We start from the raw sequence: 72089 nt of genomic DNA on the forward strand, positions 1-72089 counted from the left end.
CTTCACGTATCACAGATGAAGATAAACAATGGACTGATGTGAGGAGAACGTGTAAGCCAATTCACAGATTCATCACGTCCAATCCAGTGTCCTGGATATGTTCGATTCATCGAGTTTTCCGAATATCCAACCAAAAGTGAGGTGATGCACCAAATTGTTGAAAATAAAAAAATTTGGATGCAGGTCTTCAACATCGAGAAAATCAAGCGTCTACAATGTGTCAAAATACGTCGTTTTTGTGATCTCTTCTCCAAAAAGCAAAATCGACTTACCTTTCGCATGTAAGTAGAGACCAAAGTGACACTTTCGGACTTTCACGCAACTTTCTCCTGACCTGCGTGTGTTCTGTGACCCACAGATGTGATTGTTATGTTTCTCCACAGATCCTGAGACATGAAATGTGGTCTTATCAGAAAAACCATACAATTGAAAAGAAGCAGCATTCCGTTCAATTCGGTTAAGCATTTCACATACAAATCGAGTCGCGGTTGCTTCCAATCAGGCTTTATGGAATGGCTTTTTGAGAACGTCCTGAAAATTTGCACGTGTCATCTGAAGTTCCCGTGAAGCCCGAGACACTGATTTGTATGGACTTCGTTGAAACGCTTGGCGGACATTCTCAGCTTGTTCTTCACTCATATGCCGACTCCAGCATGCCGCGTCAGAATGCTGCGACTGTCCAGAAACTGCCATATCATGATTATTCCACTGACGGATGACGCTGCCTTCTTTCAAACGAAACTAAATTGCCTTTGAACCAGAGAAATGGACTACACTCTGCGTACCAAAGCATAGATTGTGCCTTCTCGTTATAACACTCCCGTCTGCTACTACTGTACCATAACCTCAATGCTAGAAACAGGTTGTGACATAAAACTATTTCGTAAAAGCAACTATGGCACAAAGCAACAGAGCAGTGTTACCCTCTGAGAGGAATTTTGTTATGTTGACCGTGTTGTTCCTAACGGAGGTGGCTTATCGGAAATGAAAGTCAGAATTACGTAAATGTTTGAACAGTAACAAACAAAAATTTGCCTATCCGTACTGTTTATAGAATAAGGGAAACGGTTGCCAGCCTAATTAGGCAAGAGAAAGATTAACATTCTCGTTTAATAAGTAGGTATAAGTAACTATAATGGACAAACACAACCTAGACTTAACCACACGCGAGTGCAATGAACTCTGACACGCACACACGTTTTAAGATTGAAGCTAACAACTGGAGCAGCACAAACTATTTGCAAAATTATAACAGATACCGAAACACACTATTACTTTCAGGGCTTACACAAAGTGAATAGTCTTTATAGCATTACTATTAATATGCACTTCTAATACACAAGAGAGACAAACACTTAGCAAACATGAGAATGTAACGTTTCACAACTGCAGCTTTCTCACTTTTACTACAGCGAAACACAATGTTGACAAAATTGCAAGAAACTGACTCACCTTTTAGAATTTACTAGAGACAACAATGTGTTCATTTACTTTATAAGCCTCTGTCTTAAGAACTTTTAATTTTAAAGTTAGCAACAGCACTTTAATAAGCAGTTTTACTAGGAAAATTATTTTCGGCAAGCATCATTGACTTTAACTCACACTATTGCCACATTAACTTTAACTTTCTCTTTACTATGTTCAAGAGGCATTAATTAGCAAAACTCTAGGCTTTAATTTCTTTTAGTGAGGACACTCGGATATCACTTTAGCTCAAACCGAGAGGAACCTGAGAGGTGTTATAATGAGGAGAAAAATCAAGGTAGGTACATAAATTCAGATACAAATTACCTTATATTTCAGCACAATAACACATCCATTAAGCTGATCCTTCACTGTACATCATTATAGTATTACGTTACAGTGATTGCGCAACGTGGTGGCAACTGCATGTTGGTAGGTGGGTTCGCAGACAGAAGTGCTGGACTCTGTTATTTCTTGGTGGCGATGATAAATACAAATTACAGAATAGTTCCAGCTATTTATCCATCCATCCGAGGCATTGGAAAGTAGCAGAAAAAGCCTCTCTCGGAACCAGCACGATATGCAACATTTATATGACAGTGCACAGTTTGGTAGCTCGTCTCCGACTCGTAGCTCGTCTCCGACTGCTGGCTCGTCCCCGACTGACTATCAGTTCCACCTTTTCTACCTAGGCCAACCACAATTTGCGCGCGTTACACAGTTCCGTTCCCGAGGGGAACCACTACAACTTTTACATACAGAATAACTAAGAGCCCTAAGTGAGGATCAGCAGTTTACATAAAAGCAAACAAATCATTAAATAAGACAGAACATTTTCACATATTGACACTTCTACAAAAAATTATTCACACAAAATTACAATTATATACAGTAAGTTTTGTTCCCTCCAAATGGGACAAAGAATTTTAAATTACAGATACACTACTTTGCATAGAATCAAATCACGACATCAAAGGTTTGACAAAGAAAAGAGTACACAATTTTATGTTATCGATTCAAACACATTTACAGAAGATCAACAATGTGACATCAAATAAAGCAAAAAAAAAAAAAAAAATCCATACAGCATAAGAACTGTGGTGTTACATCGTGAAGTGACGCAATTTTCCACTGGACAATAATGAATCACCGAAAACATGCCACATGTTGTTAAAATTAGACAGGCCAGAAAGAAAGATAAATAAACGAAGATTTACAAATTTTAATCGGCCTCAAAACATAGAGCACTTCTTCCTTCCTGCGTTATTTTGATTCCAAGGTAACGGAATTACTTTACTTCGTTACTAAGTGGTCCTTAATTTTAAAGTAAAATTTATCGATAAATTTTTGTTACCCATCATTGCTTCCGTTATTTTGGCCTACTTTCAATCCATCTTGCGTGCTCGTAACCGGTCGTTATACATCGCAGATTATTTTTCCTTCCACTGATGATGGCAACGTTACCAGCGAATCTTGTCACTGGAGACGGTGTGTAGGGACCATGAAAATTAGAGTGATTCGAGCCTACACTGAGAATTACCGGCAGTCGTTCTTCCCACGAACTATTTGCGACTGAAGCAGGTAAAGGGGTTGGTTGCAATGGTACTCAAAGTGCCCTCCGCCACACACCGCACACCGCAAGGTCGCTTGCGGAATGTAGACGTAGATGTAGAAGAAAGCCTTAATACTTGCTGTGCGCCCTTTTTTAAGCAGTGCGCTTTTCTCTTGGTATTCCAATCTCATTCCTCCATCTTGGTTCTTGTACAGACTGCACATTACCAGTCAATCCCTATAGCTGATTTTTCCACCTATATACCTGAAAATATTACTTTTCTCAGAGTGTTGGACCCTCTCATAAGGAGCGCCTTCACCAGCAGTAATAAAACAACCGACCACAGTCCAAAGCAACCTTTGCGGCAGTGGCGCATCCACCATGTCCTGAATTGGCTAGACTGCGCTCTTTCACGGCCAGATTATGTACGATTCTCAGCCAGTGAACTCCTGGTAACATTTCTTTTCTGTCATCAGTCTTCCGACTTACACTCCTGGAAATTGAAATAAGAACACCGTGAATTCATTGTCCCAGGAAGCGGAAACTTTATTGACACATTCCTGGGGTCAGATACATCACATGATCACACTGACAGAACCACAGGCACATAGACACAGGCAACAGAGCATGCACAATTTCGGCACTAGTACAGTGTATATCCACCTTTCGCAGCAATGCAGGCTGCTATTCTCCCATGGAGACGATCATAGAGATGCTGGATGTAGTCCTGTGGAACGGCTTGCCATGCCATTTCCACCTGGCGCCTCAGTTGGACCAGCGTTCGTGCTGGACGTGCAGACAGCGTGAGACGACGCTTCATCCAGTCCCAAACATGCTCAATGGGGGACAGATCCGGAGATCTTGCTGGCCAGGGTAGTTGACTTACTCCTTCTAGAGCACGTTGGGTGGCACGGGATACATGCGGACGTGCATTGTCCTGTTAGAACAGCAAGTTCCCTTGCCGGTCTAGGAATGGTAGAACGATGGGTTCGATGACGGTTTGGATGTACCGTGCACTATTCAGTGTCCCCTCGACGATCACCAGTGGTGTACGGCCAGTGCAGGAGATCGCTCCTCACACCATGATGCCGGGTGTTGGCCCTGTGTGCCTCGGTCGTATGCAGTCCTGATTGTGGCGCTCACCTGCACGGCGCCAAACACGCATACGACCATCATTGGCACCAAGGCAGAAGCGACTCTCATCGCTGAAGACGACACGTCTCCATTCGTCCCTCCATTCACGCCTGTCGCGACACCACTGGAGGCGGGCTAAACGATGTTGGGGCGTGAGTGGAAGACGGCCTAACGGTGTGCGGGACCGTAGCCCAGCTTCATGGAGACGGTTGCGAATGGTCCTCGCCGATACCCCAGGAGCAACAGTGTCCCTAATTTGCTGGGAAGTGGCGGTGCGGTCCCCTACGGCACTGCGTAGGATCCTACGGTCTTGGCGTGCATCCGTGCGTCGCTGCGGTCCGGTCCCAGGTCGACGGGCACGTGCACCTTCCGCCGACCACTGGCGACAACATCGATGTACTGTGGAGACCTCACGCCCCACGTGTTGAGCAATTCGGCGGTACGTCCACCCGGCCTCCCGCATGCCCACTATACGCCCTCGCTCAAAGTCCGTCAACTGCACATACGGTTCACGTCCACGCTGTCGCGGCATGCTACCAGTGTTAAAGACTGCGATGGAGCTCCGTATGCCACGGCAAACTGGCTGACACTGACGGCGGCGGTGCACAAATGCTGCGCAGCTAGCGCCATTCGACGGCCAACACCGCGGTTCCTGGTGTGTCCGCTGTGCCGTGCGTGTGATCATTGCTTGTACAGCCCTCTCGCAGTGTCCGGAGCAAGTATGGTGGGTCTGACACACCGGTGTCAATGTGTTCTTTTTTCCATTTCCAGGAGTGTATCTGATGTACCCAATCAAGAATTCTTCTCTGGTGCCAGCATTTTCATCTGAGAGTAGCAGTTGCAACCTACGTCCTCAAGTGTTTGCTGGATGTATTTCAATCATTGTCTTACTCTACGGTTATTACCCTCTACAGTTCCTGTGGTGTCACCGCCAGACACCACACTTGCTAGGTGGTAGCCTTTAAATCGGCCGCGGTCCGTTTGTATACGTCGGACCCGCGTGTCGTCACTATCAGTGATTGCAGACCGAGCGCCGCCACACGGCAGGTCTAGAGAGACTTTCTAGCACTCGCCCCAGTTGTACAACCGACTTTGCTGGCGATGGTTCACTGACAAAATACGCTCTCATTTGCCGAGACGATAGTTAGCATAGCCTTCAGCTACGTCATTTGCTACGACCTAGCAAGACGCCATGTTCAGTTACTATTAATATTGTGAATAATGTACAGTCAAGAGCGACGTTCACCATTTATGGATTAAAGTTAAGTATTCCACCAGATACGTCCGTTTTTTCTAAAGTCTAATTTCCTTGTCCTGCTCCAGACCTCACGCCAGCCTGCGTGAGCTAAAACGCGTGCCTTTCGGCTTCCTCTAGTAACCCGGTGTTGGCTCTCCTGCCAACCCACAACAGTTCCCACTAGTTTAATTTCGTGATGTCTTAACAGATATCCCGTCTTCTTACGGTATTTTACAGGTATTTCATTACCCACCGATTGGGTTAAGGAATTCTTCATTCCTTTCCTTATCAGTCCATCTAATTTTTAACAGAAAATGACGGATCAATACACCTTCAGCAGTCTAAATTTCCAGTTGTTGTTAGAGCAACGAGTTTCAGCGCTAGATTACGTCATCTTCAGGCCCCCTGACCGACCTGTTGGAAGAGTCAAAATTCTGGTACAGAAAACAGGCGCCAGCATTCAGTGACTGGCACCCGTTGATTTCTTCTAATACAGCGATCACTTCAATGGATAATGGATGATGGAAGGGATCACTGTGTTGTGAAGGACTCTGTAAATAAGAGTCACTGAACTCTGGGCCTATTTCGACTGGACCGGAGATAAGATTCTTCCTACACGTTGGTCAGAGGGCCTGCAGACGGCGTAATGTAGCACTGAAACTGATTCCTCAAATAAATTAACAACTGGAAACGTATGCGGCTGAAGGTCGTTTCATTTGACATTTTATACAGGACAGCCGAGGTCCCTCAACGTTAGAATTACAAGCATTTAATTTTCAGTATTTCTCTTTAACGCCACATCTTAAATGCTTCGATTCTCTTCTATTCCGATTTTCCCATAGTCCCACTACCATACAATGCTGTGCTCCAAACGTACATTCTCTGAAATTTTTTCCTGAAATTAAAGCTTGTGTTTGATAATATCAGACACCTTCTTGGTCAGAAACACCCTTTTTGTTCCAGTCCTAGACTGCTTTTTATGTACGCCTTACTCCGTCCGTCATTGTTATTTTGCTGCCTAGATGGTAGCATTTTTTCATCTACCTCGTGATCTCCAGTTCTCAAGTTTCTCGCTATTTTCATTTATGCTCCTTCACATTACTTTAGTCTTTCTTCTATTTACTCTCAATCCATATACTGCACTCATTAGATTGTTCATTACAGTCAGCAGTCAACATTGCAATGTCATCAGCGAGTTTTATCACTGATATTCTTTCACATGGAATTTTAATGCCTGCCTTGAACCTTTCCTTTATTTCCGTCATTGGTTGTTCGACTTATACAACTAACAGCAAGAGCGAAAGGTTACATCCCTGTCTTATCTCCTTTTTAATCCGAGCACATCGTTCTTCGTCTTCTAGTTTCATTGTTCCCTCTTTGCTCTGCTGTATTGTGTGTCGTCCGACTTTCCCTATAGCTTACCCCTAACTAGTCTCAGGATTTCATGGATCTTGTACCATTTTAAATTGTCGAACGATTTTTTCTGGTCAACAGATTCTATGAACGTTTCGTTATTTTTCTTCAGTCCTGTTTCCATGATCAGTCGCAACGACAAGACATGGTACTTATGTTGATACCATTCAATCACCACCTTTGTTCAAGGCGCCGCCAAATCTGTCATGGCTACCCGTGTACGATCGTTACCCTGACAACGTCAGGGACAAGCGCCATGCAGTCCTAATGCTGTGCGAAAACATTCTTAGCACCCCTCACATGCCCTAGAAACCGAATGGTCATTACATTCATATTTTTACCGAAACTGATTGTCTCCAAGCCGAATAGCTTCTTTCCAAGAAACCGATACGTGCTGTGACGGCAGCCAAGCAAGTCGTTACTGCATACTGTCTCTATTTTGGCTCAAATATTTGAGACTGGCTGTGTTCCATCATGACTAAGCTGTTCGTGATTTGAAAATAATTAAAATTCACAAACCACGCTTTTCACATATTTCTTCCATCAGTACTTGTGCATGTATAGTGCACAGCCCATTTTACGCTGTGGCGAGGAAAGTACTACTGGTACCAAAGCTCCTTATGGGTTCTTAAATCGCTGATTTTTTAATACTAGTCATTTACCAAGATGTACACTATCTGATCAAAAGTAACCAGACACAACTATGTTATATGGAATTGATCACTAAATGTATCCGGTAGTATAAACGGAGGCAGGGAGTTTTGTGGTATCAATAGAGAAGCAATAACTACAGAATGGATCTCTCAGGAGAACTCAGTGACTTTGAATATGGAGTAACTGATCCGTCAGGGGCAGTCCAAATCATATGAAGCTGCCCAAGTCGACTGTTGGGATATGACAGTGAAGTGCAAACATGAAGGGACAATCATAGTAAACCCAAGTCCAGGCAGATCTCATTCGCAATGTGGAGATTATGTGCAAACCGGTGACAAGTGAAATAATAACAAGTACAGAGGACTTGCAAGATACAACTAATTTCTTACTGATAAACAGTTTAACCCAAAGGGCACAGTATGTACCAAAAATTTTCTACAAGTGTCTCTTGTTCACAAGTGAGAAAAATACGTTACACAATACCTTTGTAACTGAATTAGGTGCAAACAAGAACTTCTTATAACTTCTATACTAACTGTAAGCACTCCCATAATAAAAGGTAAAATCAGTTTTATATAACAAGGGCGCTTGAAAAATAAAGGTGAAATAAGTTTCTTTTGAACAGGATACACAAGTCAGAAAAATACATTACACAAAACCTTTCCGATTGAATTACTTGTAAACAAGAACCTCTTATAACTTCTATATTAACTGTAAGCACTTCAATAATAAGAGGTAAAATCAGTTTCATTTAACAAAAGGCACTTGAATAAAAAAGGTGAAATAAGTAGGTCACATGGGCAAGCGCAATAGGACAATTCACATAATTTCCAATTTCCGCTACCCATCAAGTATTTCTCTTTAACTTATACGTAAGTTCAACTCCCGCGGCACGTAAGGTATAATTCTGAACATTAGTCTCCTTCCTTTATGATTTTGAAGGTAAATATATACGCAGTATAGCAAACGGAACAGACGCCTTGGCGTCCCGTTGCAGAGGAAACTTAACTTAATGCAAGATCCCCACTCACTGCAACCCGAAGAACTCAGTGGCCACCGTATCGGTTGCCATTTTTCCCGCGGCCAAAAGACCCTCCGTTCCCTCTGGTACTGGTCGGCCAAGGCGTCGTACTCCGGACATCGATTTAGACGTGGACTGGGCGCCCGCTGCAGTGCTGCAACAGAACAGCACAAACACACAGCCACAGCCAAAAGAAAAAATGTTAACAGCCCCAGAATATAGTAAGATAAAATTCTGCAAATATAGATGACATCAAGGCAAAGGCAAATTAAAAATGGTTGAAAGAATTAACTGTAGACCTCAAATTTCAAAATATGTAAAATTGCCTCAGCACAAACAGACTAGTTTTAAAAGGGCAACGATAAGACGAAGCATAATATTATTATACCAGTACATCGCAGTTCCGATACAATATTGACACTCATAACAAAAGGTACAAGTTAGTGATAACACAGTTAGGTCCGACTGCAAAACTAGAAAGCTTTGTAAGTAGGCTGTTTATGTTTCCTCTATGTAAGTAGGCTGTTTATGTTTTCTTTATGTAAGTAGGCTGTTTATGTTTTCTTTATGTAAGTAGGCTGTTTATGTTTCCTTATTGGCAACGTTACGTAGCGCTCTATATGAAAATCACTGGCTGTGCTGTGTGTAGTCTGTGGCCAGTTTGCATTGTTGTCTGCCATTGTAGTGTTGGGCAGTGGCAGCTGGATGTGAACAGCGCGCAGCGTTGCGCAGTTGGAGGTGAGCCGCCAGCAGTGGTGGATGTGGGGAGAGAGATGGCGGAGTTTTGAAGTTTGTAATACTGGATATCATATATTATGACTATTAAGGTAAATACATTGTTTGTTCTCTATTAAAATCTTTCATTTGCTAACTATCCCTATCAGTAGTTAGTGCCTTCCGTAGTTTGAATCTTTTATTTAGCTGGCAGTAGTGGCGCTCGCTGTATTGCGGTAGTTCGAGTAATGAAGATTTTTGTGAGGTAAGTGATTTGCGAAAGGTATAGATTAATGTTAGTCAGGGCCATTCTTTTGTAGGGAATTTTGAAAGTCAGATTGTGTTGCGCTAAAAATATTGTGTGTCAGTTTAAGCACAGTCTTGTACAATTGTTCAAAGGGGACGTTTTAGCTTGAATGTCTACTTCTTCAATAGACAGCTGCGTGGTACATAGTTCAACTCTACTATCCAAAATGAATAACACATTGCTCAGCGTCCTGTGTAGAGACCATGGCCCAGTCACGCCTGAAGAACTTGCAATAACAGGCCCGCTTCCGCACTCCGAGCCACATACACCGGTCAAATCCAGCTAACTCACGCAAACACAAATTTCAATGTCTGAGGAGCGACACGTACCGGCCGTTCCGAAGCCGAAACCCAGTCTGCCCGCCAGCCCACCAGCAACACCACCGGCCAACGAGGCAAAGATAAGCAACGCCAGAGGGAAACAATCGATTCGGGTGAATCGAACGGAGGAAGTGACTGGCGCCAGCGCCTCCCCATGCATGATCATGTACTGACGGGCAGGGACTGTGGAGTCATTGCGGAGGGTGACTAAAAAATCCCTTGAATAAAATGGAGGAACTCACTCGCTAATTCCAGTGCTATCGGCAGTTCAGGGAGGATAATGAATGTGCTTAGCGAGTCACAAATAATGGGGTGCAATGGTCAAGCAGCCACATATTTCTGTGTCAGTGCTAAGCGGCGCTTGATGTGGTGTAACGGACGACACCACAAGACAGGGGAGTGATTTGATGGATCACGCTATTCCCTGTGTCAGGTTTTAGGCTTTGAGTTTGGCGAACGAATGGAGAACGTATCTGCTATCACGTGTAGTGCTAACAGTTGAGTACGAATGAGATGGTGTTACGGTATGGGTGCGTTTTTCCATAGGTAGGGTCTCATTCCCACACTGTGCTTAAGAAAACGCAAAACGCCGAAAGATATGGAAACATTTTACAGCATTTTCTGCAGTGTTCAATAAAGGAATAATTCGGGAAGATGATTATTAGCACAAGAATGGCACTGCACCCTATCATAAAGCAGCATCTGTAAGACAATGGTGTGCGGACAATAACGTATGTGAAACTGAATGTCCTGTCCAGAGTCACGATTTGTGCCGTTTGGAATGGGTCAGAACGTCGAGGCTGCTCCAGATCCTGGCGTCCAACGTTGCTACCTCGTCTGGTTTCGGCTCTTGAGAAATAATGGACTGCTTTCCTCCACAGATATCCCGACTCCTCACTGAAGTGTCCCCAGCAGATTTCAAGCCCTCATAAAGGAGGACGTTGGACACTCCACATATTTCTTAAAAGACATCATAGTCTGTATAAAATATTTATTGTTACTATTGCAATTTCGGCCTTATGGCCATTTTCATGTAACACTGCAAAGTTACATTCTGTCACAATATAAAACTATCTGACATGAGTACATGTCGTAAGTACTTGTCGTCGTCAAAATGCAGCCTTTTGACAATATTCTGACAGAAAGTAACTTTGCAGTGTTACTTGAAAATGGCCATAAAGCCGAAATTGCAATAGAAACAATAAATATTTTATACACTCAACGGCGACTATGACGTCTTTTAAGAAATATTGTATGACTGTGAATCCCAACCATGAGAAGTTAATCATGAGAAGTTACCAGAATGAGATTTTCACTCTGCAGCGGAGTGTGCGCTGATATGAAACTTCCTGGCAGATTAAAACTGTGTGCCCGACCGAGACTCGAACTCGGGACCTTTGCCTTTCGCGGGCAAGTGCTCTACCACTGAGCTACCGAAGCACGACTCACGTCCGGTACTCACACCTTTACTTCTGCCAGTACCTCGTCTCCTACCTTCCAAACTTTACAGAAGCTCTCCTGCGAAACTGGCAGAAGTAAAGGTGTGAGTACCGGACGTGAGTCGTGCTTCGGTAGCTCAGTGGTAGAGCACTTGCCCGCGAAAGGCAAAGGTCCCGAGTTCGAGTCTCGGTCGGGCACACAGTTTTAATCTGCCAGGAAGTTTCATGAGAAGTTACTCCACACATTATTCTCCACTAAAACGTTCCCCGATGCTTTTTATCTGGTAGTGCATGTGTAAGGAAATAGTATGTTACCCGGCATTCGTTCGAACTTGAGCTGTCAGTGTTTCAACGGCTGACATTTCCCTCATGCTAAACGCATGTTACATACACTTTATTGAACTTATTCATGACGCTATGTCCAGAAAAAGCGATCCAGTGGTGGAATCCACCGCTGTTAGTTTGATCTTCCTCAAAAAAAAAAAACCTGGTAAGAGCGGAAGACTGTGAAGCAAGCCTCAAGAATCCGTTTAATGAGTTGAGACGTGGTAATTAGGGAAAGGCAGATTTCGGTGTGGACGGGGTCTTACTCAGTTACTGTTGGTGCTCAGTTTTTTTTCCGTTTACATCCCGTACACTTTATTTGGAACCGATTGCATATTAGGTTGACAATAAGAAACCGTTATCAATGTTGACTGTTAAGACAATACCTAATTAAAAATTCTTAAGACAAAGTGCATTCACGGCTGAAGGCCTTACTGACAATCATCACAATCTGACCAAATCACCAGAGAACTGGGACTCAGACAGTGCTCCAAGGACTAACCTGGAAAAGTCGCTCAACTTAGTAAACGACGAGACAGGCAGCCAAGAGTTGTATTCACTTAACCGGATGGCATCTCAAACTAGAGGCAGTTTAAACGCCGGCCAACACTCTTGCAACATCTACCTGACGTCTGATAACCAACACAACGATGGAATAACCCAGGCTAGGCGGAACTGGCGGACAGCACTGCGTCTTCTGAATCCGGTGTTTAGAACATCCAGAATCAGAAGGATCCACTACGACCAAAGTTGTCAAAAATGATTCCCATGGCTATGAGCACTATGGGACTTAACATCTGAGGTCATCAGTCCCCTAGAACTTAGAACTGCTTAAACCTAACTAACCTAAGGACATCACACACATCCATGCCCGTGGCATGATTCGAACCTGCGGCCGTAGCGGTCTCGCGGTTCCACACTGTAGCGCCTAGAACCGCTCAGCCACCACGGCCGTATCACAGACGCAATCCCTTTGAGTGTACAGAGATGTCACTAAACCCTCCCAAAGATGTAAACAACCGTGCATGAGCAGCGTCTATGAGACGGAGAGGGCCCGACAGCCTATCACTTTCAGTTATTCCACCAGGAAACAGGTACAGGGCTCGTGTTGTCTGTAGTTAAACCATGTCTAGACGGCCAATACCGCGGTTCGATAGCATCCGCATTGTTACTTTGTGCCAGGAATGGCTCTCAACAAGGGAAGTGTTCAGGCGTCTCTGAGTGAACCAAAGCGATGTAGTTCGGACATGGAGGAGATACAGAGAGACAGGAACTATCGATGACATGCTCAGGCCGCCCAAAGGCTACCACTGCAGTGGATAACCTCGGAGGAGCCCTGACAGCAACGCCACCATGTTGAATAATGCTTTTCAGGGAGCCACCGGACGTAGTGTTACGACTCAAACTGTGCGTAATAGGCTGCATAATGCGCAACTTCACAACCGACGTCAATGGTGAGGTCCATCGTTGCAACCACAACACCATGAAGCGCACTACAGATGGGCCCAAAAACATGCCGAAGGGATCGCTAAGGATTGGCATCACGTTCCCTTCACCGATGAGTGTCGCGTATGCCTTCAAGCAGACAATCGTCGGAGACGTATTTGGAGGCAACCCGGTGAGGCTGAACGCCTTAGGCACACTATCCACCGTGTGCAGCAAGGCGGAGGTCCCCTGCTGTTTTGGGTGGCATTATGTGGGGCCGACGTACGCCGCTGGTGGTCTTGGAAGGCGCCGTAACGGTTGTACGATACGTGAGTGCCATCATCTGACCGATAGTACAACCATGTCGGTAGCATGCTGCTCCATCCCAACCGAACTACCCGACACACTCCTCTCCCAGAAATCACTTGACATCCGTCCAAAGATAGTACCACTATACTAGATATCGATAATTGCTGCTGCCACTCGTGGACAGACAACGCTAGCAAACGTCGTTGTGCCAGTAAACACCGGAAGAAAACGAGACGCCATTATCCCTATTACACGATGTTAACCTACCAACGGCAACAACGCGAGCCGCAACATGGCTCATGAGTATTTTGTGAGCTAGTTCTTTGCTGAATGAATTACATTACCTTACGAATTTTCCAATGATTCTTGGTCTACATGAGTTTTACAAACCGATTTCATGTGTATCATTCCACATTACGTCGCTCCAGGCAGTTGCTCCTAGGCATATCTTGCAGATATTACTGTTTCCAAATAATTTATTGTAAATATATTAATCGCGAGTTCTGTTCGCCTTTTTACGAGCAGTGCTTTTCATTTGTTTACTGTCAGGTTAAACAGCTGATCCCTGCTCGAGTCTTCGACTCCATTGAGTCCTTTCTGACTTTAACTGCAGCGTTCTGACGTCGCAACCTCCCTGCAACAAAATCCTCTGCGACACCACCACGAGCCTTCCACTGTTATCTATTAGATCATTTATATGTATAGCAAAGAGTAATGGCTCCCTAACACTCCCCTGGAGTATGCTGCTACAACACACGTCTGTACTAGCTGGAATTTATCTCTACAGATGTCAGTTTCATTAAGAATAACGTGTTCCAACTGAGCTGTTACGATGCCAGAATCCAATAGGTAATTCATTCTGACAATGCGCAACTCTGTCGAATGCCTTTCTGAATCAAGGAACACGGTGTAATTTGGGCACAGATGTCTAATACGGCATGGATATCATGAAAGAACGAAGTGAGTTGATTTTCTCTGTTTGCGAAATACGGGATCATTTCTATAGACGAGATCTGCGTTACCCAGAAACGTCAAAATACAGGAGCCCAAAACCTGTTCCATAAATTAACAGTAGTCTGTCGTAAGCGACATAGGCTATAATTGTTAGCTTCTGTCCTGCAAGCCTTATTGAAAATAGATCCAGACTGATTTTTATGGAGAATAAGAGGAGATTTTTCCCTCTCCAAAACCCTCATAATGCATCAAAATAACAACATTTCACAGTTTTCAACAGACTGCCGTCCGAAATATAACTCTTTATGGGTATCTATCTGACGGCCCTTCATAAAAACGGGAAAGAAATTCGTAATGTGCCGACTGTCAGCAACAGCTGCGGCCCTTATATCTTACTGAACAAATCATTTTATGTTCTTTCATTCTATATTGCACTGTGGAAAACACCCAAATACACACATAAAAAAAGTTTTGCATCGGCTCGGTTCCGAGAGTTGCGGAACCTGTACAGATAATTGGAATAGAGATCAACTTAAACATCATTTTCGCCCTTTTTATTGCTCATGAAAACCACACTTTGCCTATTGTATCACCATACAGCGAGATCTTCAGAGATCATGCTCGAGACTTCTATACACACCGATACCTCTAATACCCCGTATCACGTCCTCTTGCACTGATGCATGCCTGTATTCGTCATGGCATACTATCCACAAGTTCTTCAAGGCACTGTTGATCCAGATTGTCCCACTCCTCAAAGGATATTTGGCGTAGAACCCTCAAAGTGATTGGTGGGCCACGTCATCCATAAAGGGCCCTTTTCATTCTATCCCAGACTTGTTCGATAGGGTTAATGTCTGGAGAACTTGCTGGCCACTCTAGTAGAGCGATGTCGTTAACCTGAAGGAAATCATTCACGTCAAAGTTGGGGGCGCGAATTGTCGTCCATGAAGACGAATGCCTCGCCAATATGCTGCCGACATGATTGTACTATCGGTCAGAGGATGGCACTCACGTATCGTACAACCGTTACGGCGCCTTCCAAGACCACCAGCGGCGTACGTCGGCCCCACATAATGCCACCCAAAACAGCAGGGGACCTCCGCCTTGCTGCACACGGTGGATAGTGTGCCTAAGGCGTTCAGCCTCACCGGGTTGCCTCCAAATACATCTCCGACGTTTGTCTGCTTGAAGGCATACGCGACACTCATCGGTGAAGGGAACGTGATGCCAATCCTTAGCGATCCCTTCGGCATGTTTTTGGGCCCATCTGTAGTGCGCTGCATGGTGTTGTGGTTGCAACGATGGACCTCACCATTGACGTCGGGAGTGAAGTTGCGCATTATGCAGCCTATTACGGACAGTTTGAGTCGTAACACTACGTCCGGTGGCTCCCTGAAAAGCATTATTCAACATGGTGGCGTTGCTATCAGGGCTCCTCCGAGGTTATCCACTGCAGCGGTAGCCTTTGGGCGGCCTGAGCAAGTCATCGACAGTTACTACGCCTCTGTATCTCCTCCATGTCCGAACTACATCGCTTTGGTTCACTCCGAGACGCCTGAACACTTCCCTTGTTGAGAGCCATTCCTGGCACAAAGTAACAATGCGGACGCTATCGAACCGCGGTATTGGCCGTGTAGACATAGTTTAACTACAGACAACACGAGCCCTGTACCTGCTTCCTGGTGGAATAACTGAAAGTGATAGGCTATTGGGCCCTCTCCGTCTCATAGACGCTGCTCATGCACGCTTGTTTACATCTTTGGGAGGCTCTGAGCACTATGGGACTCAACATCTTAGGTCATAAGTCCCCTAGAACTTAGAACTACTTAACCTAACTAAAATAAGGACATCACACACACCCATGCCCGAGGCAGGATTCGAACCTGCGACCGTAGTAGTCCCGCGGTTCCAGACTGCAGCGCCAGAACCGCTAGACCACCGCGGCCGGCCCATCTTTGGGAGGGTTTCAAACATGGTTCAAATGGCTCTGAGCACTATGGGACTCAACTGCTGTGGTCATAAGTCCCCTAGAACTTAGAACTACTTAAACGTAACTAACCTAAGGACATCACACACATCCATGCCCGAGGCAAGATTCGAACCTGCGACCGGAGCGGTCACGCGGTTCCAAACTGACGCGCTTAGAACCGCACGGCCACACCGGCCGGCGGGAGGGTTTAGTGACATCTCTGTACACTCAAAGGGATTGCGTCTGTGATACAAGGTCCATAGCCAACGTGTACCTTCAGGAGTTCTGGGAACTGGGATGACGCAAAACTTTTTTATATGTGTTCTTGGAATGCATAGATACACCTCTTGTACGGTTTTCAATAGAATCTTGCACCGATCTTCCTCAAACTGGTGGCCAGTAACAATCACGCACATTTCTCTCTCCAAAGGAGACCACAAACGTCCGATAATACTGAGATCTGGCGAGTGTGGTGGCCGGGGTAGAGGCGACAGTTTACCCTGATGCTCACAAAACAAGCTCTGAACGATGCGAGCTGAGTGAACTGAGGGACTGCCTTGCTGCACAGCATCGCCATCCAGGAAAAAACGTTGTACCACGGGATAAAGCCAAAATAGTCTCATAATCCTGGGCAGTAACTCGACCTTGCTGAGTATCGGACCTACGCGAAACCGTAATATGCCTGCCCTAACCATCACTCTCGGGACGAAAACTCGGGTGGAAGTTGGTAGCCGGCAGGAATGGCCGAGCGGTTCTAGGCGCTTCAGTCTGGAACCGCGCGACCGCTACGGTCGCAGGTTCGACTCCTGCCTCGGGCGTGGATGTGTGTGTTGTCCTTAGGTTAGTTAGGTTTAAGTATTTCTAAGTTCTAGGGGACTGATGACCTGAGATGTTAAGTCCCATAGTGCTCTGAGCCATTTGAACCATTTTTGACTGATGTACTCACATGTTAAGTCCCACATGGTTCAGCGATATTTGAACCACTTTTTCGGAGGTTGGCAATAGTGTGAAACAAGGTTCGTCCGACCAAATGACATTCCTGCTACGGGCATTTGCATCAATAATGAGTGCTTTCGATATTCCATTCCCCCCTGCCGCTCCTCGCCACACCTTGCAATCCCCACATTTTGGAGCTGCTGTTATATGGGTGCTGACGGGGTTTGCGAGTGAGATATTCTGTTCTGCAGTGACTTTTGCAGCTATTGTCCTATGTTTTATCACAATCATCTTCAATGACGTCTCTCATGATCACTCAACACACACTTTCGTTCGTGTTGTGACCTAGTGGATGTTGTTTTTTTTTTCTTTTTTTTCAATAAGCGGAAAGAATTCTTCGTTACGGTGGCTCTTGAAACACAAAACATTTCGACTGCCTTGGGCACCGAAGCACTCACCATACGATCACCAACAATTTTCGCACGTTCAAAATCACTTAGCTCCGTCATAATGCACTCACAACCACACAGACTGACACTTGCAACGAACGACTATAAACAGTTGCTGTTCGTGTTCATATCCAACAGGTGTGGCCGAGCGGTTCTAGGCGCTTCGGTCGCCGGTTCGAATCCTGCATCGGGCGTCGATGTGTGTGATGTCCTTAGGTTAGTTAGGTTTAATTAGCTCTAAGTTCTAGCTGACATGGTGAGTCTCATAGTGCTCCGAGTCATCTGAAGCATTTCCAAATCCTACAGCACAACCTGCAGCCATGGCTAGTATTTTCGTCCAAGAATGTATTTACATTTTTATTCCCACTCCCTGTATATCGTATAGTTAACATGGGATTGTACAGGATGATCCATATAAATGTGAACAACCTCAGTGAGTCAGAGTTTCCCTCCGAAAATCCGTAGAAAGGGAAAAGTTTCTTTAGTGATCTCAGTAGCTCTGGCACAGTGAGAAATATCACCCTCTGTAGGCAAACTGATTGTTGTTTCTGCGCGTGATGTCCTTTACCGGTGCAGTTTCGTGCACGCTCGACTCGTGTTCGCTAGTGGCCTCGTCGATAGTAACTAGTAAAATATTTAAGTGTGTAGTGCATACCGCGTGACAACAACAAGTAAATTAATGATTCGTTCTCAGTCTTTAGCTGGCAGAAACGTGTAGTACATGTTACGATAGCCGATTATCATCGTGAGAACGTGCTGAAAGACACACTCATCGGTTACAACACAATTGACATTCCGGAGAGAATTCAGTTTATATGGCGTTCCAACAAAGGCAAGAATTTTGTCAATTTCAAGGAAGCTGGAGACAACTCATGTACAAAACACTGACAGTGTTATAAACATAGACAATTACTGACTGCAGAGGTTACTGATAATGTTCGAAGATGCCTGTAGAGCTCGCCAGTGGAATCGTTTCGCCGACTGATCCAGGAGACCGGCGTTTTGTGTGGCACATGTCAGAGCGCTGCGGAGAAATCGTCATTGCGACTATACAGAATGCACATGATGCAAACATTCCAAGAAGCAGATCATGAACAAAGAATGCGTTACTGTTGATGGTTTCAAGGGTTTCTTGTTCAGTGTCCAGATGTTCTCTCTGTAATTGGATTACAGATGGCGAATGATTCCGTCCGACAGGTTACATCAACACACAAAACAGCAGACAGTGGGCTGGAGTAAGCCGCCATATCATCAACGAAACACCACTGCACAATGAAGAAGTTGGAGTGTGGTGCGCGGTGTCAGCTCCCAGGATTGTGAGCCTCATTTCCTTTGATACGACCGTAGACACTACAGTTTACACGAGAATCTTCGATACACTTGTTGAGCAGCTCGATGATGTTATTTTCAACAATATTGAGCAACGAGTCGCATGTCCAACGCTTCCTTGCAAGGTGTAACCAGTATCTTTGGTGCGCTGTATAGTTTGGTGTAGGCGACAAATCTAACTTTCATTTGGATGGGTTCGTCAATAAGCAAAATTGGCACATTTTGCGAATGAGAAGTCTCTTCACCCTCAACCGGTGAGCGAATAATCTCAAAAGATTTGTGGACCTCTTCAATCACCTGACGTAAGGCAGCCCAGATTTTTTCTTTTGCGAATATCTTGAAGGTCGATGGTACAAGAGCAGACCACGGATAACTGCAGAACACCGTGAGCCCATTACACACGAAATAAGCAACATCAGGGAGAAAATGTTGAAACGAGTACAGTTATGCATTGAAGCTGCTGCACCAAGAAGAAATGCAGATGATAAACGAGTATTCATTGTGCAAATACAGGGTGTTTCAAAAATGACCGGTATATTTGAAACGGCAATAAAAACTAAACGAGCAGCGATAGAAATACACCGTTTGTTGCAATATGCTTGGGACAACAGTACATTTTCAGGCAGACAAACTTTCGAAATTACAGTAGTTACAATTTTCAACAACAGATGGCGCTGCGGTCTGGGAAACTCTATAGTACGATATTTTCCACATATCCACCATGCGTAGCAATAATATGGCGTAGTCTCTGAATGAAATTACCCGAAACCTTTGACAACGTGTCTGGCGGAATGGCTTCACATGCAGATGAGATGTACTGCTTCAGCTGTTCAATTGTTTCTGGATTCTGGCGGTACACCTGGTCTTTCAAGTGTCCCCACAGAAAGAAGTCACAGGGGTTCATGTCTGGCGAATAGGGAGGCCAATCCACGCCGCCTCCTGTATGTTTCGGATAGCCCAAAGCAATCACACGATCATCGAAATATTCATTCAGGAAATTAAAGACGTCGGCCGTGCGATGTGGCTGGGCACCATCTTGCATAAACCACGAGGTGTTCGCAGTGTCGTCTAAGGCAGTTTGTACCGCCACAAATTCACGAAGAATGTCCAGATAGCGTGATGCAGTAATCGTTTCGGATCTGAAAAATGGGCCAATGATTTCTTTGGAAGAAATGGCGGCCCAGACCAGTACTTTTTGAGGATGCAGGGACGATGGGACTGCTACATGGGGCTTTTCGGTTCTCCATATGCGCCAGTTCTGTTTATTGACGAAGCCGTCCAGGTAAAAATAAGCTTCGTCAGTAAACCAAATGCTGCCCACATGCATATCGCCGTCATCAATCCTGTGCACTATATCGTTAGCGAATGTCTCTCGTGCAGCAATGGTAGCGGCGCTGAGGGGTTGCCGAGTTTGAATTTAGTATGGATAGAGGTGTAAACTCTGGCGCATGAGACGATACGTGGACGTTGGCGTCATTTGGACCGCAGCTGCAAACGGCGAACGGAAACCCGAGGCCGCTGTTGGATCACCTGCTGCACTAGCTGCGCGTTGCCCTCTGTGGTTGCCGTACGCGGTCGCCCTACCTTTCCAGCACGTTCATCCGTCACGTTCCAGTCCGTTGAAATTTTTCAAACAGATCCTTTATTGTATCGCTTTTCGGTCCTTTGGTTACATTAAACCTCCGTTGAAAACTTCGTCTTGCTGCAACAACACTGTGTTCTATGCGGTGGAATTCCAACACCAGAAAAATCCTCTGTTCTAAGGAATAAACCATGTTGTCTACAGCACACTTGCACGTTGTGAACAGCACACGCTTACAGCAGAAAGACGACGTACAGAATGGCGCACCCACAGACTGCGTTGTCTTCTATATTTTTCACATCACTTGCAGCGCCATCTGTTGTTGAAAATTGTAACTGCTGTAATTTCGAAAGTTTGTCCGCCTGAAAATGTACTGTTGTCCCAAGCATATTGCAACAAACGGTGTATTTCTATCGCTGCTCGTTTAGTTTTTATTGCCATTTCAAATATACCAGTAATTTTTGAAACACCCTGTATATTATACTAGAACTGACATGTGATTACATTTTCACGCACTTTGGTTGCATAGATCCTGAGAAATCAGTACCCAGAACGACTACCGTAATAAAGGCCTTGATACACCTGGGCATTGAATCAAACAGAGCTTGGATGGCGCGTACAGATACAGCTCCCCATGCAGCTTAACACGATACCACAGTTCATCAAGAGTACTGACTGGCGTATTGTGACGAGTCAGTTGCTCGGCCACCATTGCCCAGACGTTTTCAATTGCTGAGAGGTCTGGAGAATGTGCTGGCCAGGGCAGCAGTCGAACATTTTCTGTATCCAGAAAGGCCCGTACAGAACCTGCAACATGCGGTTGTGCATTATCCTGCTGAAATGTAGGGTTTCATAGGGATCGAATGAAGGGTAGAGCCACGGGTCGAAACACATCTGAAATGTAACGTCCACTGTTCAATGTGCCGTCAATGCAAACAAGAGGTAACCGAGATGTGTAACCAATGGCACCCCATAGCATCACGGGTGATACGCCAGTATGTGGACGACGAATACACGCTTCCAATGCGCGTTCACCGCGATGTCGCCAAACACGGATCCGATCATCATGATGCTGTAAACAGAACCTGGATTCATGCAAAAAATGACGTTTTGCCATTCGTGCACCCAGGTTCGTCGTTGAGTACACTATCGTAGGCGCTTCTGTCTGTGATGCCGCGTCAAGGGTAACCGTAGCCATGGTCTCCGAGCTGATAGTCCATGCTGCTGCAAACGTCGTCGAACTGTTCGTGCAGATGGTTGTTGTCTTGCAAACGTCCCCATCTGTTGACGCAGTGATCGAGAGGTGGCTGCACGATCCGTTACAGCCATGCGGATAAGATGCCTGACATCTCTACTGCTAGTGATACGAGGCCGTTGGGATCCAGCACGGCGTTCCGTATTACCCTCCTGAACCCACCGATTCCATAATCTGCTAACAGTCATACGATCTCGTCCAACGCGAGCAGCAATGTCGCGATACGATAAACCGCAATCGCAATAGGCTACAATCCGACCTTTATCAAAGTCGGAAACGAGACGATACTCATTTCTCCTCCTTACACGAGGCATCACAACAACGTTTCACCAGGCAACGACGGTCAACTGTTGTTTGTGTATGAGAAATCGGTTGGAAACTTTCCTCATGTCGGCACGTTAGAGGCGTCGCCACCGGTGCCAACCTTGTGTGAATGCTCTGAAAAGCTATTCATTTGCATATCACAGGGTGTCTGCAGGACCTCATCTTCGTGGTGTAGCAATTTTAATGGCCAGTAGCGCATTATTATTTCCGATAATTACAAGTGAGCCCCATTATTGATTCAAATGTTATAACTTACTAAAGCGGATCCGGTTTATATCGATCACAGGGTATTTATTTTCGTTCCGTTTCGTGCAAACATCGACGCCTTCGGCAAAATATAACTGCCATACAGACGCATCGTAATCACGTTGCAACATTGCCTACTTCCATTACGAGGCTTGGGTTAATCCTTTCAGATGACCCCGCTACTGAACAGGCGTCAGACCGTGACAAAAAAGGTGATGAGTCATTGATTGGGCATATAACGTAATTACTGAAACCACTCGCAGCTCTTACGACGCTAGCGTACGATTTCTCCTCGCGAGGATGCTGCTACTGTAGACATTCAGTTGTCTGAGGTCTTCATATTCTCAGAGCGCCCAACCTCGCTACTTCAGGCGTGCCTTCGTTGCTCCGAGCCCGGCCTTACGGTAGCCATAAAATACCACATGTCTGGCAATTATAAATGGCCAGCCGACAGACCGGCGGTCTGTGGGCTGCGACGGGTTCGCGGACGGGTGCAATAAACGAACCGGTTTCCAGGGCGTCGCGACAGACGACCCGCCCACGAGTAGTGCTGGACCCTGGAGGCTCCAGCAGAAAAAGGAGGCAGGTGGGTCACAGGATGAGGATGATACGGCGGCGTCCTTCGGCCCGATAAATACGGCCATAAAGTTCAGTTGGGGGACTGGATGTGCGAACCTGGAGCCAGCGCTGACCTTTCGGACCACGAAACGCTGGGCCATCCGCTCTACCTGTGTTTGGCCTTCTCTCGTGCGTCCGCCTCGGGAGAAGCTTTTTGTCTAGTCCTATAACTGAGACGTCAACGGAATGAATTTGGTAATAATTCTAAAGGACTGTTAATTGCTATTCCTTATTTATGAGCAGTGAGTCTGTCTGAAAATCGTTCTCAACGAGGAACGGGAAGAAAAGTTTTTTTTTTTTTTTTACTGCTCATTGGCTTTAGAGAAGAAATGAAATACAATATTAGAAGTCGAATTTTACGAAAAAGTACTTCATTTTTCAAATTTCAATATTGATGGACTCGCTGTTGGTAAGTCATACGGATGCATTTCGAAATGCTAAGGCGAATATGGTTTTATGTACAAACTGTGATCTCGTTTACTAAAAATAGTGACCCTTTCATCCTTTTCCATTAGTACATTTCAGACGGAACTATTGTAAGTGTTGTAGAGTTTCGCAGTTGACAGGAAAATCTGTCTTGATGCTTGATCCAATGGCGCAGCACATCAAAACTGTGGAGGACCGACATTTCTGGTACGCCATCCCAGGAGCACTTATCTTCATCTTTACCAACGGGAACTGAAATAAATAAAAATACTGCTGTGAAGAATTGACAGTTGTATTATAGGAAAACAAGGACTAAACAAACAGAAATACGAAATTAGAAACGTACATAAATTAAGTACGGCGATTGTAATAAAAGCTACGCACTGATAAAGGCCGTTGCAGCATGGGAGATACGGTGGATTTTTAGTACATTCAGTATTTTGTAATATAATGCATCAGTACACGCAGAACAATTTTAACGAGATGAAACAAAAAAGCGTAAATGAGTAGGCACTGTTAATCAACCTACTGCTTCAAGGAAAACAAAATTATTCACTGTGTTCCTAGTGTTTGCTTTCATTGTTTAACACGTTCATGTCATCGAATGGTACACTCGCCAATGATGTTTGGTGCATTTTTTTCACTTATCTCCTCCAGGGTTTCGTAACCTACACATTTAAAATATCTTCAAACTTTTCTAACGACTTCTCTACTCTGCATCCTCGTTGTTTGGAGTTACCAAACGTGACTGTTGTGATACAATGGATCAGTTGCTGTGGATCTACGTGCTTCTGGTCTACTGCGCCATGGCTGTTAAAGATTGAGTGTACTGAGATCATTGTGAGAAACTTTGAGACTGAGATATTCTTTGGTATCCGGTTTGTGAGTAGCATTTTTCTGCTCTTTTACTAACACTCACATGTGTATTTATTCAGCTGGTTAATGCAAGAACCACCTTAAAAGTATGTTGAAATTATGTCTCACGTAATGGAGTGTAGATGCTGAAATGTGCAGTGAAATATAAGATTTGATTAGCAGGACATCCTTAAATGAGTTTCATAGTAGAGTTAGATAATTAGCTGCTTCACGACGGATTGTGATTTTGAATCATAAAAACTATTAAGAACTTGAGCGGTTAATTACTTGAAGTATAGTCGGTAGAGAATTTAGTGTGAAATAACCCGGGACTGCATTGAAGTCGGTATCTGTTAGGTGGTTACATGTCCCATCGATGATTTGACCGATTCTTTTATAGAAATGATGTTGACCGAGTCTGTTTACAGAGCATTTGTACATGATTAGTTGACATTAATGAACACATTTTCATTTTATTCAAACTACACATAAAAACCAGGCTTTTTTTTACTTGCTATCAGATTTTAATTAGACGCTGGTAACAAGAGAAAAAAAAAGAAAGAAAACAAAAGCTGGAGCCTACGAACTTAAAACGTGTCGATTCTTTTACAAGTGATCTACGTTTAAATGAAGTACACCATGACAGATACTGGTAAGTAATGTTTTCAAACAATTTGTATTCACGCATATTCAGAAATCGTTATGTATTTACTGGTACATACGTGAGAGTCATTTGCCTTATATCTACTCAGAAAATGGGTGACTTCAAAAACCGTAATTGTCAATGGAGTCTTCTTACATACTGTACGAAGACAAAATTAAATTCATAAAAATAATCTCTAGCGACACGAATAAAAAAAAATTACCAAAACCTTTAACTGAAGCGAACCTTAACAATTGTGCTATAATTTTTTCACGAGTAGAGCATAATTCCGACCGAAAAATTGGAATGATCGATTTGCCGTTGTAAATTAGTTGTTTGCTCTAAGAACTACCACTTTGTCGTAGGAATAGTCTGATTTCATTTAGAATTATATTACCCATGCCGAAAGTGCATTATATTGATCAACACTGATAACTACGATGGCTAGAGTAATTGGCTACTGAGGATACAAACGAGGTGATGCCCAAATTGCGGTGATTGTGCGTGAATTGTCGTCTATGGTCCGGAGCTCGTGGTCGTGCGGTAACGTTCTCGCTTCCCGCACCAGGTTTCCCGGGTTCGAGTCCCGGCGGGGTCAGGGATTTTCTCTGCCTCGTGATGACTGCGTGTTGTGTGATGTCCTTAGGTTAGTTAGGTTTAAGTAGTTCTAAGTTCTAGGGGACTGATGACCATAGATGTTAAGTCCCATAGTGCTCAGAGCCATTTGAACCATTTGTAGTGTATGGATATGGTTTACCAAAACGTTTCAAATGCATTCATCGAATACATGTTCTTCAGTTCGGCACGCATATGTTCCGAATTAAGTTATTTGATGTAATAAGATGACAATGCTGGATTATTTTTACTTTCGTTACCTATGAAAGTTGGCTCGTGCAGTATTATGAATGCTGTTTGAGTTGACAGAATTCAATTTATTACAAGGCATTCCTGATTAATGTCCGCCCTCGGCTTCTTGTTATAGCGGGTAGAACATTCGATTCTGTACCTGGAGGACCGTGATTCAGTCCAGATCAATGAGTGGACTTTTATTTTTTCTGTTGCTTCCAGCCCGTTATCAAATCAATATCGAAGATTTCTTCCGGCGGCAAAAGGCCAGCGCGGCGATGGACTTCCTACCCTACAAGCTTACGATAGAGCCTTTTACTTCTTACCTTTCATGTCTCTCAATGAAAGTGAATCCGATATAGATGATTTAACATTCTGGTAGATGTAAAGAGCTACAGCTTTGATCTTTTCCGAATATATATACACACACACATACACACACTGACGGAAAAATATTGCAACACCATGAAGGACATGAAAGAGTTGGGTGACATAGACGAAAGTTGGTAGGAGTGTTTTTACATCTGAAAGTAGTCTGATTTCGCGCCAGACACACAAGAGTGGCGCTACTAGTGCCACTGTGAGGACGCAAGTACAATTTCATGTAACGGTCGTTAGCGATGGCTACCTTTGATGCTGGGAATGGTGTGTTGGCGTTAATAAAGAAAAGATGCCATTATCAAAACCTCGTTGTGTTTGAAAGAGATCGTGTAATAGGCTTACGAGAAGCTTGATGTTCCTTCTTCGATACGGTAGGAATGTAGCCACTGCACATGATGGCTGGCAGCGGTGGTCAAAGCGATGTAGGGTCACAAGAAGCCCGGGTTCAGGACGCCCAAGTGTCACTAGCGAGAAGAAACACCATTATATTCGGGGTACGGGTCTGGCACATCGTACCGCTTCTACAGCCGCCATCTGGGCATCAATTGGCACCATAGTGAGACAAAAAATTGTTACAAATCCATTGTTACAACAATAGCTCCTAGACGGATGGGCTTTAGCGTTCATTCCATTGACCCCAAACCACCGCCATCTGCGACTTCAGTCGTGTTAAGCGGGTGCCAGTTGAAGGGTGAGGCTGGAGGTCTGTTGTGTTTTCTGCTCAAAGCTAGTTCTGTCTCGATGCTGCATGTTAGCAAGAAGAAGGCCAGCAAGAATTCCTTCTGCGAGCCAGACCCATTGGACGTATTTCTAGACTTACGGTCTGTGGTGTAATTTCGTAAGACAACAGGAGCCCTCTTGTGGTCATCCCACGTATTCCAACCACCATGACTACAAATTTCTACGTCCGTCTGTTGAAGCGACCTGTTGTGCTCCCATTCATTAAAGGCAGTCCTGGGGTGTTTTCAATCCGCCAACATATCCCTGTTGAAGTCCAACATGCTCTACAGAGTATCCACATGATTGCTTGATCAGCTATCCAATCGAGAACATATGGGATATAATGGGACGACAACTCCAGTGTCATCCATAACCTCCATTAATCGTATCTGCATTGACCGCCCAAGTGCATCAGGCATGGAACTCCATCCCACAACGTGACAGCCATGTTTGCATGCTTGCATTTAACACTGTGGCGGTTATACCAATTGTTAATGCACGTTTTCAATAACTTATGTCGCAATTACATACCTGTAATGTTGCAATGTAGATCAGTGTAATATGTGACCTGTAAAATGAAATCCCATTGTACTGTAGCCCAAGCAGCATTTTGCTTTTACTTGGCCACTCTACCAATGATTTTTTGAGTCTAGAAAATGGGTGTTGTTAGAAAAATATCTTCGAACAGGTAGTCGTTTTCCGCTCCGGTTCGCTGGTGGTTTGTATTTATGAAGAATTATTTATTAATTGTGTGAACATATTCTTAAGTTGTTACCAGCATTACAGCGTAAAGTCAAGCGCTGGCACGCCAGTCGGGAACGAAAGAGCAGAGAAAGCTGTGAAGAAGAAAAAAATGTTCAAATGTGTGTGAATTCTTATGGGACTTAACTGCTAAGGTTATCAGTCTCTAAGCTTACACACTACTTAACCTGAATTATCCTTAGGACATACACACATACCCATGCCCGAAGGAGGACTCGAACCTCCGGCGGGACCGGCCACGCCGTCCGTGACTGCAGCGCCTCAGACCGATCGGCTAATCCCCCGCGGCTGTGAAGAAGACGTCAACCAACTGCACGCTGACCGACCCCTCTCCAGGACGACAACGCGACAGCAGTGGCCTCTATGCGAAAAGAACATAAGAGCCTCGCCCGACTAGTCGCGGCCTAGTTCTACAGACGCCTCAAGACTAGAGACCTCTATAGAAGCGTCTACTTTGTTTCTTCACTTGTTTTAGGAATTGTATATACTGAATTGGTCATATTGTCTGTCGCCCTTTGCCTGCGACGCTTCCGTGTTATAGTCGAAGTTAAGTACTGACATTGTTCATTTCGTAGTAAAAATCATTATTACGATTTGCTTGAATTGTTGTCTAGCGATCCAACAAGGCAGGTTTCCTAGACATTCCATATTCGACGGCTAGGCAGGATTCAGCAACCAAAGAATATGAATTTTACAATTGTTCACTTTTGAGGGAAATTTCCACAGTTAAAGTGTATCTTGTCTTCATTACATCTTGTTTTACAACAGTGCTAACTTCGACTACTTCCAATAAACATTGTTAGCTTTATACCAAACTCTCATCAGTGGCAGTTCACGACTAGGCGCAGGCTGGCGCTGAATCACGCTTAAAAATAATTTGGCAGATTCCAAATTCTGTCGAATAAGTTAGCAATACGTAGGACACCATGTTTGCTCTATTCAGTGAAAGCTGTACCTGTCCAGCAACTTCTTCTCCGTTGCTTTGAACCTTAGTTTTTATTCCTTACTTGTGAGTATAGTGAGTTGTTATTAGCGTTTTTAAACACTAATTTATACACGATATTCCATCCCCCATCACTAGTAATGGACGAGAGAGTGCATTACACTACCGTCATGTCTAGTATTTCCTAGCAGATAGCATATTACTTTCCCGTACTTGTTTGGACGTGAAACTGCTGTTGACTAGAAACTATGAAACGCGTATGCGAGCGAAAACGACTCACGGATGCTGAGAATTGTGCCTCGGCACGTGGGAGTCTAGCCAGTGGTTTATGGTTTACAGCGGTAAAATGTGGTCGGCGTGCTGAATCAATGGACGGTCGGTGTGGCAATGTGAATAAAGTCCGGTGAACTAAGTTCCGTGCCAGCTATTTGGACGTCTTACCGGTAGTATAAATGTCATCATAGCTTACTACGTACTCCTTGGTTTCCTTTTATACCTCTGAAGTAAGGCTCCTGCGGAATTCTGAAAAGTGAAATTCTTAATTCTTATTACTAGCCGGCCGCGGTGGTCTAGCGGTTCTGGCGCTGCAGTCCGGAACCGCGGGACTGCTACGGTCGCAGGTTCGAATCCTGCCTCGGGTATGGGTGTTTGTGATGTCCTTAGGTTAGTTAGGTTTAAGTAGTTCTAAGTTCTAGGGGACTTATGACCTAAGATGTTGAGTCCCATAGTGCTCAGAGCCATTTGAACCATCTTATTACTAACTTGTACTTGCAAATAGATTCTTTGAGAGAAGATAACAAGTAAACTACATTGTACGCCACACTTCAGCAACTTTACGTGAGAGACAGAAAGACGTATCATCCCGAAAAATAAAAACAAACAGCTGTTTGGCGTTTCTAAAAACGAACATCCTTAGACCGTGTAACAACGCAACCAGTCCATCTTGCGGACTCTATTCGGCGAGGAAGAGTGCCTATACTTTGCTTAATGTATGTCGCACCTGAGTCCCGTGGAGCTACAGAACTTCAAACAAGGATACTGAAGTCATGTTTCGCCGGTTCTAATAGTCCCACATAGAACTATATGGGGGTATTTAGCAGACCAGTGGCATTGCGGTGCGGTGCCCGAATTTTCGGCATATTAATGTGACCACCTGTTAACAGCCAGAAAAACTACTTTTTGTTGCGTGGACAGGTGCGTGACGTGCAGGAAAAGTGTCAGCGAGGTTCTGGAAGGTGCTGAGAAGAATGTGGGGCCATACCGACCTCAGTCCCATTGCCAGCGGCAGTACGTTGTTCTATATATTTTCGATTAGGTTTAGGTCCAGGGAGATAAGTGGACATGTTCCAAGTTCGTGGTCATTGCTCATTGGTACATTTTTTTTTTTATTTGAGTCGTCAGTCTGCTGATTGGTTTGATGCGGGCCGCCACGAATTCCTCTCCCGTGTCAATCTGTTCAATTCAGAGTGGAACTCGCAACCTGCGTCCTCAGTTATTTGCTGGATGTGTTCCACTCTCGGTCTCCCTCTACAGTTTTTACCCCCTACAGCTCTCTGTAGTACTATGGAAGTCATTTCCTGATGTACGAGTATTAATAGATGTCCTATCATCCTGTCCCTTCTCGTTGTCAGTGTTCTCCACATACTCTTTTCCGTCCATTCTGCGCAGAACCTCCTCATTCCATACCGTATCAGTTCACCTAATTTTCAACATTCGTCTGCAGCACCACATCTCAAATGCTCCCGTTCTGTTCCATTCCAGTTTCCCCGCACACCATACAATCCATGTTTTCGCTACCAAACAATGCTGTACTCCAAAAGAATATCCTAAGAAATTTCTCCCCAAATTAAGGCCTATGCTTGATAATGGTAGAGTTTTGAAGGACATCGTCTTCACGCCATTGACTGTTATCAGTTTTTATTGCACACTATTGAAATTTCACCCTTAGGCCATTTTCAAGTGCTGATAATTGCAAAGGTGTGTAATAAAAACTTATAACAGTCACTGGCGTAAAGATGATGTCCTTCAAAAAGTTTTTCATGACTGTGAATCCCAGCTACAACAAGTGTATAACTAGTTGTCTTGGAAATGAATGCCCGAATGCCCTTTTTGCCAGTGCTAGTCTGCTTTTGATGTCCTCCTTGCCCCGTCCGTCATTGGTTAATTTGCTACCTAGGTGGGAGAATTTATTTACTTCATCTACTTCGTGATCCTTGTACTTCGTGATCACCAGATCTGATGTTAAGTTTCTAGCTGGTCTTATTACTGCTACCTCTCAATTCTTTCTCCTCTCTTCGATTTACTCTCAATCCATATCCTGTACTCATTACACCGCTCAACCCGTTGATCACTACTGATTCGTCCACATTTAGGGGCAGTTTTACATCCCTTGGACAAGAGAATTCCTTGAACCTCAGCCCCTGCTCCGCCCTCTTTGACAAGGCCATTGGCAGGCTTAAGGTGACTTCTTATATCGGAAGTCTTCGACCACTAATGCAGATTAATAACCCGGGACCGAGGCCTACATAGCCAGAAAAAACAAAGTGCATATGAGGATGGACATGGTCCCCAAGAATAGACTTGGGCTGATCTATTGTGTTCTCCAGAATGACGCAGTCACCTAGGGAACGACCTCCGGCCTCAAGACTTTCAGGGTGTTTGCTTTCAGACGTTTCATGCAGAAGAACCCAACGGCCATCTGTCCGATGGAGATTGATTTTTGATTCATCTGAAATGGCCGTCGGCCGAAGTGACCGAGAGGTTCTAGGCGCTTCTGTCCGGGCCCGCGCTGCTCCTACGGTCGCAGGTTCGAATCCTGCCTCGGGCATGGATGTGTGAGATGTCCTTAGGTTCGTTAGGTTTAAGTAGTTCTGAATCTAGAGGACTGATGACCTCAGATGTTAAGTACCATAGTGCTTAGAGCCATTTGAACCATTTTGAAATGGCGGTTTTGATTTCATTAGGATCACTGTTCTTACGCCATGTACGTGAATGCGAGAAATTTAAATTTTTTGTAGGCGCTTCGGACAGCCAGCGTTGACGTCCGAGGAAATATGGCAACTTATTCACAGTCACTTCGAAACATGACACCTCATATCTTCCATTCTGTCACGTAAGCATCTAAATGGCTAATATTTTGTCAAAAAATGTTCAAATGTGTGTGAAATCTTATGGGACTTAACTGCTAAGGTCATCAGTCCCTAAGCTTACTCACTACTTAACCTAAATTATCCTAAGGACAAACACACACACCCATGCACGAGGGAGGACTCGAACCTCCGCCGGGACCAGCCGCACAGTGCATGACTGCAGCGCCCCAGAGTGCTCGGCTAATCCCGCGCGGCAATATTTTGTCCGGTGGCCTCACTTGCACACACGCTTATCATATACTGAGGTGACAAAAGTGATGGGATAAGACTAAAAACGGCCGACCAGTTACAATGGATAAAGTAATCTTTACATAGGTTTCGACAGATTTAAATCTGTCTTCTTCAGAAGGCGGCAGTATTACATTAATATGGAAGGATATATCATCGTCGTTATTACAAATATCTGCATAGATGCATTAGCTCACAAGCTCTGAAGCTCTGCAACATCCATGTACTAATTTTTATTTACATGACAAACCCTATTTTCAGGGCTATATTTTAATTTGGACTAATGTATCTATGCAGATATTTGTAATAACGACGATGATACATCCTTCCATATTAATGTAATACTGCCGCCTTCTGAAGAAGACAGATTTAAATCTGTCGAAACCTAGGTAAAGATTACTTTATCCATTGCAACTGGTCGGCTGTTTTTAGTCTTATTACGTGGAACCGTTGCTGTTGCGCAGCTATGTTTAAAATACTGAAAAGTGATAGGATTCCTTTTAATATCATGTCGGACCTCCTTTTTTACAGGCGTAGTGCAGCTGCTCGAAGTGACATAGACTCCACAAGTCATTTTAAGTCCACTGCAGAAATACTGGGCGATACTGCCTTTATATCCGTCCATACTTACGAAAGTGTTGCCGGTGTAGGATTTGTGAGCGAAGTGACCTCTCGATAAGGAGCTATTAATATCCGACGGGATTTGTCCAACTATCCAGAATGTTCTACAAACCAATCGAGAACGTTTGTGGCTGGGCGACATGGAGCACTGTCATCCATAAAAATTCCATCGTTGTTTGGAAACATGAAGTCCATGAATGGTTGCAATTGGTCTCCAAGTAGCCGACATAACAGTTTGTAGTCAATAACCGGTTCAATTCGGCCAGAGGACCAGTCCATTCCATCTAAACATATCTCACACCATCATGTAGCCACCATCGGCTTGCGCAGCGCCTTGTTGACGGGCCCATGGCTTTTTGGGGTCTGCGCCGTACTCCACCCTTACCACCAGCTCATACCTACCGAAACCGGGGCTCAGCAGGCCTGGTCACGGTTTTCCAGTCGTCTGGGATCCGACCGACATGGTCACGATACCAGGATAGGAGCGGAAGGAGATGTCGTTCTGCTAGCAATGGCATTCGCGTCGTTCGTCTGCTTCCACAGCCCGTTAAAGCCAAATTTCGCCGCACTGTCCCAACGGATAAGTTCGTCGTACACCCCACAATGATTTCTGGCAGCACTGGCAGCTCTACTAAACATCATTGCTCTCAGTCTGTAGTGAAAGGTAACATTTGACATGTGATTTTCCTGGCACACTCCTCACACTGTGGATCGGGAATACTGTATTACCTTACGATATCCGAAACGGAATGTTCCATCCGTCTACCTCCAACAACCATTCCACGTTCAGAGTCTGTCAATTCCCGTCGCGCGGCCATAATCACGTCGGAAAGTAAAACTCGTGCATTTGGACTGGCCTTTCATACCTTGTGTATGCGACACTACCAGCATTTCTAATTATATAGGGCTATTACAAATGATTGAAGCGATTTCATAAATTCACTGTAGCTCCATTCATTGACATATGGTTACGACACACTACAGATACGTAGAAAAACTCATAAAGTTTTGTTCGGCTGAAGCCGCACTTCAGGTTTCTGCCGTCAGAGCGCTCGAGAGCGCAGTGAGACAAAATGGCGACAGGAGCTGAGAAAGCGTTTGTCATGCTTGAAATGCACTCACATCAGTCAGTCATAACAGTGCAACGACACTTCATGACGAAGTTCAACAAAGATCCACCAACTGCTAACTCCATTCGGCGATGGTATGCGCAGTTTAAAGCTTCTGGATGCCTCTGTAAGGGGAAATCAACGGGTCGGCCTGCAGTGAGCGAAGAAACGGTTGAACGCTTGCGGGCAAGTTTCACGCGTAGCCCGCGGAAAATTGGCTCATGCCACAACTGGAGACCGACAGCGCCGACTTCACCTTTCAACAGGATGTTGCTCCACCGCACTTCCATCATGATGTTCGGCATTTCTTACACAGGAGACTGGAAAACCGATGGATCGGTCGTGGTGGAGATCATGATCAGCAGTTCATGTCATGGCCTCCACGCTCTCCCGACTTAACCCCATGCGATTTCTTTCTGTGGGGTTATGTGAAAGATTCAGTGTTTAAACCTCCTCTACCAAGAAACGTGCCAGAACTGCGAGCTCGCATCAACGATGCTTTCGAACTCTGATGGGGACACGCTGCGCTGAGTGTAGGAGGAACTTGATTATCGGCTTGATGTCTGCTGAATCACTAAAGGGGCACATATCGAACATTTGTGAATGCCTAAAAAAACTTTTTGAGTTTTTTATGTGTGTGCAAAGCATTTTGAAAATATCTCAAATAATAAAGTTATTGTAGAGCTGTGAAATCACTTGAATCATTTGTAATAACCCTGTACATATCGCTATCCCATGACTTTCGTCACCTCGGAAGCAACTGGTGTAACTGGAGGTAACAGTGGATCCTTAGGACGTAGTTTTGCAATGCTTTTTATTTCTGATGTTGGATTATCGCTATGTTCTATCTTATAAGACATATGCTATAAAGTAATACCTTAGAATATATTATTTTCTTCTCAGTATCGATTGATGTATTACATGTCACGCAAATTACTCCGCCGACTATGCCGCTTCGCCAAAAGGGCTCGGAATTGTAGGGTGGAACATGGCAGTGTTTGACGTAACTATGAGCGTGAGAAAGAGCGTCTGTAATAGAGTTTCTAACAGTAGAAGATTTCCTCAACACATGGACCACCATCTCGTTCAACACGACAATGCCACAGCATATACGGGCGCTGTGACATCTGCAACAGTTCGACGACTTGCGTCTGCTGCTACTGATCGTCCTTAATACAGTCCCGACTTAGCCAGAACCTATTTTCATAAATTTACAGACCTTAAAGAACGCCTTCGAGGGCTTCACTTTGACAGAGTGAAGCGGTGGAAGCGAAGATGAGGTTGTAGCTCGTTAAAAAATTAAAAATCCTACAGTTACTATTTCAGTAAACTGGTCTCTCGTAGGGAGAAATGTGTTCGTTGACAGGGTGACTAAATAGAGAAATAAATATGTAGCGTGGAGAATGAAGGTGTAGGATGTTAACAAAACCTGTTTTATGTAAATAACTTTAAGAGTTTTCACATTAAAAAAGTTCTTAGGCATTACTTTTCAGTACACGCTCACATTAACTATAGCATAAGAGACCACTGTAAATAGTATTTTTCCTCCACAAACCGAATATCCGACATAAAATGCTATATAGTGTTATTAATGGAAATACTTTTTTTTCATGTCTAATCTGTCAGAAAATCCGTTATCCCGTTTTGGTAGCATGTGAGCCATGTTTGAAAATCATACTTATAGAGCTCTTTGGGGTGCACACGTAGCTCGACGTTGTTCAACAGAAGCTATTATAATATGCTGCAGAATACAACCAATTTTCATAGTCCTTTGCGCAAATATAGTTATGATTGCGCACTACTTTCGTTAGAAATAGTCAATGACATGAAATGATGGTGACGTCACCACAAGAGGTTCCCCCCATATATCCGGAAAACTACTGAAAATGAGCATAAATAGGAATGATTTGAATGAGGCACTTAGAATAGCAAACCATTGTCTTAAAATGAGTACTTCCTCTTTCTTTGCGCGCGCGCGCGCGCGCGTGTGTGTGTGTGTTTGAGAGTAAGAGTTTCCATTTTGTTAGTCGCGTTCCTCCCTCCATTGGTTGGGACATGAGAGTGCAAGCTCTTTACAAGACATGTCACACGTACACATACTCATTTCTCGGTAAGGCTATTGGCCCGTTAAAGAAACCGAGTTACGCCTATTATCTGTCACTTGCGCTACGTCATATCATTGAACGAAAATAACATTATGAAGTTTCTTCCATCATCTTTCGCATGTGCATCCGGGACAGCAACATGTCTACTTCCTTTATTTCGGATTATAGTCGTATAGCCACCTTCAAGATGAGTCGTTGAATGAATTAAACTTACTTAACTTAAAAATGCACTGTGGAGTCAACGGTGGTGCAGTGGATAGCACTGTCCTTTCAATAGCGCCACTCATAGATAAAACTTAATACGTCCAAAATTGAAACATAGCAAACGCTAAGTCAGCAAGTCCACAGCACTTACGGATCATGTAGCTAACTGTTGATATGGACTACATGTGTTGGAATTCTAGGTAGTGAAGACAGATCAATAATTCTTCCGAGAGCGCAGATGGAAAATGAGTAGCTTCCATTTTGTTCAGCCGGCTACACCCGCATCACTTGAACAGATGTCAAGGAACTTGTGGAAATAAATTAGAGTTAATCTGCTTTGCAAATAATTCAGGTTCAGAACCCAGCGAAGTATTGCACTAGTTCACTACTTCAAAACAAGAGGAAGAACTAATGAAGACATACTGATACGTAAAAGGATTCAACGCAGACTGGATGTAGCATGAACTGAATGACAGGTGGTATTCCATTAAACCACTTTTTTTCATGAATCCGATAATCTGTGAGTTCTGCAATTACAAAAGCAACGGTAATACTTTCCTGTTGGTAACGATCGTGATATTGCAATTCGGTCCTAAAATCCAGATGGAACTCGAAGTTCTGTTTCCAGTATTTTTCGGTTGTCGACATCGTCGCTTAGTTGAGGTGTTCCTGGTAATAAATCGCTCATATTTTTCTGGGACAGTGTGTACTTACCTTCTCGCTTGTAGCTAGCAGCATGACGGCCCCGTTAGTAGCTCTTTACAAGACTCATCCCCAAAGTCACAAAGAGAGTGAAAGAGAGAGAGACTGCGAGAGGAAGAATCTAAGAAGCTTTGCCTTGATACCTCACTAGCAACAGTACCAAATACACGATCTGATCAGTCGACATTAATGTGAAGTGCGTCCACCCTTCGCCTTTGAAGCAGTTTGAACTCTCATGGGGAAAGTCTCAGTGAGGTATCTGATTGTCTGTGGTGGAATGAAATCCATTCTTCCTCATGATCCATAAAAGTTTGTGATGATGAACGCTGGTATCTCAGCGTAGTCGATGTTCTAACTCATCCAAAAGGTTTTCGGTAGTCGGGACGCTAGTCAGGTCAGTCTTTGTTATTGTTCACAAACCATTATCTCAAAAGTTCTGGTTTGTGGCAGAGTGCATTTAAGATACAATCATCACCCCCGAACTGTTCCTCTAATTTGCACAAAGCACAGTACTGCAAAAAATGTTCATAATTTTACAGAGACAAGAGCCTAATCACGAATGACGCCTCCACACTGTAACAGGATGACAGATAAAGTTCTCGAGGCATATGCCAACCCAAACCTGTCCATCGGATAGCCATAGGGTAACCGTAAATGATTCCTCCAAATCAGTCATTTCCAGTGGTCCACTATTATCGCTCTTTACAGCACCTCAAACGTAGCTTAGAACTGACTACAAAAACTTGTAACGTTGTAACTCATTCTTTCTAATTCCCTACACACTGCCATCGTGCTAGCTGGACTGTTGGTAGTACTTGTGCTTTCTTCCGCTAATTTCATGCGGTTTTTTACACCCACGCATTTCCACTTTGCAATTGCTTCACCAAAAGAGTTGGACAACTTCAGAAGGGTTTAAATGTCCCTATTTAAGTGGTTACTCAGTTGAGATCCGTAGAGAAATCCACATCCTAATATACTGAACGTTCTTGACCAACCTGCTCTGCTGTTATTGCTTCTTTACACACGTCACAATACCCTCTTGTACACCTACACCGTGTCATTTAATAGTGGATTCTAGATTACATGTGGGTGTCAGTATATTTTTGATCCGAGTGTGAGAAAGGGGAAAACGTCTAACTTTATGACAGTATAACGCAGAACAGTAGACATACCGTTAAACTCGAGTGCAATTCGGTTGGTCAGTTGTCGAAGACGACGAGAATCGAGCGAAAACGACTTGCACCCGGAATCAGAGGGGGGGGGGGGGGGGGGGACAAAAGGACACGATCTGTCGCGTTCTGGCAATACAAGGCCCGCACGCGAATCAGGCGGAATGCGGCCTTAAAGATGACACCGCCGCCGCTTCCCCGCCTCCTGCGCCTCTCCGCTGGTTACGGAGAGGCGTCCTCGCGGCCGCTACCGGCTGATGGCTGACGCCGCCGCCGGTCACGTGGTACGGCCGCTCCCTGGGGGTGGCGCCCCGCGACGGTATATATGCCCGCTCCCTGCTCCCACAGGCAGCACTTTCTGACAGAGGATCTGCTCGCCTTCTACAATGAACACCTTGGTAAGTCCTCTGAGTTTAATTTTCCTCACAGTACAGCCAAATTAGTTTTCAATATTACTAATAGTTCCCAGTTTATATCTGATGTATCCTGTTCTTCTTAACGTATGTTATATGTGTTGTTAATTCCTAGTTCCAGTACCGTCACGTATAAATTGCACCTATTTCTTGCAAATATATCCCCTACACTCTAGGTGTACATATGCTCGGATCTCATCATACCGTGCTGAAAAACTTATATTTTCAACGCCTCTTTGTCATTGCATAGGAATACGAGTACACGCACCCTAGATTTTACATAGATTTCGTTGTTTTGGCTTCCAAGAAAACACGTCACTTCTACCTTGGACTGTTCGTATATTAGTAAGCTTTACTTCTGTACTTGAACATTTAACATTCTTACGACGCTAGTAGAGACGTAAGGACGTTCAGATAGAGGAAGGCTGGTACTTTCTGAGATGTGGACGTGCATTGATTCAAAATGGTTCAAATGGCTCTGAGCACTATGGGACTTAACATCTATGGTCATCAGTCCCCTAGAACTTAGAACTACTTAAACCTAACTAACCTAAGGACAGCACACAACACCCAACCATAACGAGGCAGAGAAAATCCCTGACCTCGCCGGGAATCGAACCCGGGAACCCGGGCGTGGGAAGCGAGAACGCTACCGCACGACCACGAGATGCGGGCGGACGTGCATTGAAATGTTCAAAATAAGTGGTATAGATAGAGTGAAATATAACAAGGAACTGAGGAGAGTGGGTTACAATTACTGTATGTAATCAAAAGGCCGGCCTCAGTGGCCGAGAGGTTCTAGACGCTTCAGTCTGGAGCCGCGCTACCGCTACTGTCGCAGGTTCGAATCCTGCCTCGGGCACGGATGTGTGTGATGTCCTTAGGTTAGTTAGGTTTAAGTAGTTCTAGGGGACTGATGACCTCAGATGTTAAGTCCCGTAGTGCTCACAGCCATTTGAACCTTTTTTTTTGTAATCAAAAAGAAGGAAAAGGAAGTGCATAGAGTGTTTGGAAGGGAATAACAGGCAAGGGAGGAATACATATCATATCCTGGACCATGTGCCGAACGGCAGCAGATTCTGCAGTGTTAATGGGGGAGCGATGGACCGTCAGAATCGGAGACTCAAAGGACCTGCTAGCATAGCAGAAAATGTAATGATTATTATTATCATGGTGAATAAGTGTGTCAGACGCTGTTACGTAAAGCTTGATCCTAAGTAGATGTTTTCTGTGGTGATGCAGCTGCCATTTTCGGGTTAATACTTCAGTGTACTACCTGGCCACCCAGCAATCTTCTAACGACACTTGAGGTGTTAACACTTCTCCAGTTAATCGGTCGACGCGTATTATTTCCAATTTTCTCGGATTTCTGGTGGCCCCGCTGCGCTCGTTTGGGGCGAGCATATTCAGATGTCTTCATTCCTTATGTCTGGCCAGTGAAAGGTAGCTGCGTATTCCTTTCTATTTTTGGCAGCTTGAGAACGAGACTTCGCTGGTAAAGGCACTGAACGGGTTAGGTGCAGGATACTACCAACAGAAGGTCATGTGGTTCAGTGGATAAACACAAAACGAAGCTACAGACACCTACATGAGAGCATACAGGTCAAGATCAAAAGATGTCCTTCTGTCAGTTTTCAGTACATTACAACAACAGCTCGTAACTATCGGCAAGAACATAGATGAAAATACGTTACTTCAGTTTTCGCAGTGCGTATTAAGAGAAATGTAAGGCACATAGAAGTTGCAGGTGGATTCATACTGCAACAGAGATTGTGCATACTCGATAACGTATTTAGTTTCATTTGCATAGAAACATACGCTCTGTTTTTACAGGAGATACAGATCCTTCTCACCTGGCAACTTAATATCACAGCCACTTCATTCGCTTTATCAAAAAAATCGTTTCTACTGCATTTCTCAGCGTTGTATTTCTTGAACAGAATTCCCTGGTCCTGCTAATGCGTTCTTTTTTACTATCTCTGAGTATTATAGTAAGCCGAGGAACAGCAAAGAGAGAATGTGTACTTCTCAAAAAATATCGTTATGTAGTTTCAGAGACATAGTATTAGCAGCATGGAAGCTTATCTACTCCAGCTGCACTGTGCCTCAGAATACATGTCCTCAGTATCTGAATATATCATTTGTTTGTGTATAACTGCACAGTACTTAAACGGTCTATGCGCTTGACTCGAAACCATCGTTAATATACTGGTCTAGGATTCATAACCATGATTTCCTATGTTCGCTATTTATTCTTTTCCAATTGAGTACCGGTACCATTCGTTACCATTGTGCAAAACACATCCTCGATGTTAATGCTTTCTTCTTCACATTGTGCTCACATAGTATATGCCCATTCTCGTGTTATTCAATCACACGATACTTACATGTTTCAGTTATTTTTCTATATGATTATGAGTAGATGAATAAACAAGGCCTTGTAGTCATATACCCTCGTGTAGTCTTATAATGAGCAAGATAGTACCTGCCTCTGCTACAGCATGGAGGAATAGTTAACATGACGAACTGAAACCAGCTAGATAACACTATCCAGTGTTGATTGGGTTGCGTGAGAAAATAGGTATGCTTATCGCACAAACACTATGTGGGTTTTGGTACGCAGGCTTACAGTGGTAACAGCAAAGTTCTGTTACAAACACCGTGAGTGCTCTAGTGTGCGAGCTTACAGTGACAGTAGCAGAGTTCTATTGGAGCAGTTATGGAAGCCGTCTGGTGTATAATTTCCAAACAGAAGACGAGTCTCTTTCTTGCGCTATCGGAAAACCATACGTTCTCGCATTGATACTGCAGACAGAGCTAAATAAATTGGACTCTGGAAACGAACTCAAGGTCAGAGATAAAACAGCATTTAGGAAATTCTCTTGCTTACTACAATTATGTCATTGTTACCTGACCAACGCAACGCGTATATCTACTAGGTATCTCGAGACTAGTTAGCGAGTGTCGTAGAATTCCCTGTCTACTGTAAATCGGGTCGTGGCGTCAGGTTTTCTGCGTTCTTTTATGCCGATACTATAGTTTTCCATTTCTACCTAAAACAGAACAAATTAGTTAAAATAACAAAAGATTCAGGCATGCTTGATTAATTGCGGTGGGAATCTAAAGATAAATTACCGATCACACAGTAATAGGGAAAGTGGGCTGTACATGCAGATGAACAAACTCCCGAGAAGCCGAGGGAAATGAGTACATGGGTCGTCTCACATTATTCCGGACAGCTTCTTTCTCAAAAGTTCATGAATTATTTCCAGTTTTGAAATAAATGTTTGGGTTGAAACTTCCTGAGGGATTTAAACTGTGTGCTAGATTCGACTGTCGCGAAAAATACTCTTCTCTGCCCAGGTACCCAGTCACGAACTAACAGCTTCGGTTTCGCCAGCATATGACTTGTACTTGTCAAACTTAACAAATTCTCTCCATTCAGAGTGTAAAAATCGGTCTGGAGATCAGGGCTGAACGTCTCTATAATCGGTCTGGAGATTAGGGCTGAACGTCTCTATAACAAGTTCTAAAGCTGAACTTTCACTAGATATTCTGAAACTAGAACGAGAGCCATTGAAGAGATCGTTGAATTATGTTGGGAGGCAGTTTTCCACCACTCATTGTCCTCATGATACTGACTGAGCTATTCAGCATTGATCAGCAATCTATTTATCAGGCTTTCTGCCGAAAGTATCTACTATTAGGCTGTCAATTGGATCCAGAATCGGTGGTTTGGAGTTTCGAGAAGTAACTATATCAAACACATTGTTATTGAGAAGCTGTAAATTAAGGTTGAAGTATTCCGAACTCGGCAACAAGAAGATTTCTAGTAGGGGGTCCTGAATGCTCAACATTGTTCTTCGATTCTATTCAAATAGCTAACTTCACCAGCCGAAAAATATTCCACAACGCCGAAAATCAGTTCCAGTATACCCGCCTAAAGGTGAACATAAACCATAATTTTGTCATCGCTTCGTTAGAGCTTGGTATTCAACGTAATTCCGGTAAGTAGGACTTTTAGAGATGGTGCGAACAGGGTAGCCAGATAACAACGAATACACTACAGACAGTCCTCCTATTTTAACAGGGGGAGTGGGGGAGGGAGGGGCTATGTCGGCCGGTGCGGCCGTGCGGTTCTAGGCGCTACAGTCTGGAACCACGAGACCGCTACGGTCACAGGTTCGAATCCTGCCTCGGGCATGGATGTGTGTGATGTAAGTAGGTAAGTTAGATTTAAATAGTTCTAAGTTCTAGGGGACTCATTACCTCAGAAGTTAAGTCCCGTAGTGCTCAGAGCCATCTGAACCATTTTGGAGGGGCTTTCTTACGGTGTAGCCTTCTAAAGTAGTGTCACGCTGACGGTCCAGTTTCCAACGCCAGATCAAGATCATTAGAAATGGCGCAAGTGCACCTCGAAAGTCCACTGAGTACAATTACAGATAGCAATCCCAACGTATTTTCAAAATTTTCTTTTCCATGACCAATACAAAAAATATAAAATACAAATTTCATCATTTGGTTTTGACTTTTATTAACAGCATACTCTGTAAAGAGGTACTCGTTCGTAAGTAGAGTCCAGAACCCGAAAATATGTTATAGCACTGCCTTAGGGATAGGATTGTATTTCCAGTAGTGTCTATGACAATTTTTGTACGAAGTTCCACGTACGAGGGACAGAGAGAGACTTTATGATCACCACAGTTCTTCTTAAATTTTCGGATAAGTTTAGACATTTAGCTGACAAAAATCAAAACAATTACAGAATCCATTAAATAATACATAAATATATTTCTTTTTAATTTTAAAATGTAAAGTGCATGACTAGATTACACTATTTACAAAAGGCTGGTATAAAGTAAGATCCTCCCCTTACTATTGTGTCAAGCTAGGCTCTTATGTGTGTATATTTGTCCTCATGTGCCGTGTTTCAAACGTTATTTCTCAATACGAATCAAAAAAATATTTCCCACTGCTCCTGTGCTAGCCGCTGCCCATAGACTATACGCGACGCAAATGTCACTACGAGTCAGTTGTGCATTGTAACGTGGTCAAGAGACGAACACCACTCGTCATTAGATAAACATGTTCATGAATGTAAGTACATTAGCATCAAAACAGACTAATTCGTTAAGCTTCGACTGACGTAAATATCCCCTATCCTCTCAGCACTAGAATACTGGCAGTTCCTGAATAATTTCGGACGGGTACATAGAATCAGTCGCTGCTGTGTAGTTCATTCACAAGCTGCGACATTGTGGCCAATAAAACATTGACCCGTATATACAATAAGTTTCCTTTAATTTATGTCTGTGGTCGCAAACTTTTTGTTAACAGATTACCGGATTCGGTCTATAATGACCATCATCAGAACATGTTTTATAAAAACAAAACAAAGTCCTAATGTACAGCAGTCATAGAGGCATCGTCATATGTTAAATGCAAATTTTTATAAAACAGATTTGATGATGGACATTATAGACCGAAACCGCTAATCTGTTAACAAATGTTTGTGACCATAACCGTAAATTAAACGAAACTTAATGTAGTTCATTACTGCCGGTACTGTACCTGTAACTACCGAAATGCATCTTTTCTCCACGATACAGTTACATTAACTTTAAAGGCTAAGTTTTCTCCTCTATTTCTAGCTTCACAATGGGGACGTCAGCCCTATAAAGTAAATTTCACTTGCATTTCGCCGAAGGGCAAAGTTATCCCTTGGCACTGATGCTCCACGTGAACGAAGACAATAATATGGTTGAAATGGCTCTGAGCACTATGGGACTTAACTGCTGAGGCCATCAGTCCCCTAGAACTTAGAACTACTTAAACCTAACTAACCTAAGGACATCACACACATCCATGCCCGAGGCAGGATTCGAACCTGCGACCGTAGCGGTCTCGCGGTTCCAGACTGAAGCGCGTACAACGGCTCGGCCACTACGGCCGGCAAGACAATAATAAACACTGTTTCTCTGACAGAAGGGCAATGTTTTTTTAAGCGAATAAAGCAGAACACAGAGAGCCGCAGGGCGAAAAGGAGCATGTGTGCATTGTTCTGGCGTTTCCAAGGCACAGCCTATAGGTCTTGTTCTGAGCTGTACAGTACACCTCGAAAGCCAGGTGTTGCGTGCTGTACACAATGACGTACGGAGAAAGTCGTCACAATGGGAAGCTGTTGGAGAAGACCCTCGCGACTAGGTACGCACTGTATCCGTGCCCCTCCGCAGGTACTGGTGGCTCTAACGGCGCTGTGCGGTGCGGCGGTGGCGCGGCCGCAGGTGCCCGTCTTCGACCCGTTCCCCAAGTACAACCCAATCGACGTGCGGATCCCGCGGCCGTCTGCCACGCCGGTGCGTCCGTCGCCGCCGGCGAGCCGCGCTCCGCCCCCACCGCCCCCACCGCGCCCCGTCGTGCCATCGCAGCCGCTGCCGGCCCCCGCACCACAGCCCGCCATCGTGCCAGCGCGCACCATCCCGCAGGCCTCCTCAGAGGGCCACTGGATCATCATCAAGCAGGCCAAGGACCAGGCCAACGATGGATCCTACCGGTGGAAGTAAGTATACATACGTCCTCGGTGCTTCTTCAAATTATGCGCTGACTAATAGAGGTACAACCGAAAAGACCCAGTAGAGGACACTGAAACAAGCAAATTATCTTAAGAAACTTAGGTCTTGAAACCAACTGTCTCCCAGAGACTACTTACCAGCATTCTTGCTGTTATATTGCTGTCTGGATGATGTTGCGCATGGTGGAATGATGCTTATGCACCTGCGGACTTTCAGCTGGCTGTCAACACGTATAGGCATCGGTGATTAAATGTGCTGAGGCCTGCCTGAACAGTGGCCGTGTGGAACTCCTGTAGCAGTGTATTTATCTTCAAGTGCATATCTGTAGTTTGGATCCCGGGGGGACTATAAGCAAAGCACTCAGTCGTATTCGTTGTGTTGGGGAAAACATTGTTTTAAAGACCTGTTTTTATTAGAAACGATAGGCATTGTTGCACTGCACTGTTATTTCACACCCGAGAATGGCAACAATGGGCCGAAATCGCGATAATGGAGAATATATGCAATTATTTATCCCGCCCGATTGGCCGTGCGGCCTAACGCACGGATTTCCGGGCGGGAAGGCGCCCCTGGTCCCCGGCACGAATCCGCCCGCCTGATTTGTGTCGAGGTCCGGTGAACCGGCCAGTCTGTGGATGGTTCTTTGGTGGTTTTCCATCTGCCTCGGCGCATGCAGGCTGGTTCCCCTTATTCCGCCTCAGTTACACTATGTCTGCGATTGCTGCGGAAACAAGTTCTCCACGTACGCGTACACCACCATTACTTTACCACGCAAACACAGGAGGGTTACACTCGTCTTGTGTGTGACGTTCCCTGGGGGGGGGGGGGAGGGTCCACCGGGGGCCGAACCACACAATAACCCTGGGTTCGGTGTGGGGCGGCGGAAGGTTGAAGCGGACTGCGGTAGTCGTCGTGGGGTTGTGGACCACAGCGACTGCGGCGGGGACGGAGCCTATCCGTCGTTTCTAGGTCCCCGGTTAATATACAATGCAATACAAATGCAATTATTTAATGACAATCCAGGGGGAAAAATACACTCTCTCCAAGAGCCTAAAGTAACAACCGTGTTGATAGGGCAGCATAACAAACGTTCATGGTGTGAAGAACACTGAGACACTCCATCGATCCTCGACTAGCTCGTTAAGGCACTCGATATTAATCTCGTAGAAAATACCTGTTGGTATTTGGAACAGATTGGAATAGTTGAAGCAATATCTCAAAAATTCAGTACGTCTACGCGATGCACTTGTAGCTGAAGAAACTTGTTACCTGTCGGTCTTTGTAAAATAATTTATTACGTTACTATCAGTTAAAAATATGTAATATTCGTTCTGCCGCGTTGGCCACAAAGTTGCAACTTCAGATGATCTTGAAAGTGTATAACCGTAAATTTTATATTTTTGACGATGTTTTTTTTATTATCCATTATTCACATTTGAAGTTGGCACCTTGGAGCCGCCACCGTTGTGTGAATATTATTTATTTTAAATTATAGTGACGTTTTGAAACTCGCATACATCCATTTGGCAGTATGTCAGGTTTGAAAAGACTCTCTTCGTTGCCCGAGTTCTTCGAATATCAAATTGGCAGGATGTCAGGTTTGAAAAGACTCTCTTCGTTGCCCGAGTGTTTCGAATATCAAGGATTCAGGCACTGCTACGTGATACTAGTGCGCTGTCTTAGACGGTGACAAATTACACTACTGGCCATTAAAATTGTTACACCAATAAGAAATGCAGATAGTAAACGGCTTTTCATTGGACAAATGTACTATACTAGACCTGGCATGTGATTACATTTTCACGCAATTTGAGTCCATAGATCTTGAGAAATCAGTATCCAGGACAATCACCTCTGGCCGTAATAACGGCCTTGAAAGGCCTGGGCATTGAGACAAACAGCGCTTGGATGTCGTGTACAGGTACAGCTGCCCATGCAGCTTCAACACGATACCACAGTTCATCCAGAGTAGTGACTGGCGTATTGTGACGAGCCAGTTGATCGGCCACCATTGACCAGAGGTTTTCTGTTGGTGAGAGATCTGGAGAATGTGCTGGCAGGGCAGCAGTCGAACATTTTCTGTATCCAGAAAGGCCCGTACAGGTCCTGCAACATGCTGTCGTGCATTATCCTGCTGAAATGTAGGGTTTCGCAGGAATCGAATGAAGGGAAGAGCCACGGGTCGTAACACATCTGAAATGTAACGCCACTGTTCAAAGTGCCGACAATGCGAACAAGAGGTGACCGAGACGTGTAATCAGTGGCACCCCATAGCATGACGTCCGGTGATACGCCAGTATGGCGATGACGAATACACGCTTCCAATGTGCGTTCACCGCGATGTCGCCAAACACGGATGCGACCATCATGATGCTGTAAACAGAACCTGGATTAATCCGAAAGAATGGCGTTTTGCCATTCGTGCACCCAGGTTCGTCTTTGAGTACACCTTCGCAGGCGCTCCTGTTTGTGATGCGGCGTTAAGGGTAACCGCCGCCATGCTCTCAGAGCTGCTGCAAACGTCGTCGAACTGTTCGTGCTGATGGTTGTTGTCTTGCAAAACGTCACCATCTGTTGACTCAAGGATCGAGACGTTACATCCATGCGGATAAGATGCCTGTCATCTCGACTGCTAGTGATACGAGGCCGTTAGGATCTAGCACGGCGTTCCGTATTACCCTCCTGAACCCACCGATTCCGTATTCTGCTAACAGTCATTGGATCTCGGCCAACGCGAGCAACAGTGTCGCGATACGATAAACCGCAATCGCCATAGGCTACGATCCGACCTTGATCAAAGTCGGAAACGTGATGGTACGCATTTCTCCTCCTTACACGAGGCATCACTACAACGTTTCACGAGGCAACGCCGGTCAACTGCTGTTTGTGTATGGGAAATCGGCTGGAAACCTTCCTCATGTCAGCACATTGTAGGTGTCGCCATCGGCGCCAGCCTTGTGTGAATGCTCTCAAAAGCAGATCATTTGCATATCACAGCATCTTCTTCCTTCGAGTCTGTAGCATGTCATCTTCGTGATGTAACAATTTTAATGGCCAGTAGTGTACTTTCCCGGTGAGCTTATTGCGATACGAGTTGGTGTACCTGTTTCTCACTGTGCCCTGTCCGCAGCTACGAGACGGAGAACGGCATCGCGGCTGAGGAGACGGGCGCCCTGAAGGCGATCGCGCCCAACGAGGACGGCACGGCGGCGCAGGGCTTCTACTCTTACACGGCGCCCGACGGCACGCCCATCCGAGTCACCTACACCGCCGACGAGAACGGCTTCCAGGCGCAGGGCGACCACTTCCCCGTGGCGCCGCCCATCCCGGAGGCGATCCAGCGGGCGCTCGCCTGGAACGCCGCCCACCCGGAGGAGGAGGTCGAGACTCCAGCCAGGAGGGCCTGAGCTTCCTCTCCACCTCACGGATACACTGCCGGACGTCCACCACCGGACCGTCTTCGACCAACGGAACCTTCTTCGAACCTCAGACACTTCTACTACCCTAGCAACTTCTCTTCGTTTCCCTACAAGACGCATCGCCATGCGTCGTTGTCCTTCTAGCGTCCTAACAACGCAGTAACTGTGCGACTTTGCAGCCCCCGTCTCGTGAGTGTGCGGTGCGCGTCTCATTCTCAACCTCCGCGCGTCTCTTCTTCGTGAGTTCAGTTCCTCACTCTTATGCTGAACGATATTTAAGATCTTATATAATTATGTGTATCATAGCATGGCAATAAAGATTATATTAAGGCCAGTAAAAACTGTGTTTGTTTCTTTCCTTCATTTTTGACATTATAACCTACACTGCTAAAAATTTCTTGAAATTTGGAACTTCCATATCCTTTAAAGAATAAAGTCTTTTCTTTCCTTTTCTTTTTTTGTTGCAGGGAAGAAACAAATTAACCCTTTCACTAAATTTTTTTTCACAGTTAAAGATGTTAATGGCTGGATCTTTAATCACTGTCATAGTAAGAACTCATACAAAAAAATATTTGGAGCTGTTTCGTTTTCTGTTGTCATGGAATGTGCGGCTGGCCCCGGCTGAGGTTCGAGTCCTCCCTCGGGCATGGGTGTGTGTGTTTGTCCTTAGGATAATTTAGGTTAAGCAGTGTGTAAGCTTAGGGACTGATGACCTTAGCAGTTAAGTCCCATAAGATTTCAAACATATTTGAACATTTTTCTGTTTCGTTTTATAATGCGGAAAGGGGTGATACGTACAGGATTTTCCATAATATCTTCCGGGGCTTCAGACGACTACAGCATAAAATACGATACACTTTAAAAACCGACACACACCATCGCATACAGCATCCGATCAGGTCTGTAACTAACGTAGGTGCTCAACATGGGTGCCATTTGTAACGCAGCAAACGTCAATACGTACGTGTGATTCACAGACACAAATTTTCCAGGAAGGAATCAGTTTGTTGGGTTGCCTATTTGCAGAGGCGAATTAATCCGATACAGTAATACGTGGCAAAGGGGCAATAGAAGACAGCACGACCTATAGGCGCAATCTGTAACTACAGAATCCTGCGACCTATTAGCAGGCTTCCCTTTACCTGTGGGACATTGATACATAGCAATAACATGCAGGAAATTTCCACAGGCCATCTGATAACTTATCCTGAGAAACACACGTCCAAATGGTAGTGGAAAGGTTAAACAATAAGCACAGCTGTTAAACGAGCCACAATAGAAAAGATCTACGGCAACTGTCGCAGTAAAATAGTCTCAACGTTCTATCCGACCGGAAGCCCTAGTCACACAACATTTACGTAGGAATAAATAGCTTCAGGCTGTGATAAAACTCAAACTTCAGTTCATTTTATGTACCTCCGCGATTCCACTTTATTTTTATATGTGTTCGACACAATCATATGAGCAGCTTACAGCGGCGTAACCGGTTTCGACCATTAAGTGCTCATCCTCAGACTAAAGGTACATGCTGCATGCACATTCCTTTGCGTTGTCAACGATACTCAAGCCAGCATGTGCCTTTAGTCTGAAGCTGATAAGAGACTGGTCGAATCATTTACGTCATAGTGAAATGCGTATGTGACTGTAGAAAAAATATAAAACCAAAAAAACGTATGTCACTTACTTCATTTCCAGGACAATGTATCATTTTTCCAAATGGTTTCATTGTTCCTAAATTTCTGTGCACCCTTGTTTCCGTTTTATCTACAACAGAGTTGGGCTACGCCAACTGCAACTAGACGTAACTGTAACGAATGCATTCAAGGCTTAATGAATCGCATATTGTAATGCTCAGAAAAAGTAATTTGTGGATCTGTTTCAACGATCGAAAAGTTACTATCTCCGCCTCCGCTGCAGTGCTCTTTGAACAAGCTTTTCAGGCCAGTGACTGGCACTCAACATACAACAGCAAAAGGAATCTTCCTTAGCTTTCGACAAGTTGAAACCGATAGTAGTTATATAAAACTACTGCACAGTGAACTGTATTTTATTAAAGTTCGAAGCAATTTCATGCTGCTGGCACATCAGAAAAAAGTACGTGCGTTTTTCGGCTTGAGGTTAACCGAAGAAGTTGTGCAAGGAAGGTCACTAAATTAGAGACTAAAACGTGAGGAGTTGTGCCAAACAACTTTCCACTCAGTGGGAGATTTTTAACGAATCGTAAAATACCTTCACGCCACTCGCCAAATAAGTTTCTATGACGGGTACTAATTTTATAGCACAGTGTCACAGCTGATTGCTGATAAATGCTAGTGAGAGTGTAAAGTAACGACCCAACACCACATGGGCCTTATATTTACACTAAAATACGATTCACTGTGGTCTCACAACTGGACCTCACAAACTGACTTTTTCGTCAGTTTCATCGTTTTTATTTGTATTTTCGAAATCGAGTCGTTACACTACAATTTAATAAACCAAGGCGTCATTGTAATAAACCAGAGTTGAGCTCATTTACGCAAACAGTACTGATGAAAGGCATGTTTCTTGTTTCTAAGCAGACATGGTTATTCTAGTACAGTATTATCCTGCGTTACTGTACGCTATCAAGATTCAACCGAAGAGTCACTTACGACTTAATTAGTCTGAAAATAGAACATGTACTAGTGTCTGTTACTAGAGGCATTACCATCACAACCAGAAAAAAGAAAACGCTAACGTATCAAAGAACTGCTACATAAAAGTACATTTGCTCTTCACTTAAATTTCTTGGGTCGCAGCTCTCTCCTCCAAATCAATAGCTCAGATTAATTAATATCAAGAATTAGAACGATATTATTACAGGCCTTAAGTCGCTCATTCTGGCTCAGAAAGGTGTCTATTATTCAGGAACATACTTGCTCAGTATATGCCAGCAACCATGAATAGTTTAATTACAAACAGAGTGTAGTTTACAATACTAAAAGATTTTGTAATGAACAAAGCCTTGTACTCCATCGATGAGTTTATAAACATCATCATACGGTGTACATATTGTTAACGGTACTTTATAACAATGTAATACCTTACTAAGGTTCGTATCTTCAGTATAGTGGTGCGATCTTTGCTTGTAAGCATTAGAGATTGCTCTTCCTTTTGACGATGCTTGGTTACAATCGGTTGCAGATTGCTTTATAATATATACACAGGTCTCCAATGTTGAATCATTTCGCATAAGATCTACGGAAGGAACTACAGCACATTAGACGTCTTATACGGTAATATCTTCGCTGGCAAGTTGTTTGATGTATAAATGTGACATTTTGGAAAGGCCGCTGTTTTCTCTCTCTCTCTCTCTCTCTCTCTCTCTCTCTCTCTCTCTCCTTCTATCTTCTGGGGAAGATAGCAAGAGAGAGTAGCCGTTGCGAAACGTCGAGTTCACACTGTGATCTTATGTGGCAGGGAATACGTACTCTATTTTTTCTCTCTATATTTGCATGGAACGGGCAGTGTATTTTATCTAAATAGATTCGTGTGTGGGTAGGGGGAGTTTAGAGAAGGTGTAAGATCGCAGCAGTTTTTTGCATAGTTGCGAGAGTTCACAGCCATGAAGAGGAGAAAAAAAAATTAAAGGCAAAGTAATAGGGAAGAAAGAGTACGAGTATATATCTATTCAGAGAGATAGGTCTCTTCATTAAGAGTTTATTCCGAAACTTGCTGCGATGCAGGTATGCTCGAAGAGCAGTACGGTATGGTTACCAGTGCTATCGCACGTGGGAAAGGGAAATCCCCAGTCAAGAACTACCTTGTGTCACTTCGCCATACCACGAGCTCAGGGCCTTGGACGGCTTCCAATGAAGAGCTCATTCCCATGTGGACACTAGAACTGTGTCAGAAACTCGTCTCATACGTTTTTAGTGCCTGACATTTTCCACGGCTGTTGCCATTTGGAGACGTTTGGCTCTGCTGTTCTCCTTGAGGCGAGACCAGGGTTACGGGGGTCGCCGCCTGTCTGTTTTGATAGCTGCTGTTTGTCTGCCTGAGTGTGTCGACTGTCAGTTCATAACACTAATACGTATGAGCTTCGTTTCCGCGTAGCAGGCGCGCTCGGGTATAACTACTCACAACGCATAGAATAATTCTACAATTTCTGTAATTTTTCTGAGAATCTTTATCATTCATGGAAGTTTTCTTGATTGACATATTTATAAAATTCATTTGTTATGCTGGCAATGATATATTTAATGTGGGATGCGACCATATCTGTGGAACCAATCTGAGGCACACTGGATGTAGATGGAAAAATCAATCAACAGGTAACCGCGTTTAAATACCTAAGTACTGAGTTGCCTAGCACTGGAAATATAGAAAAGTAGGTTAGAGAACATGTAGCAAAGGCAAACAGAGTGGTTTGGTGTTTTAATGATGGAAAAAAATTTGGACAAAACAAAAAAACTCAAAGTCCTGATGTGATATATTGATAACAAGACGACTCTTAAAAAAAAGTGTCGTGACCATCTCTCCATTGGCAAACGATTCCGGAACAGTCTCCCATTCGGATCTCAGGGAGGGGACTGCCAAGTGTGGGGGAGGGGGGGGGGGTGACCATGAGAAAAAGACTGGATAATCAACGAAACGATAACGTTATTCGAGTCGGGGCGTGGAATGTCAGAAGTTTGAATGTGATACGGAAGCTACAAATCTGAAAAGTGTAACGCAAAAGCTCAATCTAGATATAGTACAGGCAGTGAAGTGAAACACAGAGAAAACAGGGATTTCTGGCAAAGTGAGTATAGGGCAGCCGTGAGTAGTGGCCGCGCGGTTTGAGGCGCGATGTCTCCGATTGCGCGGCCCCTCCCGCCCGAGATTCGGGTCCTCCCTCGGATACGGGTGTGCGTGTTGTCCTTAGCGTAAGTTAGTTTAAGTAGCGCTTAAGTCTAAGGCTGGATGACCACAGCAGTTTGGTCCCTTAGGAATTTACGCGCATTTGAACATTTTGATTATATTGTAATATCAACAACAGCAGATAATGGTATAACGAGAGGAGGATTCGTTATCAATCGGAAGGTAGAGCAACGAGCGTGTTACTGTGAACAATTCAGTGATATGAAGAGGTTGGCACAGAAGAGAAATTCGCGGTGGGCCGCATCAAACCAGTCGGAAGACTGATGAAAAAAAACCTTTGGACATCATGGAAAGTATATGGGGTATTGCAGGGAAGACGATGTGAGTTAGGAAGGATGGAAGGTTCTAAAGATGGTAAAAAATAAATCACCAACTGGGAAAAGAAAAATGGAGTGACAACCTGTAGATAGAAAGAGGCTTATTGAAGGATATAGACTGCGAAGAAGGGAGAAAGAAGCAGAACTACAAGAGAAACGTTGATGGTGCTGTGATGATAACTTGGTATGTGAGCATGACAACAACGTCTTTGGCTCTAGTACTGTAATTATGAGAGACGAGTGTGAATCAAGGTCTCAGTCTTTGTAAACCTGAACTGCAAAGTAAAACGTAACAAAATTCCTATAACACACACAAGACAACGAAAATCGTGATGTCAGATCTGAAACGTACAGTAAAACCTGCGAATGCAGAGGAAGGATATAATACGATAGATCGATGGGACTGATTGGTAACTGAAGTAGAAGGTATGAACCAACCACTCTGCTACACATGAGCCGGCCAAAAACTTAAGTCATAATCCAGACACTCTAGAAAATTTTCAAGCTTTACCATGCACGGAAGCTGCTTCCGTGGCTGGATCAGAGGACACGTCAGTGCAACAATCTGAAAACATTACTGAGAACAAGGACCAGATCAAGATCAAAGCCTTTTCTACGTAAAAAAATTTTAAGAGGACAGAGAAAGAGGGAGGGAGATAATGGCTTCTGAAGAACAAATGGATGAATTTGAAAGGTCTCGAACCGAAGATCTCCAAGAAAAGACTCGTACTGAGAGGGTCAAGCAGACTGCTTCCGCTTCCAAGAGAGAGATTAATGCAGCAAAGGTGGAATTTAATACTCCCTACTTCCCAGGATAACCGGATCCAGAAAAAAGCCGAGACGGGAAACAAGGAAACATACTTCTGCTTTTAGGATCCAGGCAATCCAGCAACGAAACACTCTAGTTCGTATCACCTGACGACAGGAGGAGCTAGTTTAGACAGCTCTCTTGAAAAATATTAGGGAGGACACATACCACGGCCCGAAATTCAGTATGGTCCGTCTGGACGTAGGTACTCCAGTCTTTGTGAGTTGATGGAAACAGAAGATTGGCTGAAGGAGATGACGCCCAAGATATCTCTGTGAGAGGAGACGAAATTGCTGGTCAAAGCAGCAAGAAATTTCAAGACCGCGAAGATATCAAACTGGATACCTAAACTATTTAACGATGTTCCTTCTTAGTCGAGCGGTCTAAGGGGGTTCAGTCCTAGATTGTGCGGCTGGTCCCGGCGGAGGTTCGAGTCCCCCCTCGGGCATGGGTGTGTGTGTGTTGGTCATTAGGATAATTTAGGTTAAGTAGTGTGTAAGCTTAGGGACTGATGACCTTAGCAGTTAAGTCCCATAAGATTTCACACACATTTGAACATTTTTGATCCTTCGACTTTCTCTCCTGTGCCAGTCTGTTCATCTCACAGAAACACTTGTAACCAACGATCGCAATTGTTTATTCGATGATCTCTGTCCTCCCCTTTGGTTTATACCCCTCGTAGCTCTTTCAAGTACCATGTAAGTTATTCCTTGATTTCTTAATGCATCATCCGCCACTTCTGGCGATGTTTTACATATGTTCCACTCTCTTTCAGTTCTACTCAGAACCTCTTCACTTCTTATCAGTCCACGTAATGTTGAACGTGCTTCTACAGCACCACGTTTCAAACGCCTCGTTTCCGGTATCCCCGCAGTCAGTGATTAACTATCATACAATGCTGTGCCCATACACACATTTTCAGAAAATTACTTATCATAATAAGAGCGATTTTTGATACTAGCAGCCTTCTCTTGATCACGAATCTCGTCTCTGAGTGTGCTAGTCCGGTTTTTATATCCTCCTTGCTTCGTACGTCGTATGTTATTTTGGTGACGAAGTAGCAGGATTCCTTCACATCGCGGCATCGTGGTCCCCCAGTCTCACGTTACCTTTATGGATAATATCATCTCTATTACTCCTAGTTACTTTCGTCTATATTCGGTGCATTCTAAATTCCCAGTGAGCGCTTGTTTGTTCATTCCATTTAAGAGGCCCTGTGATTCTTCCTTACTTCCACTTCGAGCGAAACTCATCATTGGTATCCTTGGGGAAGGACTAAATTTCTTTTTATACCCTACGTCATCCGAGAATTTCGTTCTTGATCTTGATTTCATATTTTTACTCTTGGTGCTTCCCCGGTGTCTTATCTTTTCTGAAGTCTTGCTTCCGTTCGCAAGCACACCGGAACAACCTCTCTTGTGCCTTTACCCTTCCTAAAGCCAAAGTCATAGTCATCTAAAGGACTTCAGTTTTCATTCGATTCTTGTATGAATTATTCTTGTCGCTAACTTGGATGATTGTAGTGTTTAGCTGCTTTCGGGATTGTTCTGGCACTTTATTACCCTTGCTGTATTCGTCATACTGTGGAGGACACTTTTCCGAAAGTCTGATGGCATGTCTCCAGGTTCAATGATGCTACAAGTCATCTTGAATAGCTGCTGGGCTCCACTTTCCCTAATGATCTTAGAAATTCTAAAGGATGGTAGTCTATAATCTTAATCACACTGTGCTACACAGCTGATTCATGCTAATAAGATCCACCGCAACTGCATTAAGGTACATTTGCTATGTCACGGACGGTTATTTCAGTAGACATCATCGGATGACACTGCCAACAGTTTTCGTAACGAATTCTCACTGAATTGTTCCGATATCATGATTCATTTGTTACGTAGGCTGTTGACAGTGTCAAATGATGACGGAATGAACCAACCATGACACGAAGTTTACCGATTACAAATTTTTCAGCGTTTTGTTCGAGGAAGATTTTCATTTCGCGACTTCTAATGCAGAGATTCTATTCCTGAGGAATAGAACATTAATACAGCTGTGCATGCTCTTATTAATATCAGAACGTAGTCTATTCCTTCCACCTAATTTGATCACAGATGTTCCAAAACTGCTGTAAAACTGTACCCCGTACGTCTTCAACTCTCACTTCTTCACCTTCCCGAAGCCCTTCATTGCTCTCTTTCCAGCTATCCTCTAAGTCAGTCAGTTACAGATTTTTCAAATATACAGAATGGAGTGGAGCGGTGATGTTCAATGTCTAGAAGACAACAGAATCACTAAAACTGCTTTCCAGTACTCTTCCAGAAGAGAATAAAATATTGGCAGCCGTTTAAATGAGGACGTGAACAATTATGAGGCAAAATAGGTCACAGTTCACGAGTCGGAAAATAAGTGTCAATTCTTAGTAAAGCTAATGCGGAACCGCAAACGTAAGCATTCCATCACTCTCCGCAAGTATTCCGAAGTCGAAAAGATGGTTCGCGCGGTATGAAAAGAGTGATCGCAGTTCAGTAACACAGACTGTATTTCTTAATAGCCAACGCTGCTTGTAGCGTTTACAAAATATGTTAGTAGTCTGTCAGGGATGCAAGGCTCCCGCACTCAGATGGAATTTATATGGACTTGTTTACTATTTCTGGAGAAATCTTATTAACTTGAGACGTCGTGGTTTTCTCAGTCGTAAACAGAATGCTGTGGACGTTAATCGCTTTTTATTACGTATTCGCATCATGAGAATGGATACGTGTTAAGTGGGACTGGGGGAAGTGTCACAATGAGAGACCGCGAGGAATCTTTAATGCCATAAACATCGCCATTATTATTGTGAATAACATGGTTTTGGCATTGAAGGTGAGCGTGATTCTACTTATCGAAGTTCGGGAAATGTTCAGCAACGTGTTTGTCATTTACAGCCAATGAAGAAGGTAACGTATAGAAATAATTACTTTTCGTGGTCCTTGCTTAAGAAAATGTATCTCCGATTTCTATGAGCAAACAGCCACAAAAAGCTTGTAGCTTCTCACCTAGTGACATTTTAAGGGTGATATTCTAAGGACTACATAGGGTACCAAATACTGGTTTTGCCCACAATATATTTTGCTTTTATCTTCTTCTTTGTGAGTGTGGCTGTTGTTTCATTTAAGGGTACGTGCGTTAGTTACACGTAGTCTGTAGTCAATGAATAAATGTAACTATTTAGTTTAAAACAGTCTGCTACATTGCAAATGTCAATGGAGAAAATAATCTGTTGACTTACAGGAAGCCTTGAGTAATTCATACTGGACTAGATAGTCTGAATGTGATGTATTGTACGTGATCTATCATATAGGGTGTTGTAAGGTGTCAGGCAAATCCAACACCTTCCATGAAAACCCTGACATGATAAGCAAATCACGTGGTATGTCACATAGCTCCGAATAAATAGTGACATTAAATTAACTAAAGTACTACGAGTAACGAGTAATCAAATGGAATACCACAGACTAACACAAGAATGCCTAAATGCATGTCATACCTTCCCACCGTGCGACAGACGCAGTTCTGAGAGGAGAAACGAGAACAGATGCAGAGAGCAGAACCGTGTTAAGCTAGAATGCCTTACGATAAGGGACGGACACCCACGTTCCATCTAACCACCAGGACCACCCCTCCAGCCCATGTTAAAAGCTAGAGCCCTCCAGAAGAACAGTATAGATCTTACGATAGCACTAAAAGGGCCATACCAGCCGCAAGTTTTAGCGTGAGGTATTTTGCGTCCCTGTTACGTTGCAAACGTTAAAAAACATTGCCCCACCACGAAAAGTAACCGCCAGTACCACCCTCCAGCCCATGTTAAAAGATAGAGCCCTCCAGAAGAACAGTATAGATCTTACGATAACACTAAAAGGGCCACACCAAGATGGACAGAGATTAGAGGACAGTACAACAGACGATGCAGTATCGCGAGTAATAGGACAGATAACGCACCATAACGAGGATAATGTACGCCAAGGCACAGAAAACCTAAGCATACGACAGAAGAGCAGGAAAGTAGAGAGACAGCCGATGAGGGTTCTAACTTGCGTCTTGAATACGTAGAACCCATAGTACAAGTAATCAGAGCTCCCTCACCACAGAGTACAAGGAATTCGAGCAGAAACGTGTCACCGCACAGTTCAATGCAATCGGTTGCGAACCAACTCTTGGGCGAAAACACAGAGCGTAGGACGTCGGAAGAAAACGCAATAGGACCCACCAATATGGCAGAATTATTACAACAAATGACGGAAATCATGATAAGACAAAATAAAGAAATTGCGAAACAAATTAAAATTCAGAATGCAGAAACGACGAAACAAATTGCAGAGACCACGAGACAAATGAGTGAGATTGAATAACAAAACAAAAAAATTGAGTTACACCTAAGTCATATTGAAGACGAGGCAAAAGAATCTCGAGAAGTGATAGGAAACTTAATAACAGGTCACAATCAATTGAGAACGGACGTTGACAAGGTACAAGCGGACGTACAAACATTGTGTAATGACACTCAGGACGAGATCAAAACATTACGTAACAACACCCAGGGAGAAGTCAAGAAACTAGAGAAACAGGTAAACGTAAATACTAGACAAGCAGCAGGTACAGCGCGTGAAATTGTTGAAAACAGTGTGTTACACAAACGTCTCACAAAAGCAGCGCTGAAAAGATATTCTAACCGCATAGTCAAAATAGAAGCGCAAACGAAGCGACAATTTCAGAAATTGCGAACAGAGTTGTTGCAAACCATTGAAGAGCGTAGTGAACAGGATCGAACAAGCACTGAGTCTGCAACCACATCCGTATCTGTAACAGCACCGGAAAAACAAGCAATTAACGAATATATCATGCATTTTCGATTCCAATCACAGGCGGAAAATAACATACGTGAAATCAGACAGCCTGCACCGCAACAAACACGTTTCGAAATTTTTGATGAACAAACGGCACCACAAACACATGCAGAACCACAAACGTATGTTTCAAGACAGTTTGGTTCGTGCAATGAAGCGGCAAGGTTAGCCAGACAAGATACCGAACCAATACCTGACAATGGAAAGCCAGGTCGCGAAGAGTACAGTGCAATGCATTCAGCTACACGTTCACAACCGATGGAAGAAAATTATTGCGTACCACTCCAACGATACTACGCAAGGGTACGCGAAAGTTACAGTGGACAATATCCAATGGATCTACCACAACCGGTAAGAACGACGGGAGAAATGATCAGAAACAAAAGTGGTGAAGGATCGCGAAATTCAAATGGCACTATGACGAAGTACGACAACGATCATTTCCTCACAGTCAGAAAATTTCAACACTTTCAAGAAGGAAACTCATTACATCCACGAACTTTTATTGATCAATTCCGAGTAGGATTACCAGAACACTGGACGCTAGCACACATATTGGACTTTATATGTGCACACATGTCAGGAACAGTCGCAGAAACCATGCAGAATGTTGCAGCGACATGCCCATCGTACGAAGATTTCAGAGAGAAGTTTCTCTCATGATATTGGTCCAGCGAAGCACAGAACAGAGTGAAGTACGAATTATTACAGAACCTATATTTTGAAAACCCAGGAGAGAAGAGTCTCGTGAAATTTTTCGAATTAATATCAAAGAAAAATCAATGCTTAGATGTACCATACAGTGACGGAGAGTTGATTAAATTATGCGCGATGAAGTTACCATTGAAATACCAGCAATCATTAGTAGGGCGCGGAGGCAATGGCGTAGAAGCATTTAAAGGTATTCTAAGGGAACTAAAGTTCATATTTTCGGAAGATGACGCAAGAAAAAGACGAAGCGCACGTGAAAACGAAAGCAAAAAGTAGTGGAATCCACAAGACATAGTACGAAGAAACAATAATTACAAACCACGTGATAACTTCGCACCAATGAACGACAATAGATTTCAACAAAGAACCGGTTATGGATTTAGAAGAGAATATGGCAATAACTATAATTCACCCAGGAACGGCAACAACTATTACAGAGGGAATAACGACAACCGGAACGGGTATTGGAGCGCCAATAGACCGACAAATTATCAACAAAGAAACCAATATCAACAAGCGGAGCAAGAAAAGAGAATACAGATAGAAGAGGTGGCGGTAAGACCACCAAACCCCGAAAAACGTTCGAATTGACAGCTAAGCGCCCATGCCAAAGAAAATGACGCACCGACCCAGGACAATTGCAGCACCTTGAACAGAGAAGTAATTACCTAATCACGAGAAGAGAAGAGGGAAGAAAAAAGTCCGCAGGGACCAGATGAAAACGAAGACAGGAAAAATAACAGTATAGTGTTGGGACGAAATTAATTGGGAGAATACTGACGAGGAAGATGAATTACCAGAGGCATGCACAACGAATGTAGGAGGAAAGGACGAAGTAATGACTATTGAAGAGCTATTTGAGATGGAAACCAGGGAAAGCGAATTCAATGAGGATAATGGGCAGTCCACAGAAGTTGAAAATAAGTTAGTAGTGGGCACACAACCCAACGTATATAATGAAGGAAGTTATGAAGCGATAATTAGAGCATTAAGATGCGATTATGTGGAAGTAGCGACGAAGAAGGAGAAGATAGACGAGGATGAGGAAAAAGTAGAGGATATTGAAGAAAGCATAAATGAAGGAAGAAATAGAGAAGAGGAAATAAAAGAGAGAGAAGTAGCAGTCGAAGCTGATCCTACAGAAAGTTCGAATTCACAAGGGAAATTCCTGAAAAGACTAATGTATGATTCAGTGGTGGATTCGTTGATGCAAGAAGAAGAAGAACAAAACCAACCCTTTCAAATTCAACCAATTGTGAAGGCCATGGTAAAGCATATCCCAGTCAATCTTGTAACTGATAGTGAACCGACTGCGATCTCAGAAAATTTATTCATGCAGTGTAATGCCAATGAGGAATTGCCAGTTCTGAAAACATGTAAGGTTAAAGTAAGAGGTCAAAAGATCAAAGCCAACTTCGTGGTTATACCTAAACTAACTGTAGATTTGATTATAGGTGTAAATTTTTTAAATGAGAGACGAGCGATAATAGATGTGGGAAAAGGTAGCGTAACATTCGGGAATGTCACACTTCTCTTTGAGCAAAAGCTAAAATTAGAAGAAATACCAGTTATAAAGAAACAATTAAGAATGACGCGAGATAAAGAGGATGGAGAATTAGAATGGTATGCTCAAAAGGGGGAATCGCCTCAACTCATGTTAGAAGTCCATAAAGAAATCGACGAAAAATTGCAAGAAGTTCAAGATATTTCGGAACACCGTAAAAGAGAATTAGAGGGTATTTTACGAGATAAATCAGAGGTATTTTTACCTAAGACGGGCAGTATTAAACACTTTCAGTACAAGTTCGAAGTAAAACAGGCAAAACCTTGGGACTTCACCATGTGAGCCATATCAAAAAGTTCGAAGATTAATTTTATTACTGGTAAATAATCAGCACAATATTTCAAGATTATATTGCAGATAAGATCGTCAGGAGAAAGAAGAATGAAGAGAGAGGAAGGTGGGAAAAAGAAAGTAGTTTCAATAAAAACAAAAACAAAAATAACACTAATAGTACCATAGATTAAGGTGAAGGGATAAAGCGTAGATAGTCTAACAGCATGAAATACTAAAATGCTATACACCACGACACTACACAAAAATAAAAAACAGCCGGCCGGAGTGCCCTTGCGGTTCTAGGCGCTACAGTCTGGAACCGAGCGACCGCTACGGTCGCAAGTTCGAATCCTGCCTCGGGCATGGATGTGTGTGATGTCCTTAGGTTAGTTAGGTTCAATTAGTTCTAACTTCTAGGCGACTGATGACCTCAGAAATTAAGTCGCATAGTGCTCAGAGCCATTTTGAACAAAAAACGAATTTGAGGATTCCTGTAGAAGTTAAGACTCAAAATATCTTAGAATTGTAACATGGAAAAAGCGCCGAAATTTGTAAAGCTTTTTAAACAGGCGTAAAACAATGTAGGTACTAGACATATGTTAGATGAATATAAGTAAAACTTTTTGTAAGAACCACTGTAAAAACTCCACCAACAACCAGATACAACGACCCACTTGTTGGAACACGAGAAGTATCAAGAAGAAGAATAGACGACATACCTTCCCAAATCCCTATCCTATTGTAAACTAGTCATCTGCGAAGTATTACAACGAAAAACGACCGCTTTCAGCGACACATAACGATGACTTTCACGCATACGAAGCCAGTAAACCACGAGATTCTGCACTCACAGCTCCATTCTATTATGGGACCTCCACAACAGCAACACACACTTGCAAAGCCAACAAGGAACGACGAACGAAGCTGTACATCAAATACTTGCCCCCATCCATCTCGCTCAAGTCCATCACCTTCATGAAAAAACATTCGCCAACCTCATGCTTAAACATTCATAGTGTAACATTCGGTGTGAAATCAAATTATGTGATGTAGGAATTGTGCAAAAGAAACGTGTGAAAAACTAAATAAGTTAAGCACACCAGACAGCTAATAAACTACAAAATAACAGTCATTGACTATGGACTTAAGTAAAAAATAGACTATCGATAAAAATAAGTCATTAGTTCTGAAATGGACAGTATATAAAGAACAAAAGTAAGGCATAATAAACACTAAAGCTATATGCCACTTATTTTCTCGTCATAAAAATAAAAGAATAACTATATTTCACTTATTTTCTCCTTATAAAAACAAAGAATAAAAAATTACCTTGTTGGATGTTTTCCTTTTTTTTAACATTTGTACCATTTGTTAGGATAATATCTCAATTTCTTTGTCAAAGCAATTCTTGGAAATAATTCTTATTTTTTAGTGTAACAATGTTGAAATGAGTGTCTAGAAACAAAAACATTTTACTTGTACATGATATTTAGAAAATGTGTTAGGAATAGATTTTACTTAATTACTACATTTATAAGAAAAAATATTTCTAGGAAAATCGATGTGAAAGACTCCTCACTTTCGATAGCAAACTTCTTAAAAAACAAACATCACACTTAAATAAAGAAAGAAAATAATTAAAAATAAATAATAATAATAATAATAATAGCATAAAAATATTCTTCTCTTGTCAATATAAACATATTTTTGAGAATAATGTGAAAAAATATAAAAATATAAATTAGTAATACAAACTAGCATAGAACCAGAATAATGTGGCTGAACAGTAGGCAACAAAATTTTGATAAAGGAGTAATTTTTGAATGACTTACACAACGATTCAATCATTGCCTAACTTCAGTGCAAAAATTAAGTTCAAAGGGTGGTGATATGTAAGGTGTCAGGCAAATCCAACACCTTCCATGAAAACCCTGACATGATAAACAAATCCAGTAGTACGTCACATAGCTCCGGATAAATCGTGACATTAAGTTAACGAAAGTAATACGAGTAACGAGTGAGCAAATGGAATACCATAGATTAACACAAGAATGCCTAAATGCATGTCATACCTTCCCACCATGAGACAAACGCAGTTCCGAGGGGAGAAACGAGAACAGAAGCAGAGAGCAGAACCGTGTTAAGCTAGAAGGCCCTAAGATAAGGGACGGACACCCACGTTCCAGCTAACCACCAGGACCACCCCCAGCAAATGTTAAAAGCTGGAGCCCTCCAGAAGAACAGTATAGATCTTACGATAACACTAAAAGGACCACACCAGCTGCAAGTATTGGCGTGAGACATTTTCACGTCTCTGTTACGTTGCAAACGTTAAAAAACATTGCCCCACCACGAAAAGTAACCACCAGGACCACCCCCCAGCCAATGTTAAAAGATAGAGCCCTCCAGAAGAACGGTATAGATCTTACGATAAAACTAAAAGGGCCACATCAGCTGCAAGTTTTAGCGTGAGACTTTTTCGCGTCTCTGTTACGTTGCAAACTTTCAAAACATTGCCCGATCACGAAAAATATAACGTTTCTCATTGGATAGACAGAAGTTTTGTAGGCGGAGCTTAAGGTTAACATTGAGACCTTGATTGGTCAGATGAACACACAACCAGATAGTTTTTTTTTTTTAAACCAACTTCGGTAAATTGTAGTAAGAAGTTAGGAGAGAGTTGCTTCCGAGAAGGCGAGATGTGAGGAGCTGCGCCGCCCTGACGCTGTCTAAACACCGACAAGGTAATGAATCACCCACTAATTTACGACAAGTTAGATAAGTAATTAAAGATAACTGAGGATCACTGTAGACCATTTTGATAGTTTTCTCTTTTCTGAAACTTAATTTAAACGTAGATTATAGATGTGATATGGCATAGGTCATCCTTCGATCCATTGTAGAACTTGGAAACCCATTCAGGGAATATTCGTTCAAATTATTGTTGATCGCAGTTGGTTCTTATCATCCTGTTTTAAAACATTTCATTTTATCAATAGTGCAATTTATAAACAATGTTTTGTGAGTAGAATAAAATTTCCAATGGTAAACTTAACTGCCTTTTCGATGTTATTTTACCAGCTAACTAAAAATAGGAAAGTCTTGAACCCCTTCCACTAAATTTAGTTAGTATTAAGATTCTTTTACAGGGAGTGCAGTGGAGCTGACGCTGAAATCATTAAGTATTTGGTTATATCATCGCTAGTCTCACTGAACTCTTCTGAACTCTACATGTCATGTGTGGTCTGGCGTCTCCTTACCAGCAACAGGTCCCAAGTTCAAACTAGTCAACGCTCAGAGCGTCGTTGCGCGAAAGTGGTACGGAGACACGACTTAGAACAGACAGACACCACGCAGAATGTTAGAGTGTCACAATAAAAAGAAAACCGATAACACCTACTATGTAGTGGGAGAAGATACAGTGATCGGTTTTCAATAGGAAACCCATATCTGGACAGGCACGGCTTGGGCGCTGGAGAACTTCGACGTCTGAGATAGCTGTGCGTTCTTTATTAAGCCAATAAATCCAATATGCGTAGCACATCACTCACTCTACATTACAAACGGGCTAGGAACAGTGTACCTGCTACATCAGTCTAGAACCTACATCGATGGTACTGAGCCACACTCGTATGAGACAACAAGTGCGATTGTCTTTGAAGTATTTCAGTCGCTCCAAGGACTAGAGTAATAAGATCGTCCGCTTACGTTACAGGCTTGCCTTACACCACACTCTTCAAACTAACCCATAGAAAATAGTCGAGAGGTGCCAGACCTGGCGACCGTGCTGGTCGTGGAACAGATCCATGACTACCAGTCCACTGACTGGGATACGTGACGCTGAGGCGACTCCGCACATCGAAATCGAAGAGTGCTGGAGCTCTTCGTGTTGCAGCCACACGCCCCTCCTAGCGTCTAGTGGCTCTACATCAAATCTAGCATGCAGAACATCTCTAATAAATTTGTGGTAGATGGGTCCTGTTAGTCTGTTTGGCAGTAGATGTGGCCCAGTGATACGGTTAAGAGTTACCCGGTCCAGATATTAATACTGACTCTGTATGGTGATTTTGAATAACCTGCGCAAGCATGCATTTTGTGCTAGTTTAATATGCCGTCTCTAGTAAACGTGGATTCATCTGTGAATAGCACCAAGCTCGGGAACAGTGGCTGGAGGAGGCATTGTTGCAAATACCACTGCGCAAATTGTGGCCGTCAAGGTAGTCCTCCTCCCATAATCTCTGGGAGTTCTGCAGATAGTACAGATCGAGCCTGTGTTAATGGACAACATGCCACATGCCACATGCCACATGCCACATGCCACCTTTAGCCGTGAGTAGTGCCTATGCCTCCTGCCAAGTTCTGGTGGCTGGATCCTCTTCAGACATTTTTAGATATTTCTCCTTCAACTGTGCCGCTCGAACCGATCGTGGAGAACTCGCACCATGCCTTCGCACGTAGCACAGGGCAAACAGTTAACTGGGGATAATATTCATAAGTACCAAGCACAAAGCTCTATAACACACCTCATGCAGAAAATAACTACGTGCAACTTCCCGGCTTCACTGGCGCGTCTCGCGTTGGCCGCGAGAGTGGAATGTTGTGGGTTACGTGTGTTTGTAAAACGTTCCGCATACAAGCTTGCAGCAGCTCTCCCACTGCAATCCGCTTTGCCATACGCAAGTACCATGCCGGACAGTTCCACAGCACTGTACCGATACGTGCTGCACTACAGTCAACAATGTCACTCCACTGGAATATCACACAATGTACGTAGTAGTATGCGCCCAAGGGCTCTGTGGAGGAATGTAGCGCGTGCGCAGGGACGTTATTAGGTTCAAGTCGTCCGTCTGCAGTACGCAGAAGGCTAAAGGGATGCATACCTTCCGTATCAGGTACGAAAACGGATCGGAACAAACCGTCGCCGCCGAACCGTGTGTTTCCGGACCGTATTCCTTCTCGAAAACCGGTAAGTTTGTCGTTTTCTTTATTTTTTTTTGGGGGGGGGGGGGTGAGGGGGGGGGGAAGGAGGGAAGACCAAACTGTATTCGCCAGAACCGCAATCGGTTGACAGTATATTTCAGGATATCAAGAGGAGACAATAACATTTAGTAAACGTTTCACAGCAAATAAGGGAGACGATTAAAGAAATAAAAAAAAATAGTAATAAAACTGCATGGAGCACTGATTATTAAGATACAGAACACAGGTTGACAAAATAAGGCCCTTGAAGATTATTTTCGTGTGTGTTGAGTACTATTACGAGTCTTTTCGACGACTTCATTAGAGAAACTAGATACAGTTGAACATGAAAGAATGCAGTATACTAGGCAGATAACGGACTGTGTTGAATATAGTGTGTATGTACGGAAGAATTCAAGAAAAAAAAGAAAAAATTGAACAAAAGCAAGAAAAAGTCCTCTCGTTTTGAATATTTTCTTATAGCCCGGCTACGATATCAAAACGACTATAAACATGCAAAGACTAGCGTCTGTACTGTGCATTCGACTGGTTGTTCACATAGAGGGGCGCTAGTGAGCATCCACATCAACACTGATACACCTTTACCTAAGACAGTCCCACTCGAGTCGACCTCATTCCTTCAGCAGTAAGTATAGCAGTCAGTTAGCATTAGTTTACAGTACATCGTCTGCATCTAGCAGTGTGTTTTCACACCTGATCAGTTTCATACCCTATCACCTGGTAATGGGACTGAAGCAGGACATTGGAACTGAAAAGCGTGTATAATTGCAGCTCTGCACCAGGGAGACTATCCTGACAGTGCAATAGCAAAAAAAGTTGGTGTAGGCTTATCTAATATGGCGTATACGTTGAAGCGAATCAAACAAACTGGTGTCAGTGCAAATGTTTCGCGATCTGGAAGACCCTAAGTAACACCATACGAGGAAGATCAGTTCCTATGTGTACAGAGTAAACGTCAGAGGAGTCCTACTGTAGACTAAATTCGCAAGGAAGTAAATATTACTCGAGCAGATACAATCTCTGTCTCAACAGTGTAACGCTGTCTTAGTGAACAACGTTATAGGGCTGCATAGCGGCCAAAAAAAACCCATCTTACGTGAAAAAAGAAGGTGAAGAAATTGCAGTTGGTGCAGTAACATAAATACTGGAGTGTGCAGCAATGGTCCAAGATGATGTTTACAGAATAATAAAATTTAAGTTTGAAGTACTTCGAAGCCCTCGTCGAAAGTTCGACGACTTCATGGAGAATGTGTGGATACTCCATGTGTGACGCAAACGGTGTAGCATTGTCTAAGGTCGGTCATGATGGGGCGATGTTTTGCACGTGACAATGTCAGTGATGTGGTGAGAGTTAATGAAAAAGTAAAAAATGAATGGAGTCAGTGGATAACGATCAAAAACACAGTTTCATCTGGCAGAAAACGTATTGGCTGTGAGTTTGTTCTTCAGCTGGACAATGAACCCAAACATGATTCTAGATTCTGCGCAAGGTCTGTCACTACAAATAAGGAATGTGGGGAACTGGAAAATATTTGGCCAGATCGGTCAGCTGACTTAAAACCCTTTAAACTCTTATGAAATGAACTTGTCAGGGAAGTCAGAAAAGTGAGGTCATCTAATACTGAAGGTTTACCCAGCAATTTACACACATGTTGGACTGCAATATCTGCAAAAGCACTATATAGTCTTAACAGCAAAAGGCCAAGAGATTGTGCAGCTCTTCTGAGGCTAAAATCAAAACCATATCGTATTATCCTTAATAAGAGGGAGGGAGGGACGGAGAGAAAGAGAAAGAAACAGACAGACAGAGAGAATACTTTTGTTGGTCTATTTACTTTGTGCAATGTGTCTGTATATTAAAATAAACTATATAGCTTTACCATGCGTGATCGAAAATTTTTTACCGGTTGTGTAGTGGAATAAAAGGCCTAGAGACACAGAAAAATCGGCAGCTGTGCTACATCATAGCGAGACATACTTATCAGACCTTAGGTAGTACCTATGAACATATATACAGAGTATCCTAGTTACGTTACGACTGTGACTACGAAAAATCAGAGTCATGTATTGTGTTAACAAATTCACTGCATTTATTCGTAATAATCTCCCTCTGAATCAGTACATACCCGAAATCGTTTTAGAAGTGTTTTGAAAGTCACTGTAGTTCTTTTTTGCTACTGCATTTAGAACTGCAAAACATTTTTCTTGTATGTCCTTAATTGCATCGTAACAGCGACCTTTGAATGCCAACTTGGGGCAACAACCAGAAGTCGGATGGGGTCAAATCCGGCGAATAGGGCGGCTGATCCAGATCTGTGATACGTTTGCAGGCCAAAATCTAGCCCACTTTGTTGGCTCTGTGGGGGCTGGGGTGTTGTCTTGGAGGAGCGACCAGGAATCTGCCTCTCGATATTGGGCTCGAATACTATCCCACAAAGACAATACTTTATATAAAACTTGAGGTTGCCTCGCTGCTCCATCGCCATTTTCCTATGAGTGTCAGAAACATATTGTTACACTGGCGGTCAAGACGCTTGCTGCAGTGACGGTAGCACTTTGACCTTCTACATGGCTGTTGTTGAAACTTCGAGATAGCACTTAAGTGTAGAAATTTTAGTGAAGCAGTCGTAAAGGAACTGGGACACACTGTGCAGAATCAGTTCACAGTTTAATAATGGTGAAGGACGGACAGAAACTTTTTGGGTCATTAGGAAGAATCAAACTTAAAGGGAATGGTTTACTGAAGTACTGGTACTGAGGAGCGAAGTACATTCCAAAGTCTCTGAGCATGTAACTGCTGAGATACCGGATTCCCACAGAGACACAAGGGTTGAGGAGCAGAGTACATCTCGAGAAGCAAGCTAAACATGCACAGATACTCTGAGAGACAAAGAAACTGGTACATCTACCTAATATTGCATAGGGCCCCCGCGAGCACGCCAAAGTACCCCTGAGTCGGCGTTCGATGTGCCCTCTTCAACCGCGCGATCGCTGGATCCCACGCAGCGCTGAGCTGCAAGCCACCGTCTCTATTCAGGGTGTTTGCGGTAATTTTTATTTCAATAGCTTCCTTTATTAAACTGTCCCATAAGCCGTTATTGCGAGCCTCGACAGAGGTATCGTCAAATTTTATGTAGTGACCGTTTTCTAACGCATGCTCAGCTAACGCAGATTTCTCTGGATAGCGTAGTCGATAATACCTCTCATGTTCTTTCCTGCGTTGTTCCACAGTGCGCACTGTTTGTCCGATGTACTTCTGGCCACACTCACAAGGTATTTAGTAGACTCCAGGTGTTCTGAGACCTACTGCGTCTTTAATTGGTCTCAGTAATTGACGAATTTTTGTTGGAGGCCTGAAGATTGATTTGATCATGTGTCATTTCAACAGGCGGCTTATCTTGCCCGACACAGAGCCACAGAATGGCAGCAAAGCATGTTCTTTTTCCTGCTCTTCGTCGGTGGTCTTATTCTGATATTTCCCAGAAATCAGTTCTTCCACCTGATGGGCGCTGTAGCCGTTATTCCTGAAAACCTTGCGTAGGTGGCTCAGTTTATGGGGCATGTTATCGACGTCTGATATTACTCTTGCACGATGTACCAATGTTTGTAATACTGTGCGCTTCTGTGCTGGACGATGATGGCTGGTTGCGTGCAGGTACAGGTCTGTGTTGGTGGGTTTTCTGTAAGCGCTATGACCAAGGCACCCATTTCGTTTACGGTGGACAAGGACGTTGAGGAAGTGCAATGCACTATATTTTTCCACCTCCATTCTGAACTGGATATTACTGTTGATGCCTTTGAGGTATTCCAAAAACTCGTCTAGTTTCTCGCGTCCGTGTGGTCAAAGTCATAAAGTTAATCAGTTGAAACTGACACGTACTAAAATGGAACTCACGGCTGTCGTGGAAGAAATATTTAAGTGTAACATCTCCACACACATCCACACACACACACACACACACACACACACACACACACACACTTACACACACACAGCCACAGCGAATGGGGTTTGTCATGTTTTTCCCCTTCAACATTTCATCAAACAAGAGGTGAGACATAAAGTTTTACAGGATAAAATGGATATTGGAGACAGTCATAGATGTCACTCGTGGGTGAATGTGGATAAGCAAGAGGGGTACACACTCTGATTTGTCATCAGCCATTCGTTCCCTAAGCAGCACAACGTTCTCCTGCGCGGCAATATTTGTTGAGTTCCCACTGGATAGATAGCTGTAATCGTCTGTAGCGAAACGAAATGCTATTGTTGATGTTAAGTCGGATAATGCTTCTAAAAGTGACCCTTATGTTCGCAACCTACTACAAGTGAACATTAAAGAAAGAAGAGAATACTACGCAGCTATTGTGATGACTACCTTCATTATGAATTTACCTACAGGGTGACAATTATGGAACTATATGAAACAAAATCATCATAACTTGTGAGCGGTTTGCGTTAGGACGTTCAGCCGGGACATGATGCAATTGGTGGATATGCTGTATGTTTGGTTTAGCGAAGAAGCTCACTTTCACTTGGTTGAGTTCGTCAATAAGCAAAACTGGAGCATTTGGGGACTGAGAATCCGCATTTTGCGATGGAGAAGTCTCTTCACCCTCAGCGGGTGACTCTCTAGTGTGGAATGTCCAGTCACGAAATAATCGGTACGGTATTCCTTGATGGCACGGTGATACCGAACGGTACGTGAAGGTTATGGAGGATGATTTCATCCCATTATCCAAAGTGACCGTGATTTCGACAAGATGTAGTTCTTGCAAAACGGAGCTCGATCCCCATCGAAGCAGAAGGGTGTTTGATTTCCTGGAGGTGTACTTTGGAGGACCGATTCTGGTTCTGAGGTACCCAGACGCCACTGGCATGGTCCTCGATTGGCCGCCACATACTCCGGATCCGAAAACATGCCGCAATAATCCCAAAACCTTTGCTGAGTTGAAAACAGCCATTCAGGAGGTCATCGACAGCATCGATGTTCCGACGCTTCAGCGGCTCATGCATAATTTCGCTATTCGTCAGCGCCACATCTTCGCCAATTACGGCAGGCATATCGAACATGTCATACCCTAAACCCGAAATTCTGTAGTGACGTTTGCATGCGGAATAAAGTGCGTGCACGCTGTAGTTTGCAAATAATCTAAGCTTCTTTTTTCATGTAGGTCGCTGTGTACATAGGCAGTCATGACAGCCAGCAGTCTCAGTGTGTCTTGTGTTAGGAAGTACTGAGCAACGAAATCATGAAACCCGTTAATCTTCGAAGAAATTTGGAAAAGAAACATGAGGAACACGTTGGTAGGTCTATAGGTTTTTTTACAAACAAAATCATGGAGATGAAACGCAGTAAAACTTAATGTCAAAGCTTGCATTGACCGGTAATAGTAACGCGAAGCTGCTTTATCGTCATATCACTT

General features: G+C 43.6%; 1 protein-coding gene across 1 annotated transcript; it reads left to right on the forward strand.

Annotated features, from left to right (window-relative positions):
* Nucleotides 1-38169: 38169 nt before the first annotated feature.
* On the forward strand, nucleotides 38170-48586 carry LOC126100571 (endocuticle structural glycoprotein SgAbd-1). The gene is made up of 3 exons (XM_049911190.1): nucleotides 38170-38239; nucleotides 44488-44813; nucleotides 47957-48586. The coding sequence occupies exons 1-3, from the start codon at nucleotides 38228-38230 to the stop codon at nucleotides 48231-48233; spliced, it is 615 nt and encodes a 204-aa protein (XP_049767147.1). The 5' UTR covers nucleotides 38170-38227; the 3' UTR covers nucleotides 48234-48586.
* The last annotated feature ends 23503 nt before the right edge of the window (nucleotides 48587-72089 follow it).

This window comes from Schistocerca cancellata, chromosome 9 (assembly GCF_023864275.1).
Source record: "Schistocerca cancellata isolate TAMUIC-IGC-003103 chromosome 9, iqSchCanc2.1, whole genome shotgun sequence".
Classification (NCBI taxonomy): Eukaryota; Metazoa; Arthropoda; class Insecta; order Orthoptera; family Acrididae; genus Schistocerca; species Schistocerca cancellata.

Excerpts from the sequence above, each read along its gene's own strand:
- LOC126100571 (XM_049911190.1), top strand. Across the intron at positions 44,814-47,956 it reads GATGGATCCTACCGGTGGAA|CTACGAGACGGAGAACGGCA; the intron begins GTAAGTATACAT and ends CCCTGTCCGCAG.